Genomic DNA, 72,089 nt, shown 5'->3' on the forward strand with positions numbered 1-72,089 from the left:
ATAATAATATAATAATTATAATTGGAAGTTTTACTCGAAAATGTGATTAGATTGATATGATAACTTTCATGAAGTCTGATATAACCTGTGTGCTTGAATACAATTTTTAAAGTGTGATTAAAAAATATGTGCTCAGTTTTGAAATTTTGATAAGAATATGAAACAATTCGCAAAAACATTTTTCATGAAATCTTTCATGCAAAAAACTGTATAAACATTTCAAAGGAGTCTTGAAGAGAATGTATATTAATTTTAAGTAAATAATTTAATTTTGTTTGTATTCTAGCCTCTGATTGGTTAATATCCAAAAAGGAACACAAATTATTTCTGTATAACCTGGTTTGGTATGGGGACACACCCCCTTGACAACCAGCTGAATCATCTGTATCCATACAATCCTCTTATTTCCAGTCCTCGGGTTTCATGGAAAATTCCAGATTTAATAAATGTACATTTAACTTCAAACATAATTCGATCTTACCAAATGTAAACAAACAACAAGGCTGCTAGGCCTATGTATCAGTTTTGACCTCCCCTCGCTTCCCATCACTCCCGTTACTTCCGTTACTACGGTTGTATTATTGAGCGGCAAATTTGAACTAATAAAATGCAACGAAATTTTACACTCATAGTTATTTAAAGATTTTAAAATTAAATTATAAGGAATGACTCTAATTCCTGGCCAAATTATTCGAGTATAACCTGGTTTGGGTCAGTTTACGCTGTTTTATAATCCGCTTCGCGGATTTTCGAAAATCCATGAGATTAGAACAGATGTAAAATTTTGTTGTTTCATTTTTTTTTTTTTTTTTTTTTTGATGTGCATATATATACAATTGAGTACAAAAAGCAAATCAACACAATGAAATCAACTCACCTCGAGGTAAGAATAAGTATCTCGAGTTTTATAGTGCCTTTTTACATGTAGTTTTATTAGAATACAATCCCGCAATAAAAGAAATACTATGTCATAAACATAGTCAAAACTTGATGTTATGAACGTAAAAGAAAAAATCGAGATATCCGAGGATACTGAGATTAAAATACATAAAGAAAAAGTGGTTGAGACTTCCGGCTCACATTGACTTATTTACAGTTTTCGATGATCGAGATACTGAAGTTCTACTGTAAAACATTTCATTGTAAACCACTCTCAACAGGAGAAAATCTTTCTCTTATTAATCAGTCGATCTAGTATTCTCACACACACGTAAAAGTTACTCAACACAACACACAAATAATTTTGGCGGAGAATTAAAATGTTTTCGTGACGTCAGAGTTGCTTCCTTGAAGTACAGATTCGAAGCATGCACGGTAACATTCCCGGTGTAAGTAATAATTAATGTCTAGGAAAGTCATTTTGAAATGCATCCAATGAAGAAAACGATATATTAATCAATATTAAACATTGAAGTCATTGGAAATTTTGCTTTTTGTTTGATCATTTAAAAGTCACGAGATTGTTCATTTGGATTCTGACGGTGTTACGCCATATTCAGTTGTGTACGTATATTCCGAATTCTTGGTCGGGTATGGTGGTGGTGGTGGTGGTGGTGATTTTTCGTCTGCGGTTGCCATTTCGTACGATGGGGGAGGATAGGCAGAAGAGTTTTCATGACTGCTACTGCTAGAAAGGTAAATATCTGAAATTCATAGGAAAAAAGAAATAATGTAAAGCCATTATATTTATTTTTATGGTTAGGCCACACCAATAATTTTTTTGTTCGTCGGACCCGCGTGCTCGTATTTAAGCAAAACTATACAAATGATATTAATTTCAATTTCCCGCACCGTGGAAATTCTGTGCTATTTTCTATTCCATTTCCGCTCTATTTCTCGTATTTTAAATCTTTAAATCTGCTTACTCTGCAAATCCGAAAAAAAAATAATTGTCCGCTCAAATTTGTTCACGCTCCGCCTAAAAACTTTTGCCTACAAAAAAGTAATAATATTATTATTTCACCGCTTGCCCGCTCCTACTTTTTTCATCAAATGTCCGACGAACAAGAAATTAAATTGGCGTGGCCTTATTGCTATTTTCTTTTTAATGAAAGTGAATCTTAAAAAAATATTTATCAGAAATATACATGTACTGTGGTACACCATCAAATGTCTCTGCATATGCAGTGAAACCTGTCCAATCCGACATGCACATGCACTGGGAAACAAATATTGTGTTGGAATGGACAGGATGTCGGATTGCACGGTGTAAAGAACATGAAAAAAGTAATATAGGAATGAAAATTAATGTCGAAATTCACAGTGATAAAGGTTGCACAGGTGCCGGATTATGTATACATGTACACATTCATGCATTTAAAATCTATATGTATATACAGGTATATGTACGACAGAAGCATATCGTTCCCTGATTAATGTGTGAAATTTATCTTTCCTGACCCGCCTTCAACTCAATCATGGATGAAATTATAATTAATCAATTAACAGACTTTCTTAAATACTGACTAAACCCTCCATTTCAAACTATTATAGTTAATCTCATACTGAGAAATCGAAGTACTGACATGTATAGTACGCGTATGTAACTGTACATAATTTTGAAAGACAATTACTATGTGTAAAGTACTGGAATAGTATGCCTTGTTTTTTTTTCTCTCTTTTCCAAGAAGAGTGGATTCCAACCCATTCTAATTTTTATCCTGAAGTACCAAATGCTTTCGAACGATCTTTATCCGAGTCGCCAAAAGTAAATTTAACGTAACATGTCAGGGATCGACATTAACGGTTGTCCGATTGCCCGGGACAAGTAAATCCTCATTTCGGGCAAGTGAACATACTTGTCCGATCGGGCAAGTGAATTTTTCTCATAGAAATGTACATATTTAGTCAGTTTACATTAATTTATGAATAAGACAATAAATTGAATACGTGATTTCCGCCAGATACCTGACTGACATTGATTTACATTAGGAAATCCTTGGTAGCGTTTCTAGAATATACGGACCATTTAAAAATCGGGTTCATTATTCTGTTTTCTTTCGTGATAAATACAACAGTGGCTGTCATCTATCATCCGCAACTGTATCGGCAATGCTGGTACCGGACATCTATGACTGTACCTGCTCACTAATATCAAAAACGGAATGTCAGAGCAAGATTTTCCGGATTGTTAAACGTATTTAACTATATGTTGTTAAGTATGGATTGTTTTTTAATGAAAAATACGAATATGGAGGAAAGAAAATTTCTGATTCAAATAAATCTACTTAATGGAAGGCTGTAATCGCCAAAAGGTAACGATAACTGGCTTAGTGAATATATCGAGGAAAATATAATTATGTAAACTTGACTATGCCTAAATCCATTGTATGGATCGCTATAATCTCTAAAAAGTAACATTTACTACAGCGTACATTTTGTATATCTATGACTGTACATGGCCGTAGGAACCGGGGGGGGGGGCACGGTTGGTAGTTGATAGTGCCCCTCAACTAAAAATGTATGGCTGTGCCCCCCCCCCCCAACTGAAATTGCTTCCTACGGGCCTGCTGTATACCTGTGCCTGATATACAACATCTGCGACTGTACCTGTGCCGTACATACACACTGTACCACTGACTCAACCCGCGCTTGATTAATAACATCCACGACAGGAAATTCTGTGGATTTTCTCCGATTTAGATTTAGACTGAATTCAATCAAAGCGCAATTAACGCTAATCTTTGTACATGTATTACCCATGACAGTGATACCGAGACAAACAATGTCAGCAGTGATTAGGGAAGGATCCAAAACTTTTACAGATATAAAATTAAAGCTTAAAACTTTATGTTCCGAGAACAATATGAGCCAGGTCTTTAATTTTTTTTTGTTGGGGAGGGGGGGGGGGAGCATGATTTTAATTTCCTACGTGCTCAATAATAATTGTGAATTTAAAATGAAACATGCTAGTATAATTATTGAAAATATACGAGTAAACAATAAACAAAGTAAAAGAAAAAAGGAAATTAAAATAAATATTGGAATTAATTTGTAATCCTTCATTTTATGTAAGAAAGTATAAGTACGTCACAATATTATTAATTTCACCCATTTCATTGATCACGCAAGTGGTGTCAATAAAAAACACAGGTTTTTTCCCATAAATATATGTCTTACAATAAATACGGGTGGAATGAGCTGATCCACGCGTTTTCAATGTGTTATATATAATAAACATCTCAAGTGCACCCCAGAAAGTAGCCTAATATGTCCTGAAAAAGAAAAGTTCCTGACAAAAAACCTTTATTTATTTACAAAATACTTAAAATTTACTAGGCTCAGGTACCAAAGTTGTAAAAATAGGCTGGAAGAACACCCACCCACCCCCCCCCCCCACCCCCCAAAAAAAAATAAAAAATAAAAAATTCTCAAAAGAAATAAAAATTAATTTTATATGCATGGCACAATTATTATCTTGACTGGTCGATAACCGTGGTGTGATACCTGAAATATGCAGGGTATGGTATTAAAATAATTGATCATATTAAAGGAAATTACTGCTATAATTATCGATAACATCCGAAGAAAATATTTGTATAAGTAAATATTTTTATTAGATCCACCTCTCTAAGATTCTGCTATCAATTGTCTGGAATTAATCTATAGGGAATATCGGTGAATAGCACTAATAGCACTTTATTGAGTTCAGCTCAAAGAAAATCGTAGAGAATTTCTTGGGATGCAACATCCACAACTGTACCTGTCCTGACAACTCTAGAAATTTTACACCATGACTGTACCGATGCCTGATTGACAACATCCACGACTGTGCCTGTCCAATACACACACTTAATTCTACATCCATGACTGTACCTGTGCTTATAAACAACATCCATGACTGTACCTGGCCAGTACACACACTTTATTCTACATCCATGACTGTACCTGTGCCTTAAAAAAAACATCCACGACTGTACCTGTGCATATATACATACTTTATTCTACATCCCTGAATGTACCTGTGCCTTATAAACAACATCCAGGACTGTACCTGTGCAGTATACACATCTTACTCTACATCCCTGACTGTACCTGTGCCTTATAAACAACATCCACAACTGTACCTGTGCAGTATACATATCTTACTCTACATCCCTGACTGTACCTGTGCCTTATAAACAACATCCACGACTGTACCTGTCCATTACACACACTTTATTCTACATCCCTGACTGTACCTGTGCCGTATAAACAACATCCCTGACTGTACCTGTGCCTTATAAACAACATCCACGACTGTACCTGTCCAGTACACACACTTTTTTCTACATCCCTGACCGTACCTGTGCCTTATAAACAACATCCACTACTGTACTTGTCCAGTACATACACTTTGTTCTACATCCCTGACTGTACCTGTGCCTTATAAACAACATCCACAACTGTACCTGTGCAGTATACACATCTTACTCTACATCCCTGACTGTACCTGTGCCTTATGAACAACATCCACGACTGTACCTGTCCAGTACACACACTTTATTCCACATCCCTGACTGTACCTGTGCCTTATAAACAACATCCACGACTGTATCTGTCCAGTACACACACTTTTTTCTACATCCCTGACCGTACCTGTGCCTTTTAAACAACATCCACTACTGTACTTGTCCAGTACAAACACTTTGTTCTACATCCCTGACTGTACCTGTGCCTTATAAACAACATCCATGACTGTACCTGTGCAGTATACACCATGACTGTACCTGTGCAGTATACACATCTAACTCTACATCCCTGACTGTACCTGTGCCTTATGAACAACATCCACGACTGTACCTGTCCAGTACACACACATTATTCTACATCCCTGACTGTACCTGTGCCTTATAAACAACATCCACGACTGTACTTGTCCAGTACACACACATTATTCTACATCCCTGACTGTACCTGTGCCTTATAAACAACATCCACGACTGTACTTGTCCAGTACACACACATTATTCTACATCCCTGACTGTACCTGTGCCTTTTAAACAACATCCACGACTGTACCTGTCCAGTACACACAAATTATTCTACATCCCTGACTGTACCTGTGCCTCATAAACAACATCCACGACTGTACCTGTGCATATATACATACTTTATTCTACATCCCTGACTGTACCTGTGCCTTATAAACAACATCCACGACTGTACCTGTCCAGTACACACACATTATTCTACATCCCTGACTGTACCTGTGCCTTATAAACAACATCCACGACTGTACTTGTCCATTACAAACACTTTATTCTACATCCCTGACTGTATACCTGTGCCTTATAAACAACATCCACGACTGTACTTGTCCAGTACACACACATTATTCTACATCCCTGACTGTACCTGTGCTTATAAACAACATCCACGACTGTACTTGTGCATGTATTCACACTTTATTCTACATCCCTGACTGTACCTATTCCTTATTAGGGTGAATTAAAAAAAAATGACCAAACGCATATTTTTCAACCCACAATAAAAATACAGGCAATGAAAATATTTTCTATGTCTCGGGATATGTCTTTAGATGGTGTCTAAATACCTGGCAAATATCTCATTGATATCTCAATTAACAAAAAAGTTATGCCCAAAAATGATGCTAAAATTGTCAGGAGTGCAACACCTCTTTGTGACATTTTGAAATTTCAATGTTTTTTGGAGATCTGTGAAATAAATAATAATGGTTTATGTTGAAAATAAAGACTTTCAAAGTATTGAGCTTTAAATGTGGGCTGTAGTAACTTTTGTTTAATCAAGTTGTGGTCATGGCTGATGTTTAAAAAAATGTTACACCATGTCAGGAGTGCAACAGAAAAAATGTAGTGTTGCGAAAAAAAGATCAATTGAAAAAATTCTGAAAGAAAATTAAGACAAAAAAGAATTTTCGAAGTGTAAAACAATAACTGATATACATTTTAAAACTTAAAAATGTTATATAAATCACAAGCAGCATTAATTAGAGTCCAGTACATGTGCATACCCAATAATGTCAGGAGTACAACATTTGATGTTTTGCTCCCAAGCATGAAAAAACTATTATCATTATATGATTTTCTGATTTTTATTTTGGAAAAGAAAGACACAAAGAACATTTTTACCAAATAGATTTATCAATTACGGGATCTGTCTGTGCTTCAGATCTATATTTCTTTGGTCAGGAGTGCAACACATTTTTTTAAAGATTCAAGTTGTGTGACGAAAATACTTCTATTCATGCTTGGACGTATTCATTAATTAATAATGATCTTTTTGTATAATTTAATGCTAAATTATTGACAGTTTTATTATTAAAATCCTTCCTTTTTCAATTTTATCAATTCAGATGTGTTTTATCTTTTTTGTGATTTTTTAATGAATGTTAAAAATAAACACACTAAAAAATTGTCGTAAAATTCAAGTAATTCCTCCTCAGCTTCACTGAAACAACAGAACAAGTTCTTATGTAATTTTCACTTCACAATTCTACTTTAAAGGTGCCAATGCTTTTGGTCAGGAGTGCAACAAATATGTTAGAATTATAAATCATCCAATAAGAATAAAAATGAAGAGGAAATGATGAGTAGAATTTTTCTGGTGGGTTACTGAGTTTGTCCTCTAAAGGAAAATATGCTTTAAAATATATTTTATCTTCTAAATATACATTTAAGCTAGTTTTTTGGCATAAATAGGGAATAATTCCAGATAAAATGCGAATTTAATCTATGTTACATTCAATTGTGAAGTGAAAATTACATAAGAACTTGTTCTGTTGTTTCAGTGAAGTTGAGGAGGAATTACTTGAATTTTACGACAATTTTTTAGTGTGTTTATTTTTAACATTCATTAAAAAATCACAAAAAAGATAAAACACATCTGAATTGATAAAATTGAAAAAGGAAGGATTTTAATAATAAAACTGTCAATAATTTAGCATTAAATTATACAAAAAGATCATTATTAATTAATGAATACGTCCAAGCATGAATAGAAGTATTTTCGTCACACAACTTGAATCTTTAAAAAAAATGTGTTGCACTCCTGACCAAAGAAATATAGATCTGAAGCACAGACAGATCCCGTAATTGATAAATCTATTTGGTAAAAATGTTCTTTGTGTCTTTCTTTTCCAAAATAAAAATCAGAAAATCATATAATGATAATAGTTTTTTCATGCTTGGGAGCAAAACATCAAATGTTGTACTCCTGACATTATTGGGTATGCACATGTACTGGACTCTAATTAATGCTGCTTGTGATTTATATAACATTTTTAAGTTTTAAAATGTATATCAGTTATTGTTTTACACTTCGAAAATTCTTTTTTGTCTTAATTTTCTTTCAGAATTTTACAATTGATCTTTTTTTCGCAACACTACATTTTTTCTGTTACACTCCTGACATGGTGTAACATTTTTTTAAACATCAGCCATGACCACAACTTGATTAAACAAAAGTTACTACAGCCCACATTTAAAGCTCAATACTTTGAAAGTCTTTATTTTCAACATAAACCATTATTATTTATTTCACAGATCTCCAAAAAACATTGAAATTTCAAAATGTCACAAAGAGGTGTTGCACTCCTGACAATTTTAGCATCATTTTTTGGCATATCTTTTTTGTTAATTGAAATATCAATGAGATATTTGCCAGGTATTTTGACACCATCTAAAGACATATCCCGAGACATAGAAAATATTTTCATTGCCTGTATTTTTATTGTGGGTTGAAAAATATGCGTTTGGTCATTTTTTTTAATTCACCCTAATAAGGAATAGGTACAGTTAGGGATGTAGAATAAAGTGTGTATACATGCACAAGTACAGTCGTGGATGTTGTGTATAAGCACAGGTACAGTCAGGGATGTAGAATTATGTGTGTGTACTGGACAAGTACAGTCGTGGATGTTGTTTATAAGGCACAGGTACAGTCAGGGATGTAGAATAATGTGTGTGTACTGGACAGGTACAGTCGTGGATGTTGTTTATAAGGCACAGGTACAGTCAGGGATGTAGAATAAAATGTGTGTACTGGACAGGTACAGTCGTGGATGTTGTTCATAAGGCACAGGTACAGTCAGGGATGTAGAGTAAGATGTGTATACTGCACAGGTACAGTTGTGGATGTTGTTTATAAGGCACAGGTACAGTCAGGGATGTAGAACAAAGTGTTTGTACTGGACAAGTACAGTAGTGGATGTTGTTTATAAGGCACAGGTACGGTCAGGGAAGTAGAAAAAAGTGTGTGTACTGGACAGGTACAGTCGTGGATGTTGTTTATAAGGCACAGGTACAGTCAGGGATGTAGAATAAAGTGTGTGTAATGGACAGGTACAGTCGTGGATGTTGTTTATAAGGCACAGGTACAGTCAGGGATGTAGAGTAAGATGTGTATACTGCACAGGTACAGTCGTGGATGTTGTTTATAAGGCACAGGTACAGTCAGGGATGTAGAATAAAGTATGTATATATGCACAGGTACAGTCGTGGATGTTTTTTTAAGGCACAGGTACAGTCAGGGATGTAGAATAAAGTGTGTGTAATGGACAGGTACAGTTGTGGATGTTGTTTATAAGGCACAGGTACAGTCAGGGATGTAGAGTAAGATGTGTATACTGCACAGGTACAGTCCTGGATGTTGTTTATAAGGCACAGGTACATTCAGGGATGTAGAATAAAGTATGTATATATGCACAGGTACAGTCGTGGATGTTTTTTTTAAGGCACAGGTACAGTCATGGATGTAGAATAAAGTGTGTGTACTGGCCAGGTACAGTCATGGATGTTGTTTATAAGCACAGGTACAGTCATGGATGTAGAATTAAGTGTGTGTATTGGACAGGTACAGTCGTGGATGTTGTCAATCAGGCATCGGTACAGTCATGGTGTAAAATTTCTAGAGTTGTCAGGACAGGTACAGTTGTGGATGTTGCATCCCAAGAAATTCTCTACGATTTTCTTTGAGCTGAACTCAATAAAGTGCTATTAGTGCTATTCACCGATATTCCCTATAGATTAATTCCAGACAATTGATAGCAGAATCTTAGAGAGGTGGATCTAATAAAAATATTTACTTATACAAATATTTTCTTCGGATGTTATCGATAATTATAGCAGTAATTTCCTTTAATATGATCAATTATTTTAATACCATACCCTGCATATTTCAGGTATCACACCACGGTTATCGACCAGTCAAGATATTAATTGTGCCATGCATATAAAATTAATTTTTATTTCTTTTGAGAATTTTTTATTTATTTATTTTTTTTTGGGGGGGGGGGGTGTTCTTCCAGCCTATTTTTACAACTTTGGTACCTGAGCCTAGTAAATTTTAAGTATTTTGTAAATAAATAAAGGTTTTTTGTCAGGAACTTTTCTTTTTCAGGACATATTAGGCTACTTTCTGGGGTGCACTTGAGATGTTTATTATATATAACACATTGAAAACGCGTGGATCAGCTCATTCCACCCGTATTTATTGTAAGACATATATTTATGGGAAAAAAACTGTGTTTTTCATTGACACCACTTGCGTGATCAATGAAATGGTGAAATTAATAATATTGTGACGTACTTATACTTTCTTACATAAAATGAAGGATTACAAATTAATTCCAATATTTATTTTAATTTCCTTTTTTCTTTTACTTTGTTTATTGTTTACTCGTATATTTTCAATAAATATACTAGCATGTTTCATTTTAAATTCACAATTATTATTGAGCACGTAGGAAATTAAAATCATGCCCCCCCCCTCCCCAACAAAAAAAAAATTAAAGACCTGGCTCATATTGTTCTCGGAACATAAAGTTTTAAGCTTTAATTTTATATCTGTAAAAGTTTTGGATCCTTCCCTAATCACTGCTGACATTGTTTGTCTCGGTATCACTGTCATGGGTAATACATGTACAAAGATTAGCGTTAATTGCGCTTTGATTGAATCTAAATCTAAATCGGAGAAAATCCACAGAATTTCCTGTCGTGGATGTTATTAATCAAGCGCGGGTTGAGTCAGTGGTACAGTGTGTATGTACGGCACAGGTACAGTCGCAGATGTTGTATATCAGGCACAGGTATACAGCAGGCCCGTAGGAAGCAATTTCAGTTGGGGGGGGGGGCACAGCCATACATTTTTAGTTGAGGGGCACTATCAACTACCAACCGTGCCCCCCTCCCCTCCCCCCCCCCGGTTCCTACGGCCATGTACAGTCATAGATATACAAAATGTACGCTGTAGTAAATGTTACTTTTTAGAGATTATAGCGATCCATACAATGGATTTAGGCATAGTCAAGTTTACATAATTATATTTTCCTCGATATATTCACTAAGCCAGTTATCGTTACCTTTTGGCGATTACAGCCTTCCATTAAGTAGATTTATTTGAATCAGAAATTTTCTTTCCTCCATATTCGTATTTTTCATTAAAAAACAATCCATACTTAACAACATATAGTTAAATACGTTTAACAATCCGGAAAATCATGCTCTGACATTCCGTTTTTGATATTAGTGAGCAGGTACAGTCATAGATGTCCGGTACCAGCATTGCCGAGTACAGTTGCGGATGTTAGCTGACAGACCCACTCGATAAATACGCTCTACTTATAACAAATTTGTTAACTTCTAATTAGGAAATTCATTCACAGAATATAAGTAACACGATGTATCCCAATCCAGATATGTATGTTTCATAGCAATTGTCTTCCTTTACTGTTGCTTGTTATCTCTGAAAATCACGATTCACAAAAGGATTCTACGGAAATTAATTTTTAAAAATATGAAGTTTATTAAAAGAAAACGGAGGGATAATGTTGCATGGCAGTGTGTTAACATATTAAATTGACAAGGACAGTGATACACTATACAAACGAAGCATCGAAATTACTTTTTTATGTAGCTCAACTTGACAAGTTGACAGTAGTGTATTTGGTCACATTTTTTCTTCTCAGTTTACAGTAATAAATAATATTTTTCTTCCCTAATTTTCGGCAACCAAGTTTTGCATTCGGACAAGTCCAGGTCTGAGATCACTTGCCCGAAGGACAAGTGAATCTAAAAATTAATGTTTACTTACTGGACCTTCTTTCTGTGTGCGCACTCCTCCTCAGTCTTGTTGATTTTAAACGTTTCACCACACAAAATACACCAACAAACAGTAAACCAGTACCGATAATGATCCCTATCACCAATCCAGCAATTGTTTCTCTGTTCCAAGTAGAATATTATACAATTATTACTGTTTTGGGGGGTCAATATTATGATTTAACCAAATGAGGGGTACAATATTCACCGAATCCGAAGGGCAAGGTGAATATTGTACTCGGGGGTGTTGTTAAAAAGAAACAATAATTTTTTTTTATAATATGATTCAATGATTAAACTCGGTAATCAAATCTTGCCATCACCAGCCGAACGCAGTGAGAGAAGCAAGATGAAATAAACATAACCTGTTGCATTAATTTGGAATTTCTTCACCTTTGTTTGTTGTGATGTAGAAAAAAAAAGTTCTGTTCACCTGATAGTCGGATACAGATGAAATAACTTTTCATAATTGTATCAGTTAAGAAATTCTCGATATATTTTTGGTTCAATGCAGAGAAAAACTATATGTGATTGTTCACCTTGAAGGCCGGGTGCAGGTGAAATAACTTTGTAACTGCTGTGATTTTATCAATCAGGAAGTTCTCTATCTATTTTTGACCAGCAGAAAAAAAATACCTGTGTTTACCTGGAAAGTCACATGCAGGTGAACATAAATTAGTACGCTTACTAGAATGTTGAATCTCAACCAATTAGAGAGCATATAGTAAATTATATTATATTATTAAGTTCAACAAGAAGTTCATATAATTTCTATTAGATTTATTACCACCATAATTTTAAAGTAAGAAGATTTTTAATTTGCCAGAAAATACTAGTAAACTTTTATGGGTTATTTTGTCAATCATTATACAATTGAAATGTTCATTTGTTTTTCTAAATTCCAAAATCAGTTTCGATGCCATGTGGAATATTGCTTTTGGTATCAAGGTCCATTTTCGCTTGATCAACACGTTAAACTATAATAATTAACGGAAGTCAATTAATTACTGAGATTTTAAACGTACGCAGTCCAGAATATGCAGCAGTACTGACGTCCTTCCTCTCCGCAGCAGTATTTGTAATCATCAGACATACTCTCATCCAGTGGGCAGAAAAACCGACCCTTGTACGACACGGTGCCATTAGCACTCATGTTATACTTGTCGTTGTAGCAGACTTTGGGCACTGTATAATTTAAAAAAAAAGATTAAAAAAAGGAATTTCAGAATGCTTAATTTTCAAAACGAAAAACGATTGCTGTGATTCAAATTCTTGGGTAATTTTTTGGTTAAACCCCTGAATAAGAAATGCTACAGTTTACATCTAAGAATTCAAAGAAAATTAGCGAGTTCTATGTAGCAACCGCTAATGATAAAACGCCGCTAAATGATAGAAATATCATTAAGCGTTGCACTGCAACGCTTAATGCATAAATTATTGCATTAATAGTAGACACTCTCAACCGCTTAATGATATTCTTCTTTCATTAAGCGGCGATTAAGCATTAGCGGTTGAGAAATTCAAGTATTAATGCAATAATTTATGGTAATAAGCGTTGCAATTGCAACGCTTAATGATATTTCTACCATTATAAGCGGCGTTTAGTCATTAGCAGTTGCTACAGTGCTATTACGCCGACCAGATTAACAGATGATTGATATTGAAACAGAAGTCAAATGCACGTACACGTGCCATGGTCTCGATAACTGGCTCTCATACGGTACCGAGAAGCTCCGTATACTGTTCCCAGCAACAGGGCTGACCGAATACTACTGGAGCTGGACAGGCGGTTACCCCTGAAAGAGGATCTATAACTTCTACTGCCTCTGTAGGAACCACCCCCATAACGTCCCCCTCTAGATCCACCACGACCTCCTCTGGCATTGGTCAATGAAGTCGCTTGCAAAAGGAAAAGGCGGATTACTATTCAGAATTCTGCACATGTAAGAGATAGGAAAAACAAACAAATGCATTATGCAATGTATTGTCAACATAAATGACCCATATTACAAGGAAAATGCCCTGTGCGCGTAAATATATACAGTATTTTATGATTGAGTGTAAACTATCTTCATCAATTTTATTATTTAAATACATGTTTACATGTAAGTATTATCGGAGAAAAAAAGAAATGATAACATATATACACTTTACTGACATGTAGCTGAAAAATGAACTCAAATCTAAACACCTTTGTCTCTATATATGTGAATTTGTGATATATGTTTGCTTGATTTTGTTTCATTGAAATAAATGATATTTGCTCTGAGAAAATTGCACCATATATAAAGGTGTCATGTCTTTTTCTCTCACATTTTATATCGTTGCTATAGTACTTCGATCAGCCTATATATTCTGGGACTTGTTAACGCGAACATGTTTTGCTAGATCTTAACAAAATAGAATTTTAAGATAGTGAAAGGATATCGCTATTCTACAGATTTCTCTAAAATACTTTAACCAAAACTTAACCTACCTATAACAAGAACGAATATAAACGTCCACCATTTCATGGTGTGTCATTTCTGTATCGAAGACACACATGCATGTGATAAAAATATTTCAAAACTACCTAATCACAACGCGGGTGACAAATACTTGTGTTGACAATTTATCGACCAGATAACTCTGATAACAAAATCGAAAAATGTCAGTCTTGTTTTCCCTTGTCTAATACGATAAGAAATATTAGTAAGTATTCGATGTATGTCTTTTCAGGTCACCTGAGTTTTCGCTATCTTTTTTCGTCCGTCGTCATGCGACTTCCGTTAATATTTAAACATTTTCAGCTTTTTTTATTGAACCACTGAACCAATTTCAACCAATTTTGGCATACAGCATCTATGGGTGAAGGGGAGTAAAAATTATAAATTCATTGACCCTGTTTCCCTGGGGCCTGAGGGGTGGGGCTAAAACCATCAAAATTAATGCAATCTTTAAAAATCGTCTTCTTTACTCCTGGACATCAAGCAGTCAAACTGTTGGCATAATTGTAATAAGCATTGAGCCCTCTACCAAATTTTGAAATTCATGGTCCCAGGGACAAGGGGGTTCTGATGATAGGGTGGGGCTCTGTTTAATATATAGTGAAATTGCATTGTTTCTTAAAAATCTTCTCCTCTGCTTCTGGGTACTAAGGAAACAAACTTAAAGCATAGTTATGATGAGGAAGGGTGCCTCTTCCAAAATTTTGAATTTCATGGCCCTTGGGTCAGGGGTTCTGGTAATAGTGTGAGGCTCTAATGATTATATAGTGACAATGCATTAATTCTTTGAGAATCTTCTCCTCTGCTCCTGGGTATTAAGGAAACATACTAAATGCATAGTTATGATGACGAAGGTTGCCTTTTCCAAAATTGTGAATTTCAAGGCCCCAGGGTCAGGGGTTTTGGTATTAGGGTGGGGCTCTTATGGTTATATAGTGAAAATGCATCAATTCTTTGAAAATTTTCTCCTCGTCTCATTAGGTATTCAGCCGATGAATTAAGTACATGGTCATGACGAGGAAGGGTGCCTCTTCCAAAATTGTGAAATATGTGACTCAAAGGTCAGGGGGTTCCGGGGAGGCTTGTTTAATACATACTTAAAATAAATTAATGCTTTGAAAACATTCTCTGTTCCTTGGTATTAAGCAAACAATTCAAATGCAAAGTTATGATGAGCAAGGGTGCCTCTTCCAAAATTGTGAATTTCATGGCCCCTGGGTCAGGGGTTCTGGTACGTGTATTTGGGCGGCTCTATTGAGTATTTAGCAAAAATGCATTAATACTTTTAAAATCTTCACCTCTGCTCCCGGAATATTAAGCAAACAGACTAAATATAATAATATAAATCTAAATATATAAAAACAAATGACTCTTCTCTGCTCCTGGGAATCTAGGGGGCAAACATAGCTGCAATAATGTAGCCCTCTCCCTTCTTTTTTTTTTTTTGGGGGGGGGGAGGGCTACAACTCCTTAGGATCTCCGTAATGGTGCAAGTGCGGGAGTGATTCACTCCAGCACGGATTTCGGATTAAATTATCAGTAAATGGCTATTTAATTAACATTTCTTACCTGAACTCCAAAAATGTAGTAATGCAAAACATAAATCAATCCAAACATACACAGAACAATCCATATATCGGTTATTTTTCGTGTATATCAACATCACAACTTGAATTTATCCGCCATGTTTACTGACCTTGATCGATTTTATTTAGGGACAGCCAATGAGACTAGGGATCTCTAGGGAGCGGATCTCTGTAGGAATTACCTTATTTTAGGCATAAATATCACTGTTTACGAAAAAATGTCACATGGAATAGTTTTATTTATCAATATTTAGGGATGCCATACAGCACAATCATTTAGTAACCCCGAAATCTACTTTACAAAGTAATTTACAATTTTCAAGCGCAAGTCTCAGTGCATCACGCGAGAACTGTCATGGCTTCTGATGAGAGCGACTGGTAAACAAGCAGATTTATTTTATCTGGTTTTCGCGTTTAACGGGCTATGTTGTTGACAGTGAATAAAAATTTCGCCTTTTTAGAAGTAAGTTGAATGTAAAAACAATTTATTTTGCCTGCAGTCGCCCGTATTTAAAAAATATATTTGCACCATTACAGAGATGCTGCGGAATTGTAGCCCTCTCCTGAAAATATCAGATTAAAAAAAAATCGGAGAGGGCTACATTATTGCAGCTAGGGCAAACAGAGTACAAAGTTATAATAAGTGAAGCAAATGAGTGTTAAATCAAGAAATCCTTGATCGCCCGCGTGGCGCAGTGGTTAGAGCGTCTGCTCTAGAGTCGCGAAGTAAGGACTTGATCCTTACGTCGCGGGTTCGAATCCCACTATGGGACGTGGAGACCGGTCCTTCGGATGAGACCTTATAAACCGAGGTCCCGTGTCGCAGTAGGTGCTGGTACGAAAAAGATCCCTACTGCTCAATGGTCCTGAGTGCCGAGTATAGGACAAAATTTGCAGCTCTCCACCGGCAAGTGGTGGAGTCTCCATATGAGTGAAAAATTCTCGAGAGGGACGTTAAACATCATACAAACAAACAAACAAGAAATCCTTGTATTTAATTTAATTAACAGGGTATTTGATTGAATGAGAATACAAGAATGGTATATATATATATAGACACAAAATAAAAATTAATGTTTGGTTTAAACGAGCAAAGCATGCTCAAAGTCAGTTTCTTACTTTATCTAAGTGAACAAATGATCAGAGAGCCGAGGTGACTAGAGGACATGTTGTAGTTACTGACAAGTGACCAAGAGTCACGTTGAATAGCCAAGTGGCGAGTGCTGGTAACAAGTATTACCAAGTGTTTTGTATACATGTAGCCAAGAGGCAAGTGTTGGTACAATGTACTAAGTGTTACCAAGTGGCAAGCATCGTCGGCAAGCAGCTAAGTTGTTTGTGTAGCCAAGAGGCTTCTCCTCGAGTAAATATACAGCCATTAGAGATTTCTCTTTGTGTACTTTGTAGCACTGGGCAAGTGACAAAAACAATATCTGTATATATATTGAATACCTTGCACACTAGGCAAGTATCCATTGTATTTTTATATTTTGCATTCATTATCATTCCTGTAAGACTTGGGAAAACCAAGTACGATCCCAAGGAGAACACTTGGGTCTCGCACTTAACAATAAGCAATGGTATTTTTACCAGATATTTGAAATTCCTGGACAAAATATCTTCATCTATCAATTAGTTTTGGATCCTTTACCGTGTTGTTTTTAATTCAGGTGACCATTGAGGCCCTTGGGTCTCTTGTTATATGGAGACATTGAATTTATCATGTAGTACAAAGGATATAAATAGAAGATATTCAATGTTACAATTTATTTCATGAGTGGGATAGCTTTGATATTCTCACGAGTGCGAACACAGGCACTTGTTTCGTTAGGGTCATCTTCTTTTTCTTATCACAAGGTACCTTACTCAGTTTCAGGCACCCCCACTTCAAACTCGTATTTTATTAATTTATCACTCATCAACCTTACTTAAACAAGACACAGTGCGCTTCGAGATTTTTTTTTTCTTTTGAATCGTTCGAGGCGTCTTTCGTCGAATCTCTGTATATTACACTACTTATATATTCCTCAAAATTTGGCACAAGACATTTTAAGACTTTACAGAGGATACATCAACTTCTGATTAGGATTATAGTGTAGGATAAAACTAGAAACTTCCGAGTTTTGCATTCTGAAGTCTCTGGTTTTATCCTATTCTATAACCGTAATGATTAATAAATAAACTCTCAAAGTTTTACTTAACGACCCTCTAAACACTGCACACTAAAAGTTCTGATTCCATGGTAATTTTAAGCAGTTAGAGTGATCTGCCCCTAGATATAAAATTGAATAAATTGAAATCTCCAGTATATCATTCTATATGTAATCAATTCAATCATTTCTAGCATTTTATTAGGCCAAGATAAATTAATTGGACACTTTATTTGCATGTATTTTTTTTCCATTTAAATGAGCAACAGTAATTTGTGTTCATCAATATTATGTTGTCTTTGAAAATTTTTCTATGTTGAAAATGAAATAGATAGACACAATATTTACACCTTTTTATGATACAATTCTCTCAATGTCCAAAAAACATTTTTTATTAGTGTATAGAGGGTCCTTAAGTCATGTTCATATGCAGGGCTTATTGTGTGTTCACATAATCCAGTATGTGTTAATTAATCTGGATATTATCTTGTTCGCAAGACATCTATTTTCTACAGAAGCGTATTCGTGCCACGTAATATTTTTTTTAAAGTTGGAAATTCCAACTTTAAAATTGGCTTTTCCAGCTTTAAACTTACTTAAATCTTGGCTTTTTTAATCTTGGCTTTTCCAACTTCAATCTTGGCTTTTCTAACTTAAATCTTTAAAGAATTGAGGTGTAGTTGAACTGAAATCACTGTTGCTTACTTAAATGAGAAAGGTACAAGCAAATAAAATGTTCAATTAATTTATCTAGGCCAAATGAAAGATTTAGAATGCTTGAATTGAAAATAAAGTTTAGATTTCAGTTTATTTCATTTTAGATCTAAATGTAAGGGCAGATCATGCCAACTCACAAAAATGCCATGGAATTAGAACTCTTTAGTGTGAGTGTATAGAGGGTTCTTAAAATAAGACAGCGGGTTTTGGATCGCAGCACAGTTAAGGCTTCAGTAAGGAGGCGGGGCCTAATTTATACGGGAAATGCTTACTATGACATCACACAAAAATATAAGTTCTTCAAATTACCACAAAATGAAATGATTTGCTATTTTAAACTGTTGAATAGCTTTAAACTACATCAATACTAACTAGTGCATACATTATTGTCCTTGGTTAAATCCCACACAGCACTGATCGCAATGCACTTGTCAATGTGACGTCACATCATAAAATTTGACGCAGTTTGTATGCAGTGAGAGGCGGATCTAGGTATATTCATACAATGAAAAATGTATTTTGTAATTAAATAAAATATAAATTGTAGATATATAAGAGGACATTAACTTGGATGCGATGTCTGTTTTATGATTTTATTCATATGTTTTCCGTACATTCCCTAGACAAGCGATACTGTCGTATATTTGTATGCAGATTCATTGAAGGGTAATAGAAGGGTTGTAATAAATCTTTATAATGCAAGGGCATACCCTCAATGAATTATGACAAGCTTTTACACATAAACTCAAGAAGTACGAAGATATTTGAAAAGTGCTGCGAACCTGTTGAAATCTTGCAAATGAATTAATTATATCTATATTTAATGTACTTGACCAGGAAAATATTCAACATACGGTTCAACAAATGTAATTTTAGCAATTAGATAGTATACACTTATTTCATGACTACGAGGGGAACAGTCAAACTGTTGTCCCGAGGTAATGGGGAAGACCTGGGAAACTGTTGCCCGAGGCCGAAGGCCGAGGGCAACAGTTTCCCAGGTCTTCCCCATTATCGAGGGACAACAGTTTGACTGTTCCCGAGTTGTCATGAAATAAGTGTTTTATTACCTAACCTACTATATAATTTCTTAAAGTAATGATATCGACATAATAATCAATGGCTTTTAAAATACATTGACAAAAGTTTGTATTATTTTTTAAAACCAAACTAAACAAGTTGAATATTAATCAAATATTCACACCGATTGGTGTAAAATCAGAAAAATTAATGGGTGTGATATTATCATGCACTAATAAATGAAAAAAAAAACATGTAGTAAACAACATAATGATGTCTTAAAAATTTGAATATGCACTTTTATGGCAAAGATCTATACTGAATGAAAGGGGCCTACATTTTTCCCAAACTACCCTCAGAAAAGGTGTTCATGGCCTCTTCTTTGAAATGATATTAAATTGAATATATATTTAAATTGGTATCAGGTTTACTTTTCAGATGATAATTTCAAATTGAATAAAAATGCTTCAATTTATATATAATTCAATATTATAGCTGTAAAGTACAGGAAATTAACTATGACGTCATAATGGAACAGTTCAGTCATGCAACAGTTCATTCTGTGACCGGGTAAACAGTTTTGACTGTTTCATGATTTGCAAAAACATTAAAAAGAATCAGGAAACAGTTCAAAATGCCTAATTACAATTTATATAGTAGGTTAGGTAATAATTTTGACTGTTTCATGATGTGCAAAAACATTAAAACGAATCAGGAAACAGTTCAAAATGCCTAATTACAATTTATATAGTAGGTTAGGTAATAATAGAATCTATATAGGTTCGCAGCACTTTTCACAAACTACAAAGAATGTTGAAAATAATTATATGTTAAACTTAGATTTTTAACTTGGTTATGCCCTTGCAATTTTAGAATTTATAAATGGCCTCAATACTTCAGGTATATTTGCTAAAATCACGTGACTGCCACATCACGTGACAAGTCTAAATAAGAAATCTTGTAGTTTTCAACCACATTGCATTTGTCCGATAATAGTAAAGTCCTGAAAAGAAACGCTCATCCTTGTAAAGAATGTATTTTCTATCTAAAAAATTCGCCGACATTTCCATTTGGCACCTTAACTGTACTGCGATGATTTTACATAACATTTCAATAACAGGAGGCCCATAGGGCACATCGCTCACCTGAACACTTTGGCTAGAGAAAAGCAGATATCAGTTCATTATTGAAAAGTTTCAATATATAAGTCCCCCAGGGAGTTATGATTTGAAATACCTTGAATCTACACTATCTGAGGATGCTCCCATATATCTTGGAGTAATCATGGCTTTAGAATATTTTAAAGATTTTTACCTATATATTTTTATTTATACCTTTGATCTTCTTTTGTGCTCATAACCCTACCCCGGGGGTCATGATTTGAACAAATTTGAATCTACATTATCTGCTGATGTTTCCTTATCAATATGACTTGTCCTGCTTTTGCAATTCTTGAGAAGAAGATTTTTTACGATATTTCCTATACATTACAATGTATAATTTTGGTGCCCTTTTGTGACCCAATCCTACACCCAGAGGTCATGATTTGAGTAAACTTGAATCTTCATTAATTACCTGAGGATGCTTCTATACCAATATGATTAAACATGGCTTTGCTGTTCTTGAGAAGAAGATTTTTAAAGATATTTCCTGTATGTTCCTATGTATAACTTTGATCTCCTGGGGGTCATGATTTGAGCAAATTCAACTCTTCACAACCTGAGAATGATTCTATACTAATATGACTAATGGCTTTGTTGTTTTTGAGAAGAAGATCTTTAAAGAAACTTCCTATATATATTCTATGAATAACTTTGATCCCCTGTTGTGGCCCAACCCTACCCCTGGGATAATGATTTGAACAAACTTGAATTCACACTACCTAAGTATGCTTCTTTGCTGATATGACTAATCATCCTATGTATAACTTTGATCCCCTGTTGTGGACCAACTCTACCCTTGGGGTCATGATTTGAACAAACTTGAATTTTTACTACTGTAGATTCTTAAATATACGCGAGGAATTAATTATTGCATAATTACGCGAGAAGCATCACTCGCGAAATAAAATTACTCGCTATTATTTTTATGTTGCTGAAATCGATGTAAAATCCCTTGATCAGCCGTCCACTCGCGAATTATTGTTCTCGCGATTTGACGTGAAAGAGCCATTTTGCGATTATAAGTACTCGCAAAAAATAAGGAATCTACAGTATGTAATGGAGCTTTCACATAAATTTCATTTTTTCCGGCACATGGTTATTGAGAAGAAGATTCTTTTAAAATGCCATTATTTTCACTAATTCTGTGTTATCTCCCCTTGAAAGAGCGTGTGACCCTTTATTTGAACAAACTTTAATCCCCTTCACCCAGGGATACTCTGTACTTAAATTGGTTGAAATCGGCCTAGTGGTACTAGAGAAGAAGATGAACTTGTAAAAAAAAAAAAGGTAACGATGAAAACAACGACGACAGCAACGGACAAATTTTGATCAGAAAAGCTCACTTGGTAAATGTATAAAGATGTCTTTCGTAACGTTCTTTATTGTTATGTTAGTAATTTTTGAGAATCTACAAATGAAATATTGATAATGAATGTAAATGAAAAGTAGGAATACCATCCGCTTGAAAAGTAGGGGGTATATAGTGATGGGGGTGTCCGTTCGTCTGTCTGTTACGCTTTGGGGTACCCATCTCTTATTCGAAACTCCTCTTATACCACTGAATAAAATTTAATGATACTTTCACAGAATCTTTGATACATAGTGCCATTGTGACCTCTTATTTTACTTCTTGATTACTTCTTGATTGGACACATAAGCTTATTTCGGGTTTCCAGTAGCACAACATAGAACACTGTCATTCTTTCTATAATATTAAGGGATACCCATCTCTTATCCGCAACTCCTCCTATACCACTGAATAGGGTTTAATGATACTTTCACAGAATCTTTTTTTAATCGATGTTTAAGAAAAATCATTGAAAATCTCCGGAGATAGAAAAGTTATGTTTTAGTTTATAATTTTGAATGCAAAATTCACCCATGTAGGTTCATCTAGATCTTGACCTCACCCCCCCCCCCTCCTCAGCTGACGCATAGATTCTGCCCCCCCCCCCTTTCCCGCAATATTTTAAATTGTATAATTTTTTTTTCAGTCTTAATTATTCAGTGCCTTATTTCTAACCAGTGTAATTTCTTTTTTAGATTCAGTTCTTTGTTATCGACGATGGATAAAACCTTATAATAGACTGTGACTTTCCGCAGAGTTTTAACATTGTTGTTTTTCTTTACGCAATTTCTCTAGTTATTCTATTCGGAAACTTTTACTACAGAGCAAAAGACGCTAAGAAAAGGGAACAATAGGAATGCCAAGAAATCATCATAAATGGTGGACAGTGATGCTGTTTGATGATCAAATTAACTTGCCATTCATGACTGGTTATATATACTCTTATTGACATCTTATAATGTATCTTTTGATTTGTTAGTATGAAAGCCAGTGATCTTCATAAACAGAAAAAGATATACCAGAACTTGTATTTATTTATGTATTGTGTTTGAAAAATTCAGTAGACTGAATTTCATCTCAGGTGAATTCATTTATGCAATTGTTATTCTTTCAAAATATTAAGGCGAAATCAAAATTATACTACAATAATCATATTATTTCAAATGTTATATTATTTCACACACCCCCCCCCCCCCACACACACCCCTCCAAAAAATAAAAATTAGGGACATTTCCACTGTTAAATAGTTATCAAAGCAAAAACATCGTAATTTTGATAGTTTCTTTTGATAGAGTGATTTCGAACAAGTCATATCTTCTAGGTAGCATAATAATACAGGCTTTTCTTTCTTATGCATCTCAGTTGCACACTAATTTTTAGCAGCACCCAATCTATGGAACTAGAATTCCTGTATCAATCCGAGAGTGTCCAATGGAAAAGTTATGAAATAAATAAGACAATATTGAATTATAAATGACTAAAAAAAATATCAAAGTATATGTTATTATATCTATGCAGCACCAAATGAAATATTAATTCATGCTTCTTAGTATGGAATCCAATGATTCCTTAATTTTTGCTTATTTCTTTCTGATTTGCTGAAAAAAGGCTGGTTCATGCAGACCCTTCTATAATTATTCATGAAGAAAATTAAACAACTCAATCAAAGACAAAAGATATTTATTAAGAAGTTCAGTTATCGGTGCCAAATAGAAATTTTGAAAAGAGAGGACAACGGAGCTTTAAGACATCTCAAAATGGATGTATAATTTACAATTTCTCAAGTTTTGACAGGGAACCCCCAAAGAACAGGGTGTTCCCTGAAAGGCCAAAAGGTTCGAAATAGTTGGAAGTAATTTTGCTCTGGTAACTCATCAAAACGATCTATCTCGCTTGCTTCGTTACCAGAAAAGGAAAGCCAAAGATGAATTTAGAATAGTCAAATTTTGTCAGCAATGCTAACCTCGTCTGTTTGTGAGGCCAACATTCTGGAAAATTCCAAAGGAGAAGGTCTAAAAGAGAACAAAGTAAAATTAACAGCCAAAGAGAGCAGCGGGATAAAAGAGCTCGGGTGTCCCCTCCTTGGTTCCAAAAAAAATTGTAATTTAGAAATAAAATGCTTTATGTAAATGTTAAGCCAGTCCATATTCTAAGTTAATCACTGATGTTGACATATTTTTCAAGCCGCTCCATTTCCTTGTGGGCGTTTTCAATTTTTTTCTGCACGATGGCCTCTTCCCTTTTCTGTTGGGCCCTCTCTTGTTTTTCTGCCTGTGTCTTCTCTTGGTTTTCTAATTTGAATTATAAAAAAACACCCAGTTTAATAACTAAAACTAAGTATAAAACTTGTATTTAAACACTATAGCTTAATTATTTATTAAGGCTGTTCAATTTTTTTTATTTACCTCTCCATTTTTCAAAATCCTCTTTTTTGTCAGTGGTCAATCGACTAGGGGGCCTGGGTGGCAGCTTTAGTGCTGAATCCTCAGTGAGGAAAGTAAGATCGAAGGCCACTCCACCCTTCCTCTCAGTCATATCTTCTGTGATCATTGTCCGACGTACCTTTTCATACGCCTCCATTTCTTCCTTCCCCATCACTCCTACCCTGTTGTGTTTGCCAAGGCAACTCTGAAAGATACCCATGGTGTTTTTTTTTTCAGAGTGTGTATAGTTGTAGCTAACTGCGGAATCTATGGGGATAGGTTATTGTGACGTCACAACTATTATTACGCCATTGCTATTGTGACGTGATAATGACGGATCTACATGTAAGAAATTGGTATATTTTAACACAAGATCAAGGACAGTCATGTGTCTGGCAAAAAATTACTATGTTTAACTGTAGTTTAATATTATACAATTATGGACTCTTTCGGTGGTGAATATGGTTTGTTATTCACCAGAAAAATATCAATATTGACCGAGGCGAATAACAAACCATATTCACAAACGAAAGAGTCCATAAATGTTTTATTATATATATAGTCTAAACCAAAAAAAGACCTTTCTGTATCAAGATTTTTTCATTTATGAAATACAAACAATACACACAGTAAAAATTTAATATGTGCACATTGTAATTTTCAAAATTACATTAAAGTGTTTATTTTTGGAACATTTGATAATTGATTGTTACATTTGCATATTGTCCAGAGATCACGGGAGCCGGGAATGGCCAAAATCCCGAATTAAAGGTGCTTAGACACAGATTTGAAGGTAATATTTACTCAAATTTTCTGTATAATTTCATGACTTATATGTTGCTATAGCATTTCATACGAAAATTTGATAAAAATCTTATTTTATCTGGAAGTTATTGAAACTTTGAATTTCTGGACGCGTTTGATAGACACATCCTTGCACTTTCACAAATTTTAACTTTATCCTTAGTACTTTAGAAAAGTAGCAATTTTGTTGTTTATTAATGGAAAATATTAAAACTATAATGCAGAAATTCCAGAATAGAAATGTAGAAAGCAAAATCCTCTCACCAGTATTGTCAGTCCGTGCTCAGTGGTTTGTGCAGAGTTTATCAATTGAACACACCCTGTGAAACGTAAACATTAACAACAACAGAGCTTGTGCCCTGTTTACAAAAACAGTTTACGTTTCACGGGTGTATTCAATTTGTTAAACTCTGTACACAACTACACAACACTGAGCACGGGCTGACAATACTTAAGTGAGTGGGTTTTGCTTTCGCACATTTTTACTTTGAGTTTTTCTGGATTATAGATGTAATATTATTCATTAATACGCAACAAAATTGCTACTTTTCTTAAGTATTAAGGATAGAGTAAAAAATTGTGAAATTGCAAGGATGTATTAATCAAACGCCTCCCGAAATTCGTAGTTTCAATAATTTCCAGATTAAATAAGTTTTTTATTTAATTTTCGTGTGAAATGCTATAGCAACATATAAGTTGTGATATTATACAGAAAATTTGAGAAAATATAAACTTCAAATCTGTGTCTAAGCACCTTTAAAGCTGAACACGACTCGTAAATAGGCATACGCCATTTTCGATATCACTATCTACGATATCAGCATCGGGGTATACTCTTCGCATTCGTTACACCTGACTGCTTTATTGTCACGGGTATCGGCGTGGAATGGCGACCGGTGTTCGTGCTGGTTATCTTGTATTCCCTTTGTTTACATTTTATTGCAGTTACGTGTATTTGTGTTTGTTTGTATACTGCACTGACCTGTGCAACTGTTGTAAGTCCCTTTGGTATCTTACTCTCCTGCATTAGAAGTAAACAGTTATTTTTTGTCGCTAACGAGTGCTATATAGCATACGTCCGTCTACACCGGTGACGATTGATTACACTGACCAGTGACTAAGTGAGCGACTCTAAATATAGGGGCCCTCAGATATAGCGAGAGTCCAATCGAATATGGCGGACAAATTTCTTTTACGAATCGTGTTCAGCTTTAATCTTAGGTTCAGAGTAATTTATTGTCTGAGTATTATTTGTCTCCAAACTATTGAGATCAGGGATGTCCCTTAGCAGAATAATAAAGAAAGATATATAATAAAGAATGAGTTTCTTTATATCTTTTCTACTAGTTGTTTCTCACAAACAAACATGCACTTAACTTTCGGTGATTATTTCGATTTTCAAATGTAGATGAGCATTTATTTATTCAAGAACTAGTGGACTCGGGTCTTTAAGACAGATTGTGACTCCTAATATCTCATATACTGCTTTAAAGTACTCATTTAAAAAAAGAAAATGACTCCTAATATCAAAGTACTGCTTAAAAGTACTAATTTAAAAAAGAAAAAGAAGGTTGCATTCAGACAAAGGGAAATTGAATCAGGCTCCACTTTCCGTCCGATGTTTGTGCTATACTTAGTGCTATACTAAGCTTATTAAAACATCATATTATTGCATTCATGTAAATTACTTAGCCATGGCTACCAGTAGATTTGAAAGCATATTATTTTTTCAAATGCAAGTATTCATTTCCTTAAATATTTTCACTAATTGACACTAATTTCAAATGGGATATCAGGAGATTAAATATCATTTAATTAGATCATAACTACTTGAATCTAATTACAGATTATGACGTTTGTCCCTAGTTGTTTTTTTATACCCTCGCTCCGAAGGAGAGGGGGGTATACTGTTTTACCCTTGTGTGTCCGTCTGCCTGTCCATAACAAATTTTCGTCGCAGTTTTCTCAGCAACTACTCATCACAGATGATTGAAATTTTTGCACACTCTTTGTTTAGGCATGCCATATTGTGGGAATCATTTTGTTCGAATCCGATCTCAACTTCCTGTTATTCCGTGCTTCTGTCTTCTGTTTTACCAAATTTTCGCCACAGTTTTCTCAGCAATGACTCAGCGCAAATGTTTGAAATTTTAGCACAATCTTTGTTTAAGTATGCCATATGGTGGGATTCATTTTTTTTTAATCTGATGTCAACTTCCTGTTTATCCGTGCGTCTGTCCATAACAAATTTTCGTCGCAGTTTTCTCAGCAACTAATCATCACAGATGCTTGAAATTTTAGCACACTCTTTGTTTAGGCATGCCAAATGATGGGATATATTTTTGTTCGAATCCAATGTGAACTTCCTGTTTATCTGTGCGTCTGTCCGTACCAAATTTCTGTCACAGTTTTCTCAGTAACTGCTCAGCGCAGATGCTTGAAATTTTACAACAATCTTTGTTTAGGCATGCTATATGGACATGGTGGGATTCATTTTTGTATGAATTCGATGTCAACATGAGAGTGTATATTCATATCACGCATTCGCTCACAGACTTCTTGGTTTTTTTGTTTTGTTTTTTTTTTTTAATTGTTTTTGTTTAACGTCCCTCTCTAGAGTTTTTCAAATTCACATTCATTTATTCACTCAAAACATGTAAATATATGGTACATGAGGCCAATGAAAAATATTTACAGCATATAAAATTCAGTTCAGGGGTACAAGTATATTATATGCTAATTCAGAAAATGAAAGTGAAAGAGGACAAAAAAGAAAGATGAATACATATAATAATGATATAAATGAGGAAAAAATCATGGAGGACAGACTAAAGATCTGACAAAATACTCCATAAATGGTTTATGAAAGAGGTTGCATATTTACGTATATTTGACAACATATCTACATAATTTAGAAAGGTGTATTTATTACATTTTCAACAGTGAAATACTGTGATTTATTTATTGAATAAAAGTGATATTCTTTCACAGTGTGAAAGGATACCAAAATGATATTCTCTCACAATGTGAAAGGATATCAAAGTAAGTAAAACCAAAAAAAACAATTTTATCAATATTTGATAATTAATTTAAATTTATGCATAAAATGATTGTTAATATAGACTGGCATTTCGACTTTTACGCATAGGACTTAATATATAATTATCCATTTGTAAATTAAGAGTTAAATAAATATTATATAAGTATATTTCATTTCTTTCGGTACAGAATATTCAATGTACAAGTGAATAAATCCGCACACTGATGAAGGATAACTCGTGTTCATGAAAGATAACTCGTGGTCCCCTACCTGTACATTGTACCATCTAGTGTTATCATCTACCAATACTATAATTATGTCAAAAACATGGACCCTATAATATGGGGTTACATTAAAGGTCATATGAAACAGTTCATAGCAGTAGGATTTTACTTTTTAAACATAAAGACTAGTATGAAAGAATGTCAAATCACGTTTCGTAAAATTTTTTTTGCCTTTGCTTAACTGAAAAATGAAGGCCTGAACGTGTCCACTTGATAAATTTGTTACCCGCTTATCGTTCTTGATTTTGTGTTTTTATGACGTCACAAAGACCCATTGATGTAAATAACGCATTAGATATAGTGTAATTTTACCGTATTTTATTGAGTTAATTTTAGTCATTTATTGGGGATATAAATGTGATTATGATTTTAGATGAGCTACCTGATTCTAAAGTACAGTTTACTCTATTTGAACTAATCCTTAATTACGCCAACAACTGAAAACGAGAGCTTTTCATTGTAGGATGATCTTGATGAATACCCCGTTGAAATCAAGATTTTTCTCCTCCAACTATGATTACTTATTTTAAATTAATACTTTAGAAACAAAAATCTTCTTATTTCTGTTTAATGCGCATATGATACATTATGTTTTTTTTTTCATTCCCAGTGAAAGTGTATAATAAACAACAAAAAACAGCGTAATTAATTAACACGAAGACTAATGTAAAAACGATATAGAAATAGGGGTTTATGACGACATCATCGTAATTTTGTTGTCACATTAAAACTGATTTTAAAAAATGGCTCAAAATTATCGGCATCACGAGTATGTACATGTATATACATGCACTGTAATGTTACGGTGCTGATACTTCTTACAGTTTGGCTGAGCAATTGCAGTTTGAAAATACTCATACACTTCGTGCATAAATTGATCAGTTAAAAAAACCCATACCCCCATTGTTTGCGCGATTGCACATGAACAATTTTTTAAAATTTTTACAGTTAAACATTTTTTTTAATCAGACTATATACTCTGCGTTTAAATAAATTGATACAAATTTAAACAATTGGTTTGTAAATATATTCACACAGAAAAGTAGGATTACATAGATATATAGATAAAAATTATTACGATAACAAAGTTATAGTGTTATGTGTATATGTACCGACTTTTTGGTAAGAAAAAAATACGAGGTGAGGAGGAAGAGAATCATCGAGACAGGGAAAGCCAAAGAGAGAAAAGGGAAAGCGATTGAGAGAGGAGGAAAAGGGAGAAAGCGATTTCCCATAAATATTTGCAGGTTTAGTTTCACTTTCGCACACCGCGGTCAATCGAATTCAGCTTTACTTTTAAATTTTAATCAGAAAACAAATTATCAATATTCTTGTGTTAGAAATTTAGTGAATGGTAAATTATTTTACAGCGTCTATATTTCACTTACTCGAGTACAGACCCCCTCTCTTTGTATTCTTTCTCTCTCTCTCTCTCTCTCTCAAGTGAAGTGTCGAAGGACGACAATAAATTAAACAGATAAAACATGCTAAAATCTTGCAAATATGCAATAGGATTTTAAAAGACAAATACTATCTTGTTTGAACATCGTATATTTATGCGCGGTTTAGCCAAGATGATGATATTTCTTAAAAATTACGCTGCAAAAGACATGATCGGTTGTGTAAATGTTAGTACTGAATGTAGCGACTGGGTCTTACTGACGTCATTAGCAAAGGGAGATAAGCCGCGCTAGTTGAAGTTCATTTTCGCAGTCAAGTAATTTTGATCGACTCTGCTGCCTCTAACTTGCATAAAAAATCCAAAATGTAATTGCAGGCTTTTTAAAGTTACTCAGATGAACTCATTTCCGTATACAACCCAAAATGCTCAGGACATTGTTTCATATGACCTTTAAAGACAAAACCAATTGTTGTGCATCAACATATGGGCATTTTTTTCTGGAAATAATGGCCTAATAGTTAAATAATATAGTGAATCATATGAATGTATTAAAAAAAAAAATAATGTCTGGCCTGTCATAAGATAAAGATAGTAACCAAATCATCCTGATAGAGACTCAAAATGCCAACTCCTTCCCAAATATGTTGCTAAAATCCATTTTATAATGTTTTCAATCTCACAATTGCTAAGGTATGACATCTCTCAACCGCTCTACTATGACGTCATAGCCTATGACACTGTGTTAGGAAAGACAGAGGCAAAGAGAAATCAAAGAAAATGTGACAAACAGAAAATTCAATGTTTTGTAGTTGGATATGGAATTAATTTCACTCCCGAAACAGGATTTTTTTATATTTTCACTCGTGCTTCGCACTCGTAAAAATTAATATAAAAAAATCCTGTCCCACTCGTGAAATAAATTCCATATCCAAGTACAAAACATTGAATATCCTCTATATACTCAACACACACACACACAAAACTACCTCAATTCTCAAATGACTTCCCAAAATACATTTTATGATATGTAATTGCTTAATAATGAAAAGTAATTGTTGAAATAAATGTGATAATAATTTGATCAGCTATAAGTTTCTTCAACCTGCAGTACATAAGCCTAATAATCCTTCTTAAAATTTTTGTTATGTATACCTGCACAGTATGTAGTGTTCATTATTTACTTAAGCACTTCAAAAGGTTTTGATCTAAATTGGGTATCAAATTCTCGAAGATTTGTACTACTGGATTTAATTCTTTAATTTTACAAATAGTTCACATTTATATGAATATGTCCAATGAAGTTCCAGTCAGCTTTACTTTAACCAAGACGTATCTCTCGATCAACACCAAAATAAATATCATTTGTGTTAGATCAGGGTTGGACATTTTCCAATATTCCAGTTCGAATTTAGGCATTTGAGAGATATGGCTGTAAATGGCATCATGCTCCAAAGATTTGATTCACTTTTCTATGTAGAAAAAGTTCTTATATATTAATAAGCACTTATTTTACTTAGACGCATCCTAAATTTTAAAACCCATCGTTCAGTTGAGAAAAATCCGGAAGAAGATGTCTGGAAAAAGACATTATTTTTATTTTCATGATGGGTGAAAATTTGGATCGGCGGAATCGTAAACCAAAAGAAAAAAAAAACTTTGGCCTTACTACGTTTGTTCAAGCAATCCGTCAGGAAAACACTTTCTCTGCCAAATTTATTTGTGAGCTGTGTTGCGAAGAACTTTAATTTACATGTGCAAGAAAATGCTAATTTCACTGATTAATGTAAGAATTCTGAATTCTTGGTCGGATATGGTGATGGTGGTTTTTTGTCTGCGTTTGCCATTTCGTACTGCGTTGGAGTATAGGCAGGAGGGTTTTCATGACTGCTAGTAAAGTATACATCTGAAAATCATAAAAAGAAAATTAATGTAAAGCCGTTATAATTATATTTTGGTAATTGCTAGTTTCTTTTAAATGAAAGTGAATCTAAAAATTGTTTAACAGAAATATACTGTGTCCCTTTGCATATATACTTACATGTACAATAGCCTTCATTTAAAATTTATATAATATGCATCTAAAGGTACATGCACTATAGAGACATATCTTGACTTACTAGGCACCCTTGCTGTGGATGTATTCTTCCTTGGTCTGGATGACTTTAAACGTTTCACCACACAAAATACACAAACAAATAGTACCCCAGTAGCGATAATGATCCCTATCACCAATCCAGCTATTACTCCTCTGATAAATATAATGTATTCTATTATTGAGTTCAACAAAAATTAGATATAATTCTTATTACATGTAAGATTCTAAATTAAGAAGACTTTTAATTTGCTATAAACAGATTATACTATCTACATGTATCATTGTATTTGGAATTTTGCATTTGTTTTTCTAATTTCCAAATCAGTTTCAACGCCTTTTAGTATATTGCTTTTGGTATCCGGATCCATTTTCACTTGATCAACACGTTAAACTCTTATAACAAACTGTATGTGATAACAATTCGCTTGTATCTATAAATAAGTGAACAAATGGTGTTGTTTGAGAACATATTTAAACATCTCAACTGCTTGGACCTTTCAAATTACTTAGTTTTTTAACGTACGCAGTCCAGAAAGTACAGCAGTACTGAAGCCCCTCCTCCCCACAACAGTATCTGTAGTCATCAGACATACTCTCATCCAGTGGACAGAAAAATCGACCCTTGTACGACACGGAACCATTAGCACTCTTGTCATACCTGTCGTTGTAACAAACTTTGGGCACTGTATTAAAAAAGGGGGGGGGGGAGAATTTCAGAATGATTAATTTTCCAAAGGATTGTCATGATTAAAATTCTTGTTTTTGTTTGTTTGTTTGTTTGATTTTTGTTGTTGTTGTTTTTTTTTTTATTGTCGCGATTGTCGTGATTCAATTTCTTATGTTTTTTGTTTGTTTGTTTGTTTTTCTGTTCTTGGTTAAATTCCTGAAGAAGAGATGTTACAGTATACATGCAAGAATTAAAAGAAAATCAGTGATTGCTATTATGCCGGGCAGATTGACACAGCTGAATGTATAAATGATTGATTTTACTCTATTTATACAAAAAATTCTAAGACAAATACACATACACGTGCCATGTTCTCGATAGCTGGCTCTCATACGGTACCGAGAAGCTCCATACACTGTTCCAAACAAAAGGGCGGATCGAATATTTCGCGAGCCGGAGATATGGTTTCCCCTGAAAGAAGATATATAACCTCTAGATCTACTGCCTCTGTAGGAACGACCTCCATAGCGCCCCCCTCTAGATCCACCACCACGACCTCCTCTGGCATTGGCCAGTGAAATTGCTGCAAAAGGAAAAGGCGGAAAACTTTTCAAAGTTCACTATGAGACGAAAAACAAATAAATGCAATTATTCATTTTTTTTTTTCTTTTGGTCAATATGAATGACCCATAGTACAAGGGTAATGTAGATCTGCCTGTTTGCGCAAAAATATACAGTACTTTATGATTGAGTGTATACTATTTACAGTAATTTAATTATATAAATACATGTGTACATGATTACATGTAAATATTATTGGAGATAAAAAAAAAAAAAGCATATAAAGATAGCATATAATTATACTCGTATGTATATACTTCCGCATATGTTTGCATTATGATGCAAACATGATTTACATGTATAATGTTTATAATACATAAAAAAAGAATAATAACACTATTTTTCATATTTGCTAAAGAAGCTGATTAACGAACGCAGAACTACTCAGATTTATTGAAACGCCTTTGTTTGCATTTGTATATTCAATTCAATTTTGTTTATTTACCAATTAAGGGCCCTCATTTGGCAAAAAGAAAGTATACATTGTAAATACCTGTATATTTTCAAATAAATGTTTATCTAATTTCGTTATAAGTGTTGGCTTAATTTGTTTCATTTGGAAAAATGTTATGTTTGCTTAGAAAATTTTATCACATATATAAAGTTGTCGTATATTTTTCTCTCAAATTTTAGAACATTCGTTTCTACAGTATCTTATCGAAATAAAATTTTGAAATAGTAAAAGATTATCGCTATTCTACAGATTTGTCCAAAATATTCTAACCAAATTTTTACTTACCTATAACAAGAACGATTATATACGTCCACCATTTCATGGTGTGTCATTTCTGAATATAAGACACACATGCATGTACGATAAAAAATATTTCAAAATTACCTTATCACAATACGGGTGACAAACACTTTGTTGACAAATTATCGTCCAGATAACCTTTGTGTACCGTAGACTGGCTAGGGCACAAAATCGAAAAATACCACTCTGGATTTTCCTTGTTTATATGCGATAAGCAATGTTGTGATTATTTGATGCATGTCTTATATAGAAATATTTATGGGCGGATCAAGGAATTTGGGTTGTGGGAGGGATTATTTTTAGGGATCTAGGGTCCACCTTAAGACCCCCAGTGGCTCCAGGATGAAGGCTTGGTGGCGGTCAAGAGGCTAAGGCTCTGGAAGCTCCTGAATTTTAGTGATTTTAAAATTAAAATTCAATCTTAATTATCCTTAATAGGTGTTGTTACGTATCAATAACCAAAATATGCAAATTTCTCACCATACAGAGAATTTAATTCTAGTCAAACATCTGCTTGTCATTGAACTGTGATTTGAGTCCATCTTCTTATATTTCTTCTATTTAAGTCACACCCCCCCCTTCCCTTCTGTCACACACACACCATCTTTCATCACCCCTTTCATCATGTGTCATGACACATCTTGCCTCAGTTCACGTCTTCTAATATTTTTTAGTAATCAATAGACCACAAAATAATTATAGGAAATATTAGCCAAAAAAAAAAAGAAAAGATTTCTGTGTCAGAATGATTTTCCCGTGCAAATGACGAAGGGGGAAAATACAGTCACTTAAATTATTTTCAGTATCTTTAAATTTTATAGATCTGTAAACCTTTCGTTAAAAAAAGTTTAAATTATGACGAGTCAGACATACATGTATAATTTATATATTTGTATAAAATGTATATATGTTATTAATGTACCCCATGTACCAATATTGTGGTTTGGATGAATAAACTGAACTAAAGTCTTGAACTTGAGCTGTCAGTGACACAAGCAATATTTTGGAGTTATTTTCCTAATACGCACGGCTGTTACAACGCACTTTGAAAAATTACGCACTTTAAAAAAATGTGCGTTAAATTTGGGCACTTTGAAAAAAAAATATTTTCAAAGTGCGTTAATATCGACCATATTAACGCGCTTTGAAAAAAAGTGTGCACGGTTTGGTCAATATTCTTGCAAATTTTAGGTATGATAAATAATTATTAGAACCTGGTTGGATAACTTTTCGGTGATGACGTCACTTCAGGATCTGAGATATAGACCTTTTGAAGATTTTTGCTGATCTTCAAGAACTCAGGTTCGATGTGATTGGTCTGTTCAAACTAGATTTCTATTGGTTATACTCTGATTGATCAAAAATAGAATAATTTGCCTAAATTCAAGATACATTTTAATTGTACTGGAAGTCAAAACATTACAAAACAATCTTTTTTTTTCCAGGGAGGAGGGCAATGATGCCTATAGGGAGAAACTCTATATGGGTACATACCTCTAATTATTTTTAGAATCGGTAGGGGAAGAAAGTAGTGCAGAAAAAATTACAAGTTCCTTAATTTGCAGACCTGAATAAAAAAAAAATGTGATAATGTACTAAACTGAGCCTCATACTTGTTGATAAGGAGTATGTTCCCTTGCAAAAAAGCTTGGCAGATGTAATTTATCAAGAAAATCAGCAGAATTATTTTATTGCTAGCGCTCTCGAGCTACTGAAGATAGACTGTACGATGATAATTTCGTTTTATCATAAAAAATTGATATGATCCGAATTCTGAATTTCTTAATTTATTGTCTAACCTATGACTAAAAGTACAAGAAAATTTGGGTCATATAATGCCAAGATTGTAGAGATCAACTGGTAAAACCTAGCTTTCCTTAAAGCTAACCATGTATGGTACATGTACCTTCCTAGATGATTCCGGCAAGCTCAGACCCCCCCCCCTCCTCCCCAGGAAATCTTTCAGAGTTTGTCGGAAAGACACGAGAAGCGATTGATACAATGCAGTAGCACTGATATAATTGTTATTCTTTAATTTTTCATTTTTCCTTTTTTGACGGAAAAGCCCGATTAATGATCCGATTGTTATTGCTAGCGCTCTCGAGCGCTAGCAACTACGTTAGTCTTTTTTACTGGAATACGTATGCTCAACTTCGTGGTAGGGCATTCTGGGAATACTACTGTAGATAAACTGTACCATGTCAATTTCGTTTTTTAATCTGAAAATACATATGATCTGAAGTTTCGCGTTTTGTTCCCTAACCTTAAATAAATGTACAAAAGGTAACAGTAAATGCCAAAACTGTACAGATCAGTTATAATTTCTAAATTCATAATTTAAAAAAAAAACTAGCTATTTTTTAACTATCTTCCTGGATCTTTCCGGCAAGCTCGGAATAACAACCTCGGATATGTTTTTTTTATAAATAGTCTGATGAATATTCTGTATTAAACACTGAATAGCTGATACATTCACCATTCTAAATTAAGACACATCCCCCCAACACTACATCCAGTGTACCACTGTGTATTCCTATTAATAATTATTAGGGACGACCATTTGATTCTGAAAGGGGGGAATGGCAGATTTTGGAAATAAATAATCTGTCCTCAAAAAAGTTGAAAATAAATAACTGTCTTTCCACGACCGGCAAGAAAATAAATAATCTGTCATTGACTATTGCTACTTAACCCCCCCCCCCGGTCCCTCTTTGAACTTTGTTTTTATTTTTTTTGTTTTTGTCTAACTTTTTCAGTGAAGAAGAAAATAAATAATCTGTCCTTGATCATCTTGAAAATAAATAATCTGTCCTTGACTGGCATGAAAATAAATAATCTGACTCGAAAGATTTTGCCAGACCCCCCCCCCCCTCCTCAGAATCAAATGGTCGTCCCCTTAATCGATTCAGCAAATTAATCCAATAATTCAGATATCTAATTCTGTGGTTTATGATAGCTACAGCTAGCTCACCTATCTTTTTTAAAAGATAAGCTTGTGTATTATAACACCAGTGAGAAGTCTTGATCTCCCCTACTTTCACTTTCATTTTCAGAGGTTAAGGCAGACAGATGCATTTTGCCGGAAAACGAATCTGACATGCCACCTCGAGATTCTAACCAAGGAAAGACAACTTGATGTGCTTTGATTTGAGGGGTCACTCACTGCTGAACGAAAATTAGGGACATTGCTATGTGAAGAAACGTTAACATTGCCGCTTATGGGAAAACACCCATATACAGCTGTATGCTGCAACAACACTGCCATATTAAATTGATTTGTCTTTCATGAGGAAATTGTTTTCAATTAAAAAAATGATGTTCTCATGATCTTATGAACTACCATATCTTTCACTAAATAAACTAAATCTGTGTAAAGTTTACAGAGAGATTATCAGATATGGTGACAGATGGACATCTGCTGATGACAGTTTAGCAAAAAGGTCATTAACTATTTGGTTTTTATGACAATGAACATTAATGGACTTTCAATTTCAAAAGAACCAAAATATACGGAAGCGTATTAGGGCCGCAGCAGCATCTTTTATTAATTTGTTTTAACAGATTACTAATTTGTTATAATAGATTACTAATTTGTTATAACAAATTACTAATTTGTTATAACAAATTACTAATTTGTTAAAACAAATTACTAATTTGTTTTAACAAATTACTAATTTGTTATAACAGATTACTAATTTGTTATAACAGATTACTAATTTGTTATAACAAATTACTAATTTGTTATAACAAATTATCAATTTGTTTTAACAGATTACTAATTTGTTATAACAAATTACTAATTTGTTATAACAAATTATCAATTTGTTAAAACAAATTACTAATTTGTTAAAACAAATTACTAATTTGTTATAACAGATTACTAATTTGATATAACAAATTATCAATTTGATATAACAAATTAATAATTTGTTATAACAAAATATTAATTTGTTATAACAAATTGGTAATTTGTTATAACAAATTGATAATTTTGATAAAGTGAAAGTGTATACAGATCTATTGAAGCCAGATGAGATCAGAAATCTTTTTATAAGTTGGATTTGTGAAAATAATAAATGTACAAGCTCTGCAGCTACAGCTTTTGACCAATAATATGTTAATCTGGATTTACATCTTTTAGCATTTAGAGTTTTCACTGTCAAACATTATTGTTATAAAGATACAATGCATCAAATTCTTTGGTTCCTATTTACTTATTCTTAGGAGCTCTATTTGAATTTTGTCCTCCTCCCCCACCAGGGCTCCGTCCTTGACTCCCATCTACCAGGTCATTGCATCCCCGTTCGTATGCTAGGAAAAAATATCTTATCAAAGACATGTTATTTGGAGAGGGAATTTTTCCCACCCTGAATCAACATGTTCATTTAAGGAAGTTGGATCCTGCCATCAAAAGTAATGAGAATTTTTTAACAAGTATATTTTTAGAATTTATACACATAGCTTAATTAAAAATCAAAACAAAAAATGGGGGTCAATGCGCTTCTTTTGGCGCTACAGAGCATTTAGTTTGACCTTTTTGCACTGTAAATACGTCTTACACATAAATCAATTTTTAAAGTTTTTCCTCCAATATTTTTTATTCAAATAAATTATGGGAACAAACACAGCCTTATTTCATCTTGAATAGACACAGTAAAATTTTTGACAACAAAAAAATTTTCAAATTACTCCGCATGTTCAATTATTTGACCTTTTTGCACTCAAAAAATTTCATTTTTCTGGCATTAAAATTTAACAAGCAAAAAAATCATTTGAAAGTAATGACATTTTACTGAATTTAAGAAGAATGGTTAAAAGTATCTTATATATTCAGAAAATAAAATAAAAAGTGGGGGTCTGTGATGTTAATTTTTAGATATTACTAAAATAGTGCTAATTTGAAGCTTAAAATAGGGATTTTTTTTCTTGATTTTCACAATATATTTGCTATATTTATGAAAAATGACGAAAGAATTCTTGACAGTTTATTTGATATATAATTTAGGACCAGTATAAAACAGTTCACTGCACAAAATAACTCTGTGTGTAGGCTGCATGGAAAAATAGGAATCCAAACTTAACATACTTTAAATACTTCGAAAGAGAAAAAATGATCATTTTCTTCTAAAAAACCTTCCGCCACAAAATATAGTTCCTCACTTTATGCTTTTGGTATGGAATTTAATCATAAAGTTTTAACTGAATATAGTTTAATTGACATTGTAGAATCCAAATTTATTGTAAGAATTAAAATTTTATGCAGAATTTTTTAGATATAGGTTAAGATATAAATCTGCTCAAAAGCTCAGGAGCGAACCTCGTTAAGAAATGAATTTAATTTTTGAAGATTCATGAGGACATGAACTACGACGCTTCACGCCGGCATATTTCATGAAGCGCGTTAGCGCTTCATGATAAATATGCCGGCGTGAAGCGTTGTAGTTCATGTACCTCATGAATCTTCAAAAATTAAATTCATTTCTTATATTTACATTATTTTTCTGATGAGTTACCACAAATTTCACCATTCAACTGTCATTTTTAAAGCAAAACAGTTTGCACTATAGTTTTGACGTCAAGTACGGCATTAATTATGACGTAACAATTGAGATATTCATGCTCATCCATGGTAGTTCATGAGAAAATGAACAGCATTCTAATTTGCAAAGAATATTAAGAAAAAATATTTGGAATAGTAAATATTATAATATGTTTTTTTTTCAATATGTCTTTTATTTTATTTCATTTTACCCCCCCCCCCCCTCCCTCTCTCTCTCGATTCATTTTATACATGTACCAAATGATTTATGCCTACTGTTCAATCCAGTTTATGCATCATGAATAAAATATATTTTAAACTAAACCGCCGTTCCTAATGCATAAACCTGAGTCTGATCCTCTGGTGAACCTCCTTGGCCCCAATTTATGTTGGGGGCAATAAAGGCAACATTGATAAAAAATGAATTTGTAGATAAATTATCATAGAAAAATTGATAAACACTCTGTAATAACCTTTTCTGAAAACGAAAATAAACAATATTCTTGAGTGGGTAGTACTTCGTAAAATTTGAATTTAGATACCTTGTGAAATTTTTTCATGTATGTATGTAATTTTTATAATCAAAATACGTGCCTTTTGGAAAAGCCCTCGAAGTCCCACTAAAGCCTTCATAACTTATTATTGGCTGAAAACTTTGACAGTTGTTTCTTCAAATTCATTTGTAATTTGTATCCTGGTTGTCTCATACAGGACTACTCATATATTTTACAAGAAATCGTTAAGCAATATAATTTGTCATAACAATACACACAAAATATTACACATGTGTAAAGAAGGAAAAAATAGATCTTCTCCCCTTTTGACCCCTGTGTTGACATTGAAAAAAGTGTTGATTTGAATGGACGACGTTGAAATCATATTTAATTGTCCGGAACTTCGAATTTTTCTCGAAGGATCCAATATTCTGTATTTCTTCTACATAATCCCTGGGATGCAGCTATTCTTTTAATTGTCTAACAGAGAAATCTATTCCAAGGAACTGACTCAAAAAAAAAAAAAACAAAAAAAAAAAAAACAAACAAACAACAACAAAACAAAAATTCAAAAAAAAAACCTGCAATTAAACAAAAATCAAAGTGCTTTAATCTAAGTTGCTAATTCATCTAAATCCACATTAACATATTGATCAAAAGCTCTCCAAAGCTTATGCTTAACTTTTCATAAAACCGATTTAAAATAAGATTTCTGATCTGATCTGATCTGGCTTCCATAGATCTGTATTCACATTCATATTTTGTAAAAAATAATAATTTTTTAAATCAAATTACTAATTTGTTATAACAAATTACTAATTTGTTATAACAAATTACTAATTTGTTATATCAAATTGATAATTTGTTGTATCAAATTAGTAATTTGTTATAACAAATTAGTAATCTGTTATAACAAATTAGTAATCTGTTACAACAAATTAATAATTTGTTATAACAAATTGATAATTTGTTATAACAAATTGATAATTTGTTATAACAAATTAGTAAGTTGTTATAACAAATTAGTAATCTGTTTTAACAAATTAGTAATCTGTTTTAACAAATTGATAATTTGTTATAACAAATTGATAATTTGTTATAACAAATTAGTAATTTGTTATAACAGATTAATAATTTGTTATAACAAATTGATAATTTGTTATAACAAATTACTAATTTGTTATAACAAATTAATAATCTGTTATAACAAATTAGTAATCTGTTTTAACAAATTGATAATTTATTATAACAAATTGATAATTTGTTATAACAAATTAGTAATTTGTTAAAACAAATTAATAAAAGATACTGCTGCGGCCCTATTACGCTTCCGTAAAAATACAATGTACTAAGGACTTCCTTATACTTTTTACTGTATTTAGAACTTTCTCTAGCCCCCCCCCCCCACCCCAAATTTGACCCCTAGGGATGCGAGAAATGCGACAAAATTGGGTCCAAGCACATTAAAAATAATTTTCCCGCGCAATATGATGGTCTTTTTATAGATATTTGATAAGTATTAATAATTTAGAAGTATGAAAAAAAAATGTTTATTCCCGCACAATATGATGGCCTTTTATAACAGTTATTTGATAAGAATTAAGAGGTACATGTATGAAAAAATACATTTTGTGTGTAATTTATGCCCCCCGAGCCTCTCTTCTTTATCATACAGGGTGTTTCAACAAACATGTCCCGACTTTTGATGTCTATATTTTGCACAATGATAAAATATTTACAAAATTATAACTGTATTTTATAGCACATATAAATGTGATAAAAACAATGCAAAATTATGTCATTATATTTTTTCCATTGAAGTTTTGATTACTTCTTCAAAAATCAGGTTGTCAGGGTTTTTTTCCAAAGTGGATCTATGGATGTTTTTGAAGTAAACAATACAAGCTTCCAAAATTACTAATACTAGTGCATAAGACTTTGAAAAAAAGAAGTACACATATAAGAACCATCTTTCTAGGAAACAGATTTTTTAAATGATGTCAAAATATATGCCATACAGGACTTCAGAGACAATATGAGGATACCGACTTAAAAATATTGCGGTTTTTTTTTCAAAGTGTGTAATTTTTTCAAAGTGCGTTGCCACACACGGCATATCTCAGAGAATTTTATGTCAAAAATTCTTAAGACATTCCATTATAGCTGTTGTCAATTTAGTATTCCAAGAAAATCTTCAAATTGCCTTCTTCGGCAACGAAAAAGAAAAAAGTGCATTTAATTCTTGCTTTTCCACGATCACCATTTTCACATGTAAACAAATTAAAGTATTTTTCTTCATTTTCCTAAGTTACAAGAATTTCTGATACAAGTAAATCTTCAGAACACCTCCTTTATATGATTATTTATTAAAGGCTACTTAAGTTACCTGTTGGGTTGGGCGCGAAACGGTTTATATAAAAAAAGCGTAAACTGTTCCAACCCAGGTTATACAAGTATAACTTGGACAACTATTAAATTTATTCCATATTATTTAATTTTTTATCATTAAAGGCGAAAAAATACATATTTTTCCTTTCAAAAATGCCTTCAAATTCAACAACGTTTAAATGTAACGTCAAGCGGATTGATACGTTTTTGACGTAAGTCATTTTGACGTAGGTAACACAGGTTATACGATATAAACTATTTTTTAACTAATGAAAAGACGCGTTACAACCAAATTAAGTTATACGGGTATAAATGGATGTAAATGAAAATGACTAGATCTATACATGTAATTTTATATGCTACAGCTTTCCGTACAAGATAAAGCAATGCTACTTCGGTTAAAGGTCGTATAGAACTGTGATTACAGGTAAACTTTATTCTTACTATACTTTGTTACAGAATAACAATACTAATAGTGAAAACATGCTATCAGTCGTACAATCATGCATTTTTGAGATTGTGACTCAAATATCCGAGTGTTCGTACCTACTAATATAGCCTACCGCAAAGTATTCATCTGTTCATAGTTGTCAATTCAGTAGTGATTTATTCTACGGAATTTCTAATATATGATAATGCATATTGTTTTTAAAAAAAATGGAATCTTTTAAGTCTATTTAAAAAAAAAAAACAATGTTTAAGCTTCTTGTTTCAACGAAACAAAAATGTCTTTGGCCACAGTGCAGTAAGTACGGAAACACATTTTTGAATAAATCTCGTGCCATTTTAATTATCAGTAAAACTTTGACAAACTACAGTTCTTTTTTGTTTAATGTATGATGTTTTTTTAAAAGAATTTTACAGGTAGAAATGGGGGGTTTTGATTCTGCAAAAGAGTTCTACTATGACACCTTGTCAAGGGGAGGTAAGCACAAAATTTTAATCATTTATTTAGTTTTAACAAAATGAAATAAAAACTCTATTTGCTAATGAAGAAGAAAAAAACAACCCTTATTCCCTAAATATTTTGTTGCCGGTAGATTTTTAGAAGTAAACATATAAATATAATTTTAAAATTAAAACTATTCGATGAATATTTTGTTGATATTATAGTAGAGTATAATTTCTAAATTTTTTAATAGTTATTATTTACTAAATATTTTGTGGATAATGCAGTAATTTAAACTTTATTCGTATAGTACGTTTTCAATCTAATTCACCTCCAAAACTTTACGTATGTCTTGATTTGTTTAACATGTATTTCACAGATAAGAGAGTTGAAAACTGGTTACTAATGGCGACTCCGATTCCAGTGACCATGTTTTTTGTGGCATATATTGCAATTGTTGTAGCTGGTCCTCGTATCATGGCGGGCAGAAAACCTTTCAACATCAAATACCTCTTGTTTCCTTATAATGTAGCTTTAGTTGTTCTTTCAGTCTACATGTTTAAGGAGGTACGGGTTACTTTTAAAATTCTATATTAATAGTAAATACAACGTTCTGTTTCGTATTAAAAAGCAGTTCTGAGTATTATAACTGTTTCAAAAAGGAAAAATAAGTGATAGGTAATTCATATACAATATTGACCGATTTTTAGAGAGGCTAACTTTGTCATTTCTGTTTAAGTAAATTGGTTTTTATAATTGATATGTATACAACTTAATGAAGACAATTTTGAATTAAATCATTTTATTTTAACATATTTCAGTTTCTGATCACCTCTATAAGGTCTAACTACAGTTATTTATGTCAGCCTGTCGACTACTCGGAGAGTCCTCTAGCTATGAGAGTATGTACACATATAGAGATGGTTATAATTTTATAAAATATTAAAAAGGTTATTGCCACAAATAAAATTAACGGTTTCTATCTGATACTCAGTTTTTCACTACTAGGTCTATAGTACAATTTTATATTTTTATGGCAAGGCTTTTACAAATATTGTATCTGACATTTGTTTTGATACGTGGAAATTATGATTCATTAAAAATGATACACATTTACTATTAGCTTACCTCAGAAAAAAAAGGTTCTTTTCAAAGTTTGTCCTTAGTCTGTCCATCTGACTGTTTGTTATCTTTTAATAATGAACATTAGGGTCTGGTCATCATTTAAAAATCATCTTTATTGAAACATTTCTATAACAGGATGACAAGAAACAACTTAATTGATATACATGCATTCCAATGTGACACCGCGTATATGTATACTTGTATACTTCAAGCATCTTCAAGTTACGTTTCCTAGGGTAAATAAATAAATTTCTGAAGGATAAAAAGTCATGCCATTTGTTAGATTTACTTTAAGCCTCATTAAAACTTTAATTAACATTAAAAAATATTCGAATTATATCAAATAGACGGTCACATTATATTACTAGGTTTCATTTATGTACATATTTATTTGTCAGAAAAGTTAGATTACTCAGGTGAGCATTATGGTCCTTGAGCCTTATGCTTGTTTAGTTGCTTTTAAACAACAGCTTTCTGGATGCTAGCACAAACCTATGAAAAAATAAGTTGCCCTGAAGTAAAAATCTACTTTTTTTTTTACTGTACGTAAAATAATCATAAACATTCCTGTACACTGTAGATGGCCAATGTATGCTGGTGGTTTTTCTTTTCAAAAGTGATTGAATTACTTGATACGGTATGTAATAATATATTTGTTTCTTTTTTAAAATGTTTGCATTATTATTATTTTCTGTGCAGTATCCCCATTAGAAAAAATATAACATTAATAGCAAAAAGACAAATTCAAAACTTGGTGCAGTTTCTTTTTTAAGTGACAATATAACATATAAAATTTCAAATTCGTTTACAGGTGTTTTTCTTTTTTAAGTGACAATATAACATATAAAATTTCAAATTCGTTTACAGGTGTTTTTCATAATGCGCAAAAAGTTTGATCAGGTGACCTTTTTGCACGTATATCATCACAGCAGTATGATATTTAACTGGTGGTTTGGTGTAAAATATGTCGCCGGAGGTCAATGTAAGTCTCATATGTTATCTTTTAGTCACAGTATTGTATTTGACTTGCTTTTACGTTTATGGACAAACTTACACCTAAACTTAATCCATTATTATTGAATTAGAAAAGTAAGGTGTCTTTGGTGAATTATGACTGGATAATGAAGCTGTGAAGAAGCAAATTTAATTATTTCTAATCTGATCTGTGAGTGAAATTGTATCATTTTGTTTTTTCTTTATGTCAACCCTATTTAGTAAGATAGAGAATGTCAAATAATATTTCTGCTTACTCTACTTCAGTAACATATTTCAGAATTCAATGCGACAGACATGTCTTTTTTACGCCAGCAGGCCCGTAGGAAGCAATTTCAGTTGGGGGGGGGGGGGGGGATCCATACATTTTCAGTTGGGAGGGGGGACTATCAACTTGACATACAAAAAAGGGGGGTGTCATAAGACTTTTTATTGAAGGGGCACAAACATATCGTAGCTATGTTTTCTATAGTAATCTATATAAAGGCAAAATCATTGGGGGCATGGCCCTCGTATCCCCCCCACCCCCCGGTTACTTCGGCCATGCGTCAGTCAACAAAATGATGATTTCAACTGATTCTTACTTTTTTGTACCCTTAGATTAATTATAATAGGTACTTTACTTTGAAAAATGTTATTCTGAATATTTTTGAAAATTTAATTCATAAATTTTATCTAATAAAAACGTCTTTCTGTTAGCGTATATTAAAAGGGGAATAACTATTTTTTTTTCAACTTAAAGAAATAGAAAATGATCATGAGTTATTTCCCTTTTCAATATGTGTTTGGCAAAATACAGCTGCACCTGAGAAACTATAGATTAATGTTTTGGACTTATTTCATTTTTTGAAATATTTTTTTCCAGCATTCTTTACGGGTATGTTGAATTCATTCGTCCATATATTCATGTATTCGTACTACGCCCTCTCGCTACTGGGACCAAATGTTCAGAAATACCTCTGGTGGAAGAGATATCTAACGAGACTCCAACTGGTAAGTAGTGAACAAAATCGACAGAAGTGAAGATGTTGGAATAGTCTTGATCATCAAGACGCTTCGACTCTATAAAAACAATCGTCTAAATGAACGAGCCGAATGTTGGAATAAATTAAGAGTTATGCCCCTTTTCAAGGGGAGCTAGTCAATAAATATTAACGAGCGCAGCAAGCTCTTACGACAAATCCTGGGCGAAAATTTGGAGTACAGCATATTGATCAGTAGCATAGAATTTTTCGCACTTACGTCTGTATTCAGATTGCATCTCAACTTTTTTATCCCAGGTTGGTTCCTGCACATACAATTAAATAAAATTACTTTGTTTGAATGGAAATTGCAAATAGATAATACATTAAACGCGATTTGTAAAATTTTGTCATTTTTAGACTATTATGGTCATTATGCTTAGGATAGGGGTAAAGATTTTTACAAAGTTATATAGGGAAAAAGTTTTAAAACTTAAATCAAAATAAAGAACAACAGGGTCATGGTAGAAAAATCGATATGCACTCATAGCAATGTGGTGCATATTAAAATTTGTTCAAATATGCCCACTGTCGTCCCCACACTTCTCTCTGTGGGTTCAACTTATCCATGGATATGTAAGGGAAATCTTTGAAAAATCTCGTGAAATAGAACACTTGTGTTTCAGTGTATAATTCTGAATGCAAAAATCCCTACTCCGCCCCCTACCCCAAGGCCTCAGCATATGATCTGTCCCCAATGTTGTAAATTGTATGATTTTTCTTTGTCATTTATTCAATGCATTATTTCTGACCAATGTTATTTCTTTTTCAGATTCAGTTTTGTGCGTTTGTTATCCACACTGGATACAACCTGATAATAGACTGTGACTTTCCGCAGAGTTTTAACATTGCTGTTTTTCTTTACGCAATTTCTCTAATAATCCTATTCGGAAACTTTTACTATAGAGCATATACGCTAAGACAAAGAGACAACAGAACTGCCAAGAAATCATCATAAATAGTGCGACAGTGATGCTGCTGGATGATCAAATTAACTTGCCATTCACTGATAGGTTACATACATGTATACTCTGACTAATAGAAATTTTTGTATGTTTTTTTTCATATATTGTATTTTTTTTGATTTGTTATTATGAATGCCAGTATTCTTTTATAAACAGAAAAAAAGATGATCCAGAGTTTTGTTGTTGTTTTTTTTTTTAATTATGTATGCATTGTGTTTAGAATTTATTAGGAATCTCATCCCATTTGAATTCATAAAAAAAAAGTGTCATTCTTCCTTCAAAATATTAAATGCAAAAAATAAAATTAGATTAAAATTATTTTATTTTAGAAAAGCTGCAGAACATTTATCTGTCAAAAATTTTTCAACCAGAGAACTACAGTTCTGCAGCTAATATGAGAGAAGGGCGAAACAAACAAACCTGAAATAAAGCTTAATACCTACCTGAGAGATTGAATGGCAAGGGGGAAGGAACAAAATTATCGACTTGGAATTTCAGGTCAATATTTGATCATGTTCGATTAAATATAACTGGCATATTTTGCAAGTGTTCTTTACAAAAATTAACAGTCGAAAATTTTGTACTTTTTGTAAAGTATTTAAGGTGTTGCTGAGAAATTTATTTTGAAATTTCAATCTTCACTTGAGGCCGAAGGATTATAAGCGTGATTTTTATTTCATCATAAGTTCTTTTCTATTTTGCATAAAGGAAAAGAAGAAATTAGTAATCTCTTGTGTGAAATATATGGAGATAACGAACAGTATTCAAGCTCAAAAGTCCATTAAACAATACAAAATAGAAGCAGAGCAAACACGGACCTTCAAACATCAGAGGTGGGATCAGGTGCCATGGAGGAGTGAGCATCCCCTGCCGACCGGTCACACCCGCCGTGTGCCCCTTGTCATGATCGGGAAATAACGGAAAAATCCGTCGACAATTCAGTGTGTAAATAATGGCCTAACAATTAGTATGAAAAACGTCAGTCAGCATTTGACTCAATGATAAACTGTATTTGCTGACAAGATCATTGTATCGACCATAGAACTTACGAAATGATGACTTTAAACGAGACAGCTGATATTCTTGTTTCATCAACTTGTTTGTCAATAATTTACCTCGTTTTAGAAATTGTACATACGTATTGCATGTTCTTGCGTATCGAATCAACTGAGAGATATATACCCCGTATGCAGGTGATGAAGGTACATTGCTGCATAAGTAAGGGAAGTTGCATTGACGATTGAAAAGTTAAAGTCATCACGTTTATCATAAAGCTTGGTTGTTAGATTACCATTAACGTCTTTTTCAAGTAATATATCCAAATATGAAACAGATGTGTCAGACTCTGTGGTATCTTTTATCTCAAGCTCACCAGGATATATCGTATCGACATAAGAATGGAAATAGCCATTGTTAATTGACAATACGTCGTCGATATATCTAAATGTCGAGTTGAAGGCCACAGCAAGTATTTTCTTCTTTTCACGTACAAGGTTTTGGACAAATTCTGCTTCATATGAATACAAAAAAAGGTCTACTAATAACGGAGCGCAATTGGTACCCATGGGAATTCCAATAGATTGTTGGAAAACCTGGTCTCCAAAAACCACATAGATATTGTCAATCAGAAACTTGAGCATCTTTTTAATGCCAACTTCAGAGTACTTGTGTGTACAATCAGAATGTTTTTTAACAAAATAATTTTGCAAATGACCAATGACAAGGTAAGTATATTTACGAGTTCCATTTTTATTGAAAAAGCAGCTGTCAATGATATCAAAAAACCTGGACTTTAATTTATCGTGGGGAATGGTTGTGTATAAAGTTGAAATGTCGTAAGTTTTTAAGCTGTTGACTTTGGTAAAATCTTGTGATTTCAAATTTTCCAAAAGTTCCTTGGAATTTTGAAGTATCCACATCTGATTTACACCACTTCTCGAATATATTGTTGCACAGTACTCTTGAAGTTTCTCCTTCACCGCTGTTAATATCTTAGTGAGGAGTAAAGAAAGAGGCTTGGTTGAACATTTACTGGAACCCGTTATGTATCTTTGTTTGTAAGGATTTTTATGAAGTTTCGGAATCCAATAAAAAAATCAAACAATAAAACAAAATTTAGTTAAAAACAACAGCACCGCAAAGCGGAGCATCCCCTCGCAAAGAGCATATCTACAAATCAAGGCAGCATTTGAATCGATCCCGATAAGAAAATGTCATTAACCGTTCGTAAAATTCTATGGCATGTACATTTGTTCTGGCTCTCTAGTGCGAACACTGAAAACAGAAAAAAATATATCACATTCTTATATTTGACAAATGAATTTGTTTTGTTTCCATCACATATTCAAAGATTATGTAGACTTTTAAATATACTTTTAGTCTGATTTATGGAGTTGCATTTTAGTTGTTAGAATTCTTGTTAATGTTTTCCTTCACAAAATTTTATGTATATTCTTTCTTTTTCCGATTTTCTGATCATTTCAATTATTTAGTAAATTATATGTTAAAAAAAATAATTTTAAAAGTTGTCTTGATAAAGTGATTTTAAATAATCCTGTGTTCTAGGTAGCTTAATGATTCACGCTTTTTTTTTTTGGGGGGGGGGGGGGTCTCAGTTGCACACTAATTTTTAGCGGCGCCCAATCTCCGCAATTAGAACTCTTGTTAATCCGAAGGTGTCTGATAGGAAAGTTATGACGATGTATAAATAAGATTGTATTCAATTATAAAAAGCTAAAATATTTTCACAGTACATATTATTATATCTCTATGCAGCACCAATTGAAATACAAAATCATGCTTTAAAGTATAAATCCAGTGATTCATTTTGTTTATAAAAATGTGGGATCATAATGACCCTTCAATGCTTTTAACATGAAGAAAAACGACTCAATCAAAGGCAAAAGATATTTATTAAGAAGTTCAGTTATCAGCGCCAAGAAGAAATTTTGAAAAGAGAGGACAACGGAGCTTTAAAACATCTCAAAATGGATATATCATTTACAATTTCACAAGTTTTGACAGGGAACCCCCGAAAAACAGGAAGTTCCCTGAGAGGCCAAAAGGTTCGAAATAGTTGGAAGTAATTTTGCTCTGGTGATTCGGCAATGCGATCTATCTCGCTCGCTTCATTACCAGAAAAAGAAAGCCAAAGATGAATTTAGAATAGTCAAATTTTGTCAGCAATGCAAGCCTCGTCTGTTTGTGAGGCCAACATTCTGGAAAATTCCAAAGGGTTAGGTCTAAAAGAGAACAACGTAAAATTAACAGCCAAAGATAGCAGCGGGATAAAAGAGCTCGGGTGTCCCCTCCTTGGCTCCAAAAGATTTGTAATTTAGAAATAAAAATGCTTTGGGTAAATTTTATGCCAGTCCATATTCAAAGTTAATCACTGATGTTGACATATTTTTCAAGCCGCTCCATTTCCTTGTGGGCGTTTTCAATTTTTTTCTGCACGATGGCCTCTTCCCTTTTTTGCTGGGCCCTCTCTTGCTTTTCTGCCTGTGTCTTCTCTTGGTTTTCTAATTTGAATTATTAAAAAAACACACAGTTTAATGACAAAATCTAACTTATAAAACCTGTATTTTGACAATATAGCATAATAATTTATTAAGCCTGTTCAGTTATTTAATTTACCTCTCCATTTTTCAAAATCCTCCTTTTTGTCAGTGGTCAATCGACTAGGGGGTCTGGGTGGCAGCTTTAGTGCTGAATCCTCAGTGAGGAAAGTAAGATCGAAGGCCACTCCGCCCTTCCTCTCTGTCATATCTTCTGTGATCATTGTCCGACGTACCTTTTCATACGCCTCCATTTCTTCCTTTCCCATCACTCCTACCCTGTTGTGTTTGCCAAGGCAACTCTGAAAGATACCCATGGTGTTTTTCAGAGTATGTATAAGTTGTACCTAACAACGAAGTTTTTGGGATAGATTATTGTGACGTCATAACTATTATTAAGCCATTGTTATTGTGACGTGATATTGACGGATCTACATTTTTATGTTCTTTTGTTTTAAAAAAAATGGTCTATTTTAAAAACACAATATCGAGGACATAGTAATGCCCCTAACAAAAAAAAATATATTTAACTATTCTTTACTGTAGTTAACTAAAATAATTACCTTTTTTTAGATTTGGGAACTCAATATCACTTTAATTTCACACCAATGATGTAAAATTTTAGAAATAATAATATATGAATATAAAAATACCTTGATTTATTAGGGTTAAAACTTTTGATTTACCATAGTAAAATCTTTTATTTATTTTTTGTTAAGGCCAAATCCGTTTAGTTGATAATTTGTAAACTTCTTACAGAAAATGTGAAAATTTGACTTTCGTCCAAGTCTGTTTCATGATCCATGTATTTCAACTTTTTTTCCGGTATAAATTGGCATAACTTTGCTTTTCAAATGTACTTGCTTGTGATGTTAGCTTTTAAAATCGAATTTTGACCTGTCTTACAACATGTTTAATTTAACAGATTAATGTGAGTCCATCTCAAGCAAACCAAGTATATGTGCAACTTACATGTACTTTCTCTTAGCCCATGCCTCGGATCAATGTTTGAAGGTTGAAACCAAGGTTGTGATCCTAGTCATTAAAGTTTTACACCTTTGATCTGTATTTTTTCATTCATTTCCCTTTTATAAATATAAAGCTGCGTGTTCCTTCCTCGATTCCAATGAATTTCTCTTATATTCTGAAATATCAGGTGAAAGTGGTACCAAAAATATATTTAAAAAAAAATTAAATCGATTTTGTAAATGGCAATCAACTCACTTAATGTGAATCTATCCTTTTTCTTTAAAGTATCGTTAGTTTGCAAAAGTATTGAGTTGTCTTTCTTAAGTCACACTGGCCTATAATATTGTATGCTCTGCAGGGAATTATGAAGCCGAGGTATACAATGTTCAATAATCGCCTTTATTACATTTTCAACAGTGAAATACTGTGATTTATTTATTGAATAAAAGTGATATTCTCTCACAGTGTGAAAGGATATCAAAGTAAGTAAAAAATAATTTCTGGTCTGTCATAAGATAGAGATAGTAACTAAGCATCTTGATAGAGCTAAAACTGCAAATTTCTTCCCAAATACGTTGCTAAAATCCATGCTATGTAATGTTTTCAATCACACAACTGCTAAGTAATGACGTCTCAACCGCTCAACTATGACGTCAAGCTTAGGACACTGTGTTAAGAAAAGACAGAGGCAAAGGGAAAATCAAAGAAAATGTAATAAACAGAAAATTCAATGTTTTGTAGATGAATATGGAATTTATTTCACTCGTGAGACAGGATTTTTTGATATTTTCACTCGTGCTTCGCACTCATGAAAATATCAAAAAAATTCCTGTCCCACTCGTGAAATAAATTCCATATTCATCTACAAAACATTGAATACCCTCTATATATTGTTATATCGCAATGCACTGTGTGTAGTTAAATAATGTAAATTTTATTAAATACGTGTACCTAGTGTACATGTTTCAGGCTAAAGGTAATTGAATCGGGCTCCATTTTACGTCAGATGTTTGTGCTATACTAAGATCTCTAAATATTGCATTCATGGTTTTTCTGCATATTGTAAAACATGGAAACTCCATGTTAATGTCAATAAAACAAAAATTGTCATTTTTTCAAAAGGACCATCACCCAAACATACATTTAAATACAACAACGATGTTTTAGAAACTGTAAAAGATTTCAATTACTTAGGTATTTTATTCTCAAGATCAGGGTCATTTTCAAAGGCTAAGAAACACTTATGTAATCAAGCACAAAAGGCAATGTACGGAATTATAAGAAAAATTCGTTTATATAATCTACCTTTTGATTGTCAGCTAGATCTATTTGATAAAGTTGTTGTTCCTGTTTTGTTATATGGGTGCGAAATATGGGGATTTGAAAATATTGATATTATTGAACGTTTACATTTAAGATTTTTGAAATATATTTTAAACCTAAAATCTAGTACACCGAGTTTTATGGTATACGGGGAGACTGGACGTTACCCGATGTACGTACGCATTTATACAAGAATGATATCTTTCTGGGGGAAACTGTTACATGGAAATGAGAATAAGATTTGTAGAATTATTTATTTACACCTTTATAATAAATATACCAAAAATGGAATCAATAATCCATGGATATCTTGCATACAGAATATTCTTAACACTGCAGGACTATGTAAGGTTTGGAATGATCAAAATTTTCATAGTGTTAAATGGATTGCGACTGCAATAAACCAAAAGCTTAAAGACCAGTTTTTACAAAAATGGTATAGTGATATGAATAATTCCAGTAAAGGTATTACATATAGAATTTTTAAAACAAAGTTTGAATGTGAAAAATACTTAACTATTATACCAAGAAAATTTAGAAATATCTTTTCAAAATTCAGAACAAGTAACCATCGTCTTCCCATAGAGGTGGGTAGATGGAATAATGTTGAAAGAAATGAAAGAGTGTGCTATTTATGTAATAATAATCAAATTGGAGACGAATTTCATTACTTACTGGAATGTAATGTATTTTGTAATATTCGAAAAGATTTTCTGTTAAAGAAATACTATGTACATCCAAATATTATAAAATTCTGTAATTTAATGACAAATACTGACCCAGCATTCTTAAGAAAATTGTGTATATTTATCATCAAAATTTTTGACACTGTCTGTCCTCCTGTAATCTCTGCTCGTCCATAATTATTGTAAATATGTATATATGTACCTCTTGTACCATTCATATGGTTTTTGAGAGAATAAATGAATGAATGGTTTAGAAAGCATATTATTTTTTCAAGCGCAATTATTCAAGTTATATTTTGTGACAGTTTCCTTAATTACTTTTCACTAATTGTCACTAATTTCATATGATTAGGGATTATGACGTTCGTCCCTCGTTGCGAGTTTTGTTTATCCGACGAAAATACTGTTTTTGAACATATTTTATTGACATAAGCAAATGAATCAGAATCAAGTTCTTATAACTTAATGGTTCCTCTCCTTAAATATAACAATTGTCATGCAAAGAAGAAAAAATGCATAGAAATATTAATTTAACAAGTAACATTATTGAAAGTTCTACTCCATAAATGTTTTATGAAGGAGATTGCTTTTACATTTTAAACAGAGTTATTTACAAGTATTGCTGAGTAAAATAATATAGTTGTGATAATAATAATAATAATAATAAACTGATAGGTCATATATTTGTGGAAGGCAGTTTCCAGTTTAACAATACAACTAAGTCGAGTTAAGGCCTTGGGAAGGGAAAGAGGAGGGATGTTAATTAAGTACATTTTTCAGATTTCAGATTTTCTCAGAAAATGCATATTTGCTTATTTTTGACAACATATCTATAATTTACTAGAGAGGTATATACTCAACACACACACACAAAGAATTACCTCAATTCTCAAAGGACTTCCAAGAATACGGCATATGATTTTTGCAAGAAACTCATTTGTAGATTGGTACATTAGCAACTTGAATGTCACATATTTTATGTTCCCGTTTGGTATATAAATCACACCTGAATAAATGATAATGCAACAGATTATAGAATTTTGCCCTCTTTTGAGCCAGTCTAGATGTATATTAGAAATCCCAGCTGTAATTAGTTCAAAAATTTAATGATTTTTAAGTATCAAGTCAATACCGGAGTGTAAACGTCAATGCGTACGGTATTATGTAAAAATCGAGAGTGAAAAATGATCTTTTGCGACTTTTTAAAGGAATGACAACATCGACAAATGTAACGACTATTCCATTTATTGAACAGGAAAAAAATATTTCAAAAATAAATAGTGGTCAGTGGGTCTAAGAACAATAAAAGGCGTCAAAATGCATTAAAGTAGCCGCATTAAGCCCGCGGATGTCCACTGAAGTCGTGATTCGGTGATGTTATTTTATAATGACAGTGCTGTGTTCATGCATTAGGTATTCTTAGCACCAAGTGCCTCGAAATTGAAATAAAAAGAGACTGCTAATGAACTAAGTGATTTCGATAAAATTGTAGTATGGAGAGAATAGAGAAAAATCAGGCATAAAACGAGCTCGGGTAATGACAGACTTAAGGAATATAAATAATTCATGTAGCATCCTCTTAAAAGCAGGACATATTAGATCGCAAAGCATGACACAGTATATGAAGATAAAATTTTTATCAATTATTCATCCTTTCTGTACAATGTTGTAGCATGTCAATTAAATTAAGTATTTTAAACCATGAAAGAGCGTTGTTGTACGTCTCTTTCTTTCTTCTTCACATTGAAATCGTCATAATCATTGGTGTCATCGTCATTTTTATCAGTCTATCCGATGACAAACGACGACAGGACCACCATTCCCTTTGGTCGACAGTATCATCATCACGTTCACAAGATAACCCCCCGTCGATGATTCGAAAAGCAATATGCTCATTATTTGTAGAAACTGTTAGGAGCATCGCATGATTTATAATGGTAGGTAATAAGTTCTGGGCAGATCTCGTTTTGATAACATTAAATTATGAATGACTTACGAGAAAAAGATGTTTATCCGCTAAGAAACGGATGTAAACCGAAATATCCTAATGTTTTGAGTTATGATGCTTCTTCTCTCCCGTGATTTGTGTGAAAGCACGTGCACTTATTTCGTATGGTATTTATTTTATGATGAATGCGGGTAAATAATCAGTTAAGATAACAGGACATCACTTACTTCGCTATAACTGGGTGTAATATATGCAGATAATTAATGATCGAGCATGGAAGAGGGTGCGATGAGTGAGACGACGATATGCTAGATGATAAGAACAGATTAAGAACCATGTCGACACATTCCCTCATCAATCAGAATTGTCCGCTGTCCAAGGCTTTTTTCTTGATTCTTCTTTATGAGTGATTTGAGTTTAATCTCTCTGTGTTTGATAAACACATCTAAAAGACACTCCATAGCAGATGCTTTTTTTATGAGACAAACCGAAGCAGATGCGTTTTGATGTTGTTTGGCAGTTATAGAATACCGCTTGGCAGTCGTATTATGAGAAAATATGCATGGGTTTGTTGAGATTTGCATAACACATGCTTTAAAAATAACTGATATTTTAAATTTAAAAAATTGCATGATATAGAGGCTCTTACGGCTGTTAGGAAACAATTTTTGAAGTCAATTGCACATTTTTGAAAGTGACAATAAGCATGTACCATTGATACCTGACGACAAGATCTCAAAGGAAATAGACATGCTTCTGTTTACGTTACAATCCACTTGCTGAAACTTAGCTTTGCTGGAAGGCTAGGTCTTGTTGTATGAGTTAGAGATAATAGTTCATCAGAAAATGATGAAAATGGTATTGCAATCAAATGATTTGAATATCCTCTTTTTCATTAACACATGCATTCATTCTACAGACCATACAGGGTTTATTACTAGTATTTGAAAGTATTCAACCATTGACAAAGGGGAAATATCTATCTAAATCGACTCCAAGGAGATTTTCAGTTTGTGTAAGAAATAGAAATTAATTTTTTTTATCGTTTGGTTTTTGGTAAATGTGGCTTTACATACTTTATTATTTGCTTTTTTTCTCGCTTTTGTCGCCTCCAAAGCGCGATGGACACATCTTTGTTTGTTCACAATCTGTCTGTCTCGGATGACCCTTTCACATTAGGGACCAAGCAAAATTTATCACAATGATGGGACCGGTACAAACAGGCATGGGACAATGAATTTTTTCATTGAAGAAAACCATGGGGCAAAAACTTTTTTTAGTATTAAGAACCCATAGGACAAAAACTTTTTTAAATGGGTTACGGTACTTAACTCAAGAGACACATTTATTATATTTAAACAAATTCTATCTTTTCAAAAAAATGAACTGTTCAAAAAATTCATAGTATCTTTTAAAGTCAAACAAAGGATACAAAGTTGCAACATAAATCTTCAAATTAATGCTGCATGCAGAAATTAACAAATTAACAAACAAATCTAATAATAAGAGTTATGAACAAACAAATTATTTCAACAAATCATTCAAAATATACTCCTAACAAATTCTAGAGTAATATCTCTAAAATAGAATGATTTTAGGCATTTATGCCTGCTGTTCAATCCAATTCATTTATAATGAATAAAATATATTTTAAACTAAACTTTCATTAATGTTTGAAATAATTGTAATCTGAAAGACTCCTTCGGTTAATATATAAAAGTAATTGTTAAAATTGTGCTTTTTGGGTTTTTATGGTTGCAATAATCTCACGAACATCAAGATATAGCCATAGGACAGTAACTTTTTTTAAGTCTAAAGGCAGGGGACAATTTTTTTTTTCAATATGAAAGCCATGGGACATGTAATTTTTTTTAATGAGATTTGTTTTGTACCGGTCCCATCATTGTGACAAATTTTGCCTGGTCCCTTAAAAATTTCTGGAGACGACATATTTTCCTTGGAACACTCTAAAGTACTTGTGGCGCTTCTATATTTGATTTCATTCATTTTAATTTGGTGTCATTACCATTTTCATTACAGAAGTCCATCTCAAAGTACTAGTGAAATATTTTTAAAATTTTGTGATAAAATATTCCCCTTTCAGAAAAAAGGCTTTCCTTAGGGGTATTTGAACAAATGATTGATTGATGTCATTCATTAAATGTATTTCTTCAGTCATATTGTTAATGGATAAACAATGATTGTCAGAAATATAATGACGTAAATACCCAAACTCTGAACAGCAAAATCCATCTGTTTAGGAAGAATTTGTTCACGACAATTCCTGCTTAATTCCTGATAAGGCAAGGCCTTTCCAAGTTTTTTTTTTCTATGTTTAACATCCGCGTACGCCTTGGTTTCTGACATTCCAGATCAGAAAAAACAAAAAAAAAATATCAGGAGTTCTGTAATTGATTCTTTTGGGCGAAACCTTTGAATCCTTTCAATTTCTTTCTATATTTGTCTAAAATCTGTCATATTAGGTATATATTAAGCATTTAAAACCTTGATTTTGCTAAGATCTCTCTATGAGAAAACTAGATTAATAAAATCAAATAATCCTTTGAATCATTTTTTTTACTATAAAGTCTGAGTTTTAATATTTGGCTTGTTTTGTTTTTCTTTTGTGAATAGGTAGGTAGGTTTTTGAAAGATGGGTGGACACTTAACAGAGAAAAAACTTGGAATGGCCTAACAGGGGAGACCTGAAAGACAATTAAGACCAAGAAAAAAATTCAATTTTCTGGAAGTAGCCTAGGCACATGTAAAAATAATGCAAAATTAGGTCTTATAAGAGTTCATTTAATTCTGAAAAAGTCGCCTCCAGTTAAAGATGACTAATATCAACGTACAAAGAAAAGGGGCAGCGTATTGTCTGATGCCATTGCGGTTCATCCTTCAAAACTATATTCCTTCCTCTGCAACTTACAATTCTAGAATTTAATAAGAGAAGTCTGCCTTGAACAAAAAGGCTTTTTTAATTACAGAATTTAGCACAGTAAATAATGTTGAACATCACCTGAGGACTTATCCAATCAGACCCGTTGCCATGGAATCTCGAAAAAACACTCTGTGATTACTATGGATAATTTGAAAGAAGAGCTAAAATAAATTCAAAAGAACGTGATTTAATTACTTATTCTTACGTTGTGCTTCCGAGTTTGTTCTAATTATACCCAATATTTCCCTGCTTTTCATCTTCTAATGAGTGTCTTGTTAATTTCAGCGTTCGGATATGTGAAATTACCCGAAAGAATGATAGTTTGGAGGAATTAAATCACTCGTATGTCATCTGGTATTGCATTTCAAAAATAAAGCAGTAATATATATACTGTCTTCAAAAAAGTTTAATTAATCTATCATTAATAACCATACATTCGACAACTTTTACATGTACACTGTCACGCTCTTTGATATTTTTCGCTATTATAAGTTAATTTGATCAATAACGTTATTCCAAAGTCAGTCGAGCTGATGTCTTTCATTTGCAAGCCTTTTCGATGATTCCTTTGTTCTAACCTCATTAAGTTCCTGAGAGAGAAAAATCTGAAATGTAAAATTACAGGCATTATAATGTTCAAAAGAAAAAGATTACAAGACGTGAATTCTAAAAATTCAAAGTTTCTTGTTACCCCCATTGTTCTCTTTATCATTAAAATCTTTTAATCTTCTTGTTTTCTGAAAGCAAAGTCAGAGAATACAATTGTTGAAATGTTTTCTAATTATCTTTTTTTTTTTGGATGGAAATAATAGGTATAAAAGAATACAGGAAACTGAAGCCGTCCAATTCCCTGATAACAATCCCAGTCGATAACTCAGGTCTTTTGGAATTGGCTTATTTCCCTCTTCAAACATCTTTTTGTTTTCAAATATTCCAGAGATTTTCTTTTTCATATCGATTAAAGATTGAAATTATCTGAATTTAATCTGAAAGTAGTGAATATGACTCCAAGTAATGTATACCGATATTTTCAAATTATGAATAAAATTGCCATATTTTAGGCCAAAATATCTTTTCATCAGTATTTTACTTTTTTATAATTAAATGAAGACAGCCTGAATTATGTTATTTTACTTAATGAAAATTGTCCTTGATATTTTTGGAGCATTCGATATACATTAACATTATGTATTTCCCTTCTGTTATATACATTTTGTTCAAAGCTACATACTTGCATATATTCTTTCTGTACTTGGTCAAAGATGCATACATGTTGAGTGAAAAATGTCATAGTGACTCTATCCTCATTTACAAACACATTTTCTTTTCTTGAAAATTATAGCATGAATCTGTTTCAAAATTTAACAAAATATTTTCTCATAGTTGGTGGAAGAAACACGGTCATACTCTGGTACATAGGTATATTTTAAGAACACAAATCTCCGCGATTAATATGAATTTCATTAAAATACCATTAAAAATTGTAGAGCTTTTTATCCCCCATGTCCTCGATAAATTTTAAAGCAAAGCTGAATGTTTAATACTGTATATCAATAAGGAATTATAAACATGGCGAACATTTACTCCACATATGTTTCATTTTTTTTTCATATCAACAAAGACTCTTTTATAATCAATATATCTAAAATATGAAGACATACATGTAATTAACGTTGTGTTATGTTGTAAATTTTGAATTTACCGGGACACAGTATATACAAAATTTACAACATGACGATCATGTTGTAAATTTTGTATTTTCTGCCACCCGGTAAATTCAAAATTTACAACACGACAGTTGTTACATTAAATGTATTTCATTTTACCGGTAATATGTACTTTTGTAGCACCTTCCAACTTCGCTTCATCTGAGACACTGATATTGTGCAGTTTAATTCATATACATGTAAACATAAAAAAGATTAGAAAATTATACAAACCTTTTGTACCTTTATGATTTTAAGGTCGTGGGATATCATTCTAGGTGTATAATTTCATCGATTCAATGTCCATATGGTACGACAACCAAAAAAAAATTAAACCCAGACAAAACAAACAAACAAAAAGCAAAAAAAATATAACATCAATAAATTTGATGGCTCATTTGGTATGTGCTTTAAAATGACCTGTGTCACATGCAATAAATAGGATATAAAAGGAAGTAATTTAGTTGTTACAGCTATTATTTAAATAATCGTTAACATAAAAAAATTACAGACTTACAAACAGTTTAAAATGCAAGACAAATTAACTGTTTAGATGTTATTTTTCAATACCATAACATAGAACACTGCAGTTTTACTAATTTAATTTCGTCAAAGAAAAAAATACTTGTGAAGGTATATTATGATTGCATAATATTGATGATTTATTGATGTAATACTGCAATATTAGGCTAGGGAGATTATCTAATTGCTACACAACTGTTTATGAAAATATCATCTCTATCGTTACACAACGGGCGCCTTCACTTGCTCATTATTTATGCATGGATTTAGTTTTCTTATACACCGTGGACTTGCATTATTGAAACAGTTTTTACTTGAGTTCGAAATTGTTGTTCTTTTATACAATGTATATATATATATATATCTTTTTCCTCACTTATTTATATTTAGCAGTATATATTCAATTTTTTTATCTTGATTGAATCTTTGGAAAATGTCATTGGTAAAAACAAGAAAGAAACTAGAGTTTTACAAATCATTGTTCAGAGAAGTTTTTTGAGAAATACAAGCATTACCATACCATATAAATCACTATAATTGGTATATAAAGTTTAATATTTGTCCTAAGCCTTCATGTTATATTAATCAAAAATTGTCATTTGTTGCATATGTTGGCATAATACAACCATATTGATCAATAAAACAGACTGCCTTTTTTTGGATCCATTATCAAAATTGGCATTTTTGTTACCCTTTTTGATTCTTTCTCAAATACAATTAAGTTTTTATCCTATAATAAGAATTTACAATGAGTTATCTTGATAGTCTTCTTTTTCCCCCCTGTATATATATATAAGATAACACAGAATAAGGTATTGTAAATTAAAGCAAAAAATCGAGTCCTTCATTCCAAATTTTAGATTTTAATAAAAAAAAAATTGTGGAAAGACAGCATGGATAATACTGTGACTGTCTGTAATTACGAACAAAAGATGATGTATGCATCATGAACAATATCTATCTACACTACCTATCCTGGATTCCTAAACTTCATAAAATAATTACAGAGATACATTGACGGGTCCAGCAATTGCTCTACCAAATCAACTGCTGTAAAAGGGAGAAACTTCAGATGTGTTGTGCTACAAGCCTACAACATAAAAGTGAAAGTCAGAAATTTTTCTATTTTGTGATTGGTCATCAACAAAATTACTTTGTTAAAAATCACTGATTCTACACACAGGTACTCTGAAGTTGATTAAAAGAATGCTGGAGTTTCTCATTGACAACATTTATGTAATCTTCGGAGACCAGGTCTTCAAACAATCTGTTGGAATTTCGATGGGCACTAATTGTGCTTCTTTTATCTGACCTGTTTTTATATTCCTATGTTGAAGCAGAATTCATTCAAAAACTTCTATATGAGAAGAAAACACTGTGACCTTTAACTCGATATTCAGATATATCGACGATGTATTATCAATTAACAATAGTTACTTTCATTCATACCCTAACAAAAAATACTATAGTTAACTATAGTTAACTACAGATTACTATAGTTAACTATAATTAACTATATAGTAAATCAAAGTTTTCAAAGTGATCACTATAGCGTCATAGTTATCACTATAGTAAATCAAAGTTTTCAAAGTGATCACTATAGTAAATCAAAGTTTTCATAGTTTTTACTATAGTGTCAAAGTGATCACTATAGGAAATCAAAGTTTTCATAGTTATTACTATAGTGTCATAGTGATCACTATAGTAAATCAAAGTCTTCGAAGTGATCACTATAGTAAATCAAAGTTTTCATAGTTATTACTATAGTGTCAAAGTGATCACTATAGTAAATCAAAGTTTTCATAGTTTTTACTATAGTGTCAAAGTGATCACTATAGGAAATCAAAGTTTTCATCGTTATTACTAAAGTGTCAAAGTGATCACTATAGTAAATCAAAGTTTTCATAGTTATTACTATAGTGTCATAGTGATCACTATAGTAAATCAAAGTTTTCATAGTTTTTACTATAGTGTCAAAGTGATCACTATAGTAAATCAAAGTTTTCATCGTTATTACTATAGTGTCATAGTGATCACTATAGGAAATCAAAGTTTTCATCGTTATTACTAAAGTGTCAAAGTGATCACTATAGTAAATCAAAGTTTTCATCGTTATTACTATAGTGTCATAGTGATCACTATAGGAAATCAAAGTTTTCATCGTTATTACTAAAGTGTCAAAGTGATCACTATAGTAAATCAAAGTTTTCATCGTTATTACTATAGTGTCATAGTGATCACTATAGTAAATCAAAGTTTTCATAGTTATTACTAAAGTGTCAAAGTGATCACTATAGTAAATCAAAGTTTTCATCGTTATTACTATAGTGTCATAGTGATCACTATAGTAAATCAAAGTTTTCATCGTTATTACTATAGTGTCATAGTTATCACTATAGTAAATCAAAGTTTTCAAAGTGATCACTATAGTAAATCAAAGTTTTCATAGTTTTTACTATAGTGTCATAGTGATCACTATAGGAAATCAAAGTTTTCATAGTTATTACTAAAGTGTCAAAGTGATCACTATAGTAAATCAAAGTTTTCATCGTTATTACTATAGTGTCATAGTGATCACTATAGTAAATCAAAGTTTTCATCGTTATTACTATAGAACTCAAAGTGTCAACGTTATCACTATAGTTACTACAGTTTTCATAGTGTCAAAGTTATAACTATAATAGTTAACTATAGTATTTTTTGTTAGGGTATATGTCGATTCAATACCAAGTGAACTTAAAATAAATGGCATGCACCACAGAATCTGCTACATCTGTTTCACATTTGGAATTTTAGAACCAAATATGATTTTTAACTGAATATTATACATTATCAAATGAATACATTGTTCTTGCAATTTCAATACATAGAAAAATATTATTAACCTTAATTAATAGCCCCAAATTTGATCATATTTGTGTCTCACAAACTCTGTAATGTAATCATTAATGAGAAAGTATGGAAAATCAAATGTAATCAATTATGTATGATGTCCGGTGCCCATTCTATATTTATTATGCAATTAAAAGTCAGACGGGGACTTTTATCCAGCACTCAATCTATAATAACATTACCTTTAGATCATAACAGAAAATCTGAGCCGTGTATTCATACATTTAATTCAGGCTGCCGGATACGACTAATGGTATCATAATCGTTGTTAATTGATTTCAAATGATTTTGCATCGTTTTTCTCCATTCTATCATCATCGCATAAAAGGATGACACTTCCATGGAAAGCATGGCTAAACATCTTTAGCAATAAAGAAATCTAACAGCTGGTAAAATTGAAAGAATTCTAACGTGGGACAAACATCTGAAGGAATGCGATCAAACGCAAACATGCATCGGAGGAAGCTCTGAGGATGATAAAAATCGACAAAGATCATCATTTGGAGTGTTTATTTCCAATTAAGGCGGTGTCTTTGAAAAATATTTCTCGGATGCTTCTTATACTAAAAACAAGCTTAATTATAGGCTTTGATTAAGGTGACAGCCGATCCCGAAAGGCCCTGATTGAGAGGGACAGAGAAAAACACTGTCTCGGGTCTATCCCGGAATTTCAAATAATTTGGACTGAGACGTGACCGGGTCAACTGTTGTATGGACCTGTCACAGCTGGGATAGATGGTCAAGGGAAAGGAAACATAAGACATAAAAAGGAAACGCCGATGTATAATGCAGACGGGTGATACAGTGGATGAAATCCGATTCTAACTAAGATTGAACACTTCTAATGACCAGTTATAGTATATCTTTCCTTAGGGACATTTTTATTTATCATTCTGTACCTAATAGTCTGTTTAAATTGTGATCATCTAATTATTTTCTTTTATTGAACTTCCGTTGGCTTAAGTGTCACTGATCAAAAAACAAAAATCTAAACACTATAGCCTGATTCTCAAAGCATTTTTCTACATTATTCATCAAAAGGTACTCTGAGAGATTCGAAAGTTTTCAAAGGAAACTACTGTTTGAAAGATTTATATAATCCTTTGCTTTGAAAGTGTCATTCCTAATTTCACACCATAGGCAACTTGCAGCAACAGACTTTGTGTCTGTAAAGTATAAATCAATCATCGTCGGGAAGAAAATTCGTCCCGATTTAATTGAAAAACTCAAAAACAGTTTAATGAAAGATATTTTGTATTGTTCAAAATATTTGATGTCTGCAACGAAGGCAAACGTTGGATCTGCCGTAGATAGAACATGTGCAGTTAATCTTGTTTATCTAATTGGTTTCTAGATCAAGAACAAGTATGATTACATTTGTTACATTTTCTTAGCACGTGTTTAAGATTGCTTTCTCGGTAAGAAACATATAACAACCACACTTGGAAAATATTGTTGTATTATATAACTTTAATTGAAAAGCTACGGGGTATGTCGATCTTTGTGGGTTTTTTTTTTTTTTTTTATAGTGGAGACGATGCCATCCAATCTTGTTTGGCTATTTTTTAAAGGGCTAATTTGGTTTGTATTTTTTATCTTAAGTGTTTAAAAAATCTTTCTGCACCTGAATATGTGGTGATAAATGACTTTCAAAAGGACGATAAAACAGACTACTTTGAGGTACTCTATGCGATTTTTTGGAAATTGATGATTAAAATGACATGTATTTATTTCTTTCACAAATTGTAGAGAAAAAATCTTGCTATAATTGTTGCTGTGCAATTTGCAAACTACGAGAGATGACCGACTGTACTTTGATATTATCACACCACAATATCCTTAAAAGAATCATTAATCAAAGCCCAGGAAATAAATGTTCGATCTAACACTAAGACATAGAAAATGGCGACAGATTCATGTTTTCTGACCAACATGGACTTAGTGAAAAGACGATAAGACGTGACATCTGCAATATGGACAATGGTAAAAAGGGGGATTGCTGCTTGAAAACTTCCCGGGGTTTAATAATCATTGAGGCGTAAAATATCTAATCAAAGCTTTTCAGATCACCACTTATGTCTATTCCACTTCGGGAGGTATCAGATACTATAGCTCTTATTCAGATTATTTGATCATTCAGGCGAAGTCCCACGCAGGCATCTAGATAATGCGACAACTGTAGGTTTTTGTCCAAGCCTCTATATTTTTTAATTATATCACATAGAACTTTCTTTAAATGTTCCGTAGCATTTACATATCTGTAAAGGTCTGTGTACTTCTGAAGTTGATGTTCATTAAGAGAGTCTCTGATAATGCATATTTTTGTATCAAGACATGGGTTTAAAATTTATTAATTCATGAACATCATCAACTTGGTAGTAGTTAAACACAGGAAGTATTATTGCTTCTATTGTGCAAATAATGCTTGCAAATGCTAGACTGTACAAACGGGACAAATACCCCTGTTGGGACAGGCCCGCAGGAACCGGACGACACATTAGTTGCGGTTGTGCCCCCTCAATACGATTGTCTGATAACGTTTTCTTTTTTAATTTTTGCTTGTTTGATTGAAGTTGTGCCCCCAGATTGAAATTGCTTCCTACGAGCCTTTGAGAACACAGGGTGTATTTGAAATAGTGTGCAATGCTATTACAAAGATACTTTCTTTGACAACTACGGTACATACTAAAGATTCTCGAAATACAAAATTTACGTTACATCTTGATAAGATACCGAAGATGCAAAATTTACATTTACTAGTTATCATATTGTAAATTTCGCATTTCCTCTACTTAGTAAATTTAAAAATTTACATGATAATACGACAAGTTTACTAAATTGACAAAACAACAGTCGTTATATTCAGAAGTCTCTGCTTGTATTTTCCCCTTTTTCCACTGGAATAAATGATTATGAGATAGAATGTAATACATGAAATACAAAGTAATCAAGTATAAAAAGTCAGTTGGAACAATATAAGTTGGGAGCAGAGCAAACGTACCTCCAAAAACATCAGAGGTGGGGTCAGTACCACGGAGGAGTAGGCATCCCCTGTCGACCGGTCCTACCCGCCATGTTCTCCCTATGATCGGACAAACGGAAAAATCTGTAGACAATTCAATGTGAATTATGAGTTGTGAGTTCCCTAACAAAAACACCATAGTTTCCTATAGTTAGCTATAGTAAATGCTTTTGATATTTTGTTTTACTATTAAACTTTACACTAGAACTTGTTTTGAGATTTCGAAGCTTGAATATCTTTGAAATTCAACATCAATGATGTAAAAATCTGGAAATAATATGTGAATATACAAGTAATATTTCATTTTTATATCAAATATTTGCTTGTATGACTTGAAGAACATGAAATAATAAGAACTTGAAATCCATAGTAAAAGTTCTTTGATTTACTTTAGTAAAAACTTTGGTAAATTTTTTTGATACTATTGTCTTTCACTAATTAACAATTTTTCAATTGCCAATGAAATATTAATTAGTGAAAAACTCTATAGTAAACTTTAGATAATTAAAGTATTTTCCCCTAGGGTTTGCCATTAATGCCTTTCTCTAGTAAATGTCTTTCTCTACTAAAATATTCAAATATGAAATATGTGTCAGACTGTGTTCTCTTTTACCGGTATTTTGAGTTCAATGGGATATATCGAATCACTTATAGGAATGAAAATGAATATTATTAATTGACAAAATGTCTTCGATATTATCTAAGTGTCGAGTTAAATGCCATAGTAAGAGAATTCTACTTTTCAAATAGAAGTTTTTGAATAAATTCTACTTCATATAAATTCAAAAATAGGTCTGCCTATCACGGGGCTCAATTTGTAACCATGTATTTTGTTTTATAACTGATATATCACATGATATTTCTTGGAATTATATGATTCTCCGTGGATTATTGCATTTCATAAAACACAATGATTGTTTTTTGCGACATCATTACAATGTATTAGCATCATAAAGTATCTGATAATTATAGTATAAAATAGAATTCCCTGACTTTATCAATATCAAACACCAATTTCTAAGCGGTGAAAAGTAATATCAAGAATGGATAATGACTTATTTAATTGTTCATAACTGAAAAAAAGACCCACCCACGTGCAAGGCTCATTTGAAATTCTTATTAAATTTAAGAAATAAAGGAATAGAATCAGGCAAATTAAAAGTATTCATACCTTTTATTTCTTCTTCTTCTGATAGTGATTAAGATATTCAATGAAAAATCTTTGGATTTTTTTCTATAAAAGCTTTACATATGATCGAAGACTTAGAATCTTTCAGATGTTTGATACATTTGCCAATTTGACATCAGCGTAAAACACGTCCTTTTAATTTTCCTAATCTCCATCACTTAGATCAGTTTAAACCTTTACTATCCTATCGATAATTAGTGATCTCAACAATGGAATAAGCATTAACTTAATGTTGTGCCTTAAATAAGGCTTCGTTTGAAGCCTCCTACCTTTTCAAATTTCTTCCAACTGAAAAAAAATTTCTAACGTTGATGACTTTTTGACTTGCATACGGATCTGAAAATATATATATATATATATATATATATATATATATATATATATATATATATATATATATATATATATATATATATATATATAAACGATTCATACTTCTAGGAATGTGCATTCTCATTTGATATATGTACACGTGGTGTATAAACTCTTCATTCATTCCTTGATTTCAGCACTTTGAAAAAAAAAAAAAAAGAATACTAGCACATACATACTCACCTTAAAACTATTATTCCTCGAAAACTGAAATAAGATATTTTTAAGAGCTTTAGTAAAGTAAATTACTCATTAGAATTTGACCATATGTAGATTATATCATGAAAATATTAAACATTGTGTATCTGTAAAAATATACAAAAAATATAACTTTGCTAAAAGACGCGAAGGAATACATTCGAAACTTGAACGATTGGTATGGCTTTGATATTTCGAGATTATATGATATCACGGAAAAGAGGGACTTAACTGGAAATTCTAGGAAATTCACATCAGTAATCTATGAAACATGAAATGTTGAAGTAATCTCTGTGCTTGTCCACAATACAGAATCCTTAAACTGTTATATGTTATTTATCCATATTATGCTATAACTGCCTATACTATAGACCACGAATATAGGTTTTGGTGAAACTCCGTGTAGAACTCCAAAGGCGATTTTATACTTTTGAAACCAACTATTTAATTCAAATTTTTTGTATTTATTTTGTATTTAAACATATTTTATTGAAACATAATCAATAGGATTGGACACAAGTTTTACCAACTTAGAATTGTCCTCTCCAACACAAACAAAATGACATATACATATACACGTGATGTACAACCAACAATGTACAATACAAAAAAGTGCAGGGAAATAAGAAAAGAGTGGGGGGGGGGGTGCAAAGAAAGAAAGGAAAAGGGTTCTGATAGATACAGAATGGATACGCTGGGTATTCATAAAAATCTTTTCGATTTTTTAATATATTTGTGTACGGCTTTAACTATGTTCATATTATTTTGTTGTCCCAAGTTTGAGTCTCCAAATAGAATTGTGTCAAGGTCTATTGTTCCTTTGTTATTTCTTATAGTGTGAAATAATTCTAATCTTATTTCAGCATAATTCTTACAATACAAAAAAAAAGTGTTCAGTGTTTTCATTGGTATATCCACAAGAACAATGAGTGTTATCTGAAAGCCTGACTTTGAACAGGTCTGACTTAATTCAAATGTCTAATATTTCCAAATATCATTATTTCATAGAAATAATGAAGAATCGAAACGCTGTCTCTCAATTGTTTGTAATGTGTATCTTCATGTGTATCTTTAAATCAAAGACTGGTATTTTATTATTTCAACTTAATTTCCTCTGAAAAAAGGAAATACTCAGTTTGCATAATTATAAAATAACGACCAAATTTCATGTATGTATCCATAAACGTTATCTGAACTTTTGAACCAGTATGTTCTTTATCTTTAATCTGTATGCCTGCAGATAAGTATAAAAAGAAAAATCAGTTAATGATTTTGTGTAAGGACTTCAAAATAACGTGACAAAAACAGGTAGCCGGAAAGATGACCAAAGATTATCTCATTTTATTCTTCCTTCGATGTCTGGATATGCTTTTTAGCTTATTTGTATTTTAGATGTTGGTTTCTGAGGCGATCTGATAATGCACGGGAAGATACTGGGTTTTTTTTTTCTTCTAAAGATTAAAAAAAAAATAGAATGCACTCTTTGCAATGGCTAAACCATTGTATGACAAGAAATTTGATAACGTTGTAAAAATGATATTTTCCATTGTCGTTTTGTGTTTAGAAGATTGAATTTCCTTTGTGGGAGTTGAATTACATAAAAATTGTATTTGTAATACTTTCACATTTTACAGGTTCTAATTTTATATTCATTATTGTTACTGAGAAAATATGTGTGATTTTTTTCTTTCTCCTTTTTCAGATTTTATCTTATCAATCCACTTTATTCTTTCTTTTATGTCATGACAATTGAGGCTTTCAGAATGAAGGGAAAATCATTAGGTATTAATGATTATTTGAACTAATTATCTTGAGATGTCAATTGCTATTGTCTGCAATCAAGGCAGTGAAAGATTTGTTCCATTAAACTAACTATCAGAAAACAATATTTGAGATTTTCCTCCCATGAATTTACTTTGGATTTACAGAGAAATATAACGCGAGGACAAAGTAGAAGCAAGAGTAGTCTTTTTATAAGTTTTGTTCATTTAAAAGTTCTATTAACGGTATTGGTTTGCTGTTGGGGCACGTTTATAGAAGATCTATATTTTGTCAAATCATTAGAGAAATAGATGGAAAATAGAAATAACTATGGATTTCAATAAATATTGGCAAAACAAAAGTCATAAGAACTTCGTTATCTCTACCATCTATCGAAAAAAAAAGAAACGACACATCGGCACGTGGTTCAAGTATTCCTGATTTCAAATGTCAGATATTGATGACAATCGATTTTTAAATTGGATGACATTCCCTATCAATTATTGATATTAATTTTCTTGCAAATTGCCAAGATCTTTGAATTGCATGAGGGATTATTATAGGTTTTACATTCACCATACCTTGTCGAACTTTGACGTGCAATTTTCAACAACCGAAAAAGAAACTTAACATCGTTATCAGCTGGGATCAAATTGATATTTCTCACCTGGAAATGGAAAAACTCGACTTAAGAGAACTGCATGTTTGATGAAAATTAATTGGCGTCACATTGTCTCTCCACGTATTTGTGGGGTTTCATGACATTGCTTTATGTTCTAATTGTCACGAGTGTTTCTGACCTAGACTCTCAAAGGATGGAAGGTGAAACAGTTCTTCAACTGATGTATAATTGAATACAAGATATTTCTCTTTAGTGGGGTTTTCTATCGTTTGTGTAATTCCTATGGTATTTGAACCATTGTTTTAGATACTTTTTCTTGTTAGCAATAGAGCAGAAAGATGTTTTA

The 72,089-nt window shown here is 32.5% G+C and overlaps 4 protein-coding genes across 4 annotated transcripts; 1 reads left to right on the forward strand and 3 right to left on the reverse strand.

The window, feature by feature from the left end:
* Positions 1 to 903: 903 nt before the first annotated feature.
* Positions 904 to 14,618, reverse strand: LOC133184653 (uncharacterized). The gene is made up of 5 exons (XM_061319739.1): positions 14,536 to 14,618; positions 13,746 to 13,958; positions 13,085 to 13,244; positions 12,052 to 12,182; positions 904 to 1,643 (listed from the first exon to the last, which is right to left on the reverse strand). Exons 1-5 carry the CDS (start codon positions 14,570 to 14,572, stop codon positions 1,465 to 1,467), a joined length of 720 nt encoding a protein of 239 aa, XP_061175723.1. The 5' UTR covers positions 14,573 to 14,618; the 3' UTR covers positions 904 to 1,464.
* A 9,615-nt stretch (positions 14,619 to 24,233) lies between these two features.
* LOC133184654 (uncharacterized) lies at positions 24,234 to 25,199 on the reverse strand. Its single transcript, XM_061319740.1, has 2 exons — positions 24,936 to 25,199; positions 24,234 to 24,821 (listed from the first exon to the last, which is right to left on the reverse strand). The coding sequence occupies exons 1-2, from the start codon at positions 25,171 to 25,173 to the stop codon at positions 24,685 to 24,687; spliced, it is 375 nt and encodes a 124-aa protein (XP_061175724.1). The 5' UTR covers positions 25,174 to 25,199; the 3' UTR covers positions 24,234 to 24,684.
* An 18,235-nt stretch (positions 25,200 to 43,434) lies between these two features.
* On the forward strand, positions 43,435 to 48,167 carry LOC133184652 (elongation of very long chain fatty acids protein 4-like). Its single transcript, XM_061319738.1, has 8 exons — positions 43,435 to 43,468; positions 43,896 to 43,966; positions 44,310 to 44,497; positions 44,752 to 44,832; positions 45,636 to 45,692; positions 45,923 to 46,037; positions 46,914 to 47,041; positions 47,843 to 48,167. Exons 2-8 carry the CDS (start codon positions 43,912 to 43,914, stop codon positions 48,026 to 48,028), a joined length of 810 nt encoding a protein of 269 aa, XP_061175722.1. The 5' UTR covers positions 43,435 to 43,468; positions 43,896 to 43,911; the 3' UTR covers positions 48,029 to 48,167.
* Positions 48,168 to 50,977: 2,810 nt separating this feature from the next.
* On the reverse strand, positions 50,978 to 52,019 carry LOC133184655 (uncharacterized). Its single transcript, XM_061319741.1, has 2 exons — positions 51,672 to 52,019; positions 50,978 to 51,556 (listed from the first exon to the last, which is right to left on the reverse strand). Exons 1-2 carry the CDS (start codon positions 51,907 to 51,909, stop codon positions 51,420 to 51,422), a joined length of 375 nt encoding a protein of 124 aa, XP_061175725.1. The 5' UTR covers positions 51,910 to 52,019; the 3' UTR covers positions 50,978 to 51,419.
* Positions 52,020 to 72,089: the final 20,070 nt, after the last annotated feature.

The sequence above is a fragment of the Saccostrea echinata genome, unplaced genomic scaffold, assembly GCF_033153115.1.
Source record: "Saccostrea echinata isolate AGI-Se365-2 ecotype Australia unplaced genomic scaffold, CSIRO_AGI_Sech_v1 ptg000010l, whole genome shotgun sequence".
Lineage (NCBI taxonomy): Eukaryota > Metazoa > Mollusca > Bivalvia > Ostreida > Ostreidae > Saccostrea > Saccostrea echinata.

Bases quoted from the DNA above. Each gene is read 5' to 3' on its own strand.
- LOC133184652 (XM_061319738.1), top strand. From the start codon at position 43,912: ATGGGGGGTTTTGATTCTGCAAAAGAGTTCTACTATGACACCTTGTCA. The intron at 45,693-45,922 runs GTATGTAATAAT...ATTCGTTTACAG, and splicing joins TGATTGAATTACTTGATACG to GTGTTTTTCATAATGCGCAA. The intron at 47,042-47,842 runs GTAAGTAGTGAA...TTTCTTTTTCAG, and splicing joins ATCTAACGAGACTCCAACTG to ATTCAGTTTTGTGCGTTTGT.
- LOC133184653 (XM_061319739.1), bottom strand. From the start codon at position 14,572: ATGAAATGGTGGACGTTTATATTCGTTCTTGTTATAG. The intron at 12,183-13,084 runs GTACGTTTAAAA...TACTTGGAACAG, and splicing joins TGCTGCATATTCTGGACTGC to AGAAACAATTGCTGGATTGG. The intron at 1,644-12,051 runs GTAAGTAAACAT...TATGAATTTCAG, and splicing joins GCACACAGAAAGAAGGTCCA to ATATTTACCTTTCTAGCAGT.
- LOC133184655 (XM_061319741.1), bottom strand. From the start codon at position 51,909: ATGGGTATCTTTCAGAGTTGCCTTGGCAAACACAACAGGGTAGGAGTG. The intron at 51,557-51,671 runs GTAAATTAAATA...AATTCAAATTAG, and splicing joins GGATTTTGAAAAATGGAGAG to AAAACCAAGAGAAGACACAG.
- LOC133184654 (XM_061319740.1), bottom strand. From the start codon at position 25,173: ATGGGTATCTTTCAGAGTTGCCTTGGCAAACACAACAGGGTAGGAGTG. The intron at 24,822-24,935 runs GTAAATAAAAAA...AATTCAAATTAG, and splicing joins GGATTTTGAAAAATGGAGAG to AAAACCAAGAGAAGACACAG.